The sequence below is a fragment of the Elaeis guineensis genome, chromosome 3 (genome assembly GCF_000442705.2).
Source record: "Elaeis guineensis isolate ETL-2024a chromosome 3, EG11, whole genome shotgun sequence".
Lineage (NCBI taxonomy): Eukaryota > Viridiplantae > Streptophyta > Magnoliopsida > Arecales > Arecaceae > Elaeis > Elaeis guineensis.
Window position 1 is genome coordinate 6,657,565 of NC_025995.2, and position 72,089 is coordinate 6,729,653.

The 72,089-nt window shown below is 38.6% G+C and overlaps 2 protein-coding genes across 3 annotated transcripts; both read left to right on the plus strand.

Annotated features, from left to right (window-relative positions):
* The first annotated feature begins 25,306 nt into the window (after window positions 1-25,306).
* On the plus strand, window positions 25,307-46,498 carry LOC105042309 (uncharacterized). Of its 2 annotated transcripts, XM_010919460.3 has the most exons (11): window positions 25,307-25,445; window positions 25,558-25,707; window positions 25,924-26,088; window positions 27,790-27,970; window positions 30,675-30,731; window positions 30,840-30,910; window positions 39,932-40,010; window positions 40,100-40,159; window positions 45,180-45,283; window positions 45,380-45,440; window positions 45,803-46,498. In XM_010919460.3, exons 2-11 carry the CDS (start codon window positions 25,574-25,576, stop codon window positions 46,196-46,198), a joined length of 1,308 nt encoding a protein of 435 aa, XP_010917762.1. In that variant the 5' UTR covers window positions 25,307-25,445; window positions 25,558-25,573; the 3' UTR covers window positions 46,199-46,498. The 2 variants fall into 2 exon arrangements, with proteins under 2 accessions (XP_010917762.1, XP_019705205.1); XM_019849646.2 differs by lacking the exon at window positions 45,380-45,440 and having other exon boundaries at window positions 45,803-45,991.
* A 20,940-nt stretch (window positions 46,499-67,438) lies between these two features.
* Window positions 67,439-70,985, plus strand: LOC105042310 (FCS-Like Zinc finger 8). The gene is made up of 3 exons (XM_010919462.4): window positions 67,439-68,565; window positions 68,759-69,673; window positions 70,592-70,985. Exons 2-3 carry the CDS (start codon window positions 68,769-68,771, stop codon window positions 70,689-70,691), a joined length of 1,005 nt encoding a protein of 334 aa, XP_010917764.1. The 5' UTR covers window positions 67,439-68,565; window positions 68,759-68,768; the 3' UTR covers window positions 70,692-70,985.
* The last annotated feature ends 1,104 nt before the right edge of the window (window positions 70,986-72,089 follow it).

Below are 72,089 nucleotides of genomic sequence, written 5' to 3' on the forward strand. Positions count from 1 at the left end.
TTACTACAATATGGTAGTCAAACGATAATAAATGGTCTGTTCCCGAAGATTAAATCATCATCATCATTAGAATCAAGATTTTCTTTTTATTTGATAATTCCAAGTCTTCTGACATTCGTCAAATGGGTAAACAAAATGTTGGTTGGTAACACCTAGGATGACCGGATTTTTATGACTAATGATGGCAGATGTTTAATATTCTCAGAACAGAAGATATGATGACCTTAAATACTTCAGTGACATCAAACTCTACCAGATCGTTCCTCAGGATTCTTCTATCATAATTCCAGATAAATGAATTATATCAAATACAACAAAGTTAAACTGAAACCAAGTTACTGAAAAAGATAATTAATTCACAGAAGATATTCAACCTTAATCATCAAGACAAACATCTGTCTGAGCTTTTCTAAGTGAAATGAACAGATAAATATTAGAAACTACGTGAGAAAAATAAAACCAAAATCCAGTGTTAATTTAATCAACCTAAAACAACAGTTGTGTGATGAGATTTGTCAAGGGCGTTATTGACATACACTTTCCGATCGATCCTGTTGATAGTGCTCCATGGCCGAGTAAAAATTCAGACAAAACCATCATTTCAAGCATACTCCATCATAGCAGCTGTATGCTCTGTACTACCTCATGGCATCTACCTGTCTTTTTGCTGCTAGAACTTCAATAATGTGATCCATAAAACAATTATCAGTACACTTGAAAAGCAGATAAAGCCAAGGTCACCATAACACTGGAGGCTGCAGCAGCTGAATGACAGATCTGTCCTACTGTGGTGACCCCATCAATTCTCTTGCATAGAATTTTTCATCCTTGAATGTTGCTTGGTCATCTATTTTCATTAATTATTAATCATGATCAAGCAATTAAACATCATTCATGCAATATGGAAGCCTTCAGAATGTAAAATAACTCGATATGCGTTTAGCATGTGGTTGAAGTAGGAAGAATTTGGGGATCATCGGAAGCGATAAATAACATATCAGTAGCATTTTCAAGATTTTAGTCAAGCAGCCCATGAAGTAGAAGAAAAATCTCTGATGCAGAAGAGAATCAGATTTCTGATAGTAGATGGTTCTATTGGAGCACAATTTATGAATAGGTCGGATGTAGTGTGGGAACGCTAACAAAATTATTTTCTTGTTTATAAAAAATTAAAAATATTAATGACTTATAGAAGGTAGCGAACCAAAATTGAAAAGAATTGGAAGCATGTGCAGCACTATCCTAAGACATATTTTCATCTCTTGTGCAGGAAATATCCAGAAATACCACCCCAAAATACAACCAGTATCCTCTGCATGCGAGCACGATGATGGAGGAGATTGATGAAGATTCTTTCAACATTCAGAAAGATGAAAAAAAAATTACAGTTAGAAAAGAGAACTATTGGAGAATAGAGAAGAAGATTAGAAGGTTCTTGGACAGCTTGTAAGAAGAGCCCAAGAGCCCAACATTCTGAAATTAAAGAGCCAATATTCAAAAAATCAAAAGCCTAATGTTCAAAAAATTAAAACAATAATCAAAAGTTTAAATCATCAGATACAAGATTAAAAAATAAAGATTTTGGGTTGGTAGGGTGATAAGTTTGCACCTACAATGGTGCCCATGCCTGGCCAATACATGTGCGTGCGTATTAAAGATTTTTCTTTAAACCTCCTCAAACACCCCTAAGGGCTTAGTCAAATATCCTTTTTTATATAAAAGGCTCAAACACTATTTCCATTCCGAATGTGGGACTACGTGATATCAATCAAGGTGGTCAAAAGAAAAAGCACATTTGGAGGAAAACTTATTTAGAAAATTTTGGGTTTCCAAATTTAAATTTCTCTCCAACAATCCGTCACAAAACTAAAAATTTTTCAAATAATAGTAAAATATAATATAATATAATATAAATATCTAGATACTTATACTATGCAATGAGTAAGGTATCCTTATAAGACTTAATCTTACTTAGTATGAATAGTTTTCATCTGAAGGTATTGGAATGAAACAGATCTTGAACTATATTTTTTTGACCCTAACTTCTACTATCACATACATAGTATAGAGTTCTTTATCATGAGTCTGAGGATTAGTGACCTTGCATATATATCTTAATTTTTCATGAGAGTTACTATAGATAGCCCAGATCTCATATCCGTGGCCATATACGGATACTCTCATATAAATGAGCTCTTTCAAGAATATGTATAGAGTGACATCTCGTATAAAATATCATCTCAGATCTCATTCAAAGTTGTAGCTCTTTCTTAACTACTACTTAAGAGCACTAAACACTATCTAGATAGAACATATATTAGTTTAGAATGTGTTCTTTGACCAATCAATTAGCTTATTATTACTATTGAATCTCCTTAAAGGGATCTTCTATCACAGAGATTGGGTTCCTACTATTGAAAAGTCCATTATGGGTAAAGTCCATCCCCTTCGATGTCTCAAGAACCTTAGTCATGTTCAAGCCTTTAGAAAAGCATATTTTTATCAAATCTTATAAAATTTAATACTATTATATCATGCTTTTGTTGCCATATAGTAGACCTTTATCTCAACTTTATATATCTACTAGCTTATAACCCTCATGCGATGCATGGAATATAATTTTTTTAAAATAATATTTTTTTTTATTTATTTATTTTGTTATATCTATTTTACATATATTTTAAAAATAATAAAAATAATTTAAAAGTTATATTTTATATATTGTTTTATCTTTAACTATTGTTAAATCCTTCCATCTCTTCTTCTCCTCCTCTTTCGATCCTCTCCTCCCACACTTTCAACTCTTCCAATGGCAGTGCTGACAATATGTTCATAATCCTCTTAAAAATACAACAAGAAGTTAATAAATCTAAGAACTTAGCATTGCAAAATTTAAAATGATTTAAAAACTTATTTAATATTCAAGCAAGTGCCAAAAGCAAAATAATTTTAAAATATGCACATGATCACTTCCTCCCAACCACTGACCAATAGCCACTTCGCCATTTTATCATTGAATTAAATATCTTTGATGAGATGTTAAATAATAAATAGCGAAATAATATACAAATATATGGTGTCCATGAACAAAAATAAAATCTTATGAATGCTACAATGACAAACCTTCTATTTGTTTCTACACTATTGAAATATCCTCCATTTGATCATTGAATTAAATACCATTGATGATGTATTAAATAATATGTATAATATTATATAGATGACAGAATAACACACACACACACATATATATGTAACTTTGATACATGCACCCTTCTAGTACTATGTAAGTGAGCGCACTAAAATCCAATCTCAACCAACATCCCAAATTTTCATGCAAAATGGACAGCAATTTCAAACAAGGGCCATGTTGAGTTATCAGATACCTCTAACATAACAAGCCATTAGTCACCTTGGCGACTAAAAGACTTTTCCCAGACTCCATCCTCAGTTCTCCGGCCTTCATTCATCCTTGAGAGCACCCCTCGACCCCTCTCCACATCCTCCTCTCATATGATCTACAGCGACCGCTTCATCTCCAGCTACATCGGATCCAACTTCGCCCTCTTTGACCTCTCCTCCTTGCTACCACCCCAACCTAGCCCCCTTCTCCTCTGACGGCAGCCGCAAGGATCGATTCGATGATTTGATATTGTCTATTAGTTTTAGAATTTATGAGTTTCTTTTTACATTAGTCAATATTGCAGCTCTAAAATCATAATGAATAGATATAAGAGGAATAGGAGTTTGCACCAAAGAAATAGATGACCATAAATTTTTTAGACACTCAATTTTGAAAGATGTAATATCAAAGGCTATTAACTCTGCCTGCATGATGCTTCTAGCATTACAGTTTACTTTATAGATTGTTAAGGACAGCATTACTGTAAAGACATATTTAGAAGTAGACTAAAGATCTAAAGAATCAAATATCTAGTTGGTATCACTATATCCCTCAAGCACAATTGGATAGCCAACATATCTAAGCTCATGAGATAAGATACCTTTAAGATAGCAAAATACTCTTTCTAAAGTAATTCAGTGAGACATGCTAGGGATACCAGTATATCTACTCAATCTAAAAATAGCATAGCAATTTTAGATCTAGTTCTATTGGCCAGAAACAAAAGTGATCTACTAATTTGAGCATATCTTTCTTGATTGACAGAGTTATCAATATTCTTTATTAATTGAACATCATGATCATATGGTGTAGACATAGGAGAATAATATGAATATCCAAATTTATCTAAAATCATCTAAGTGTAGTGTCATTGAGTTAGATAATAGAAATTAAATGATGTATTAATCTTCATACCCAAGATTATATTAGGTTGACCAAGATCTTTCATGTCAAAGTAATTTGATGATAAATTTTTTATATTATTAATTAGATCAATACTTGGTGCTACTATGAGTACATTGTCTACATATAGACAAAGAAGAATACATCGATTATCAAGTCTTTTATAATATAGATAATTATTAAAGTCATTAATTTAAAAATCATTAGAAAGAATAACACTATCAAATTTCTTATGCAATTGTTTAGGTGCTTATTTTAGCCCATATAAGGACTTAACTAGCTTACACACTTTATTTTTTTGTCGAGGCATAGAAAAATCTTTAGGTTGCTTATATAGATCTCTTCTTTTAAATCACTATAAAAAAAAGTAGTTTTGATATCCATTTGATAAACAATAAGTTTATGAATAGAAGCTAAAGCAAGAAAAACTTGGATAATGGATATACGAGCAATAGATGAATATGTGTCAAAGAAATCAAAGTCAGCTTTTTATCCGAAATCTTGAGCTACAAGCTATGCCTGATACCTTTCCACAGATCCATCCATCCTTTTCTTAAAGATCCACTTGCATTTAAGAGGTTTGCTTCTAGAAGGTAAATCAGTAAAAATCTAAGTATTATTTTTAATGATTGATTCTATCTCATTGTTTATAGCCTCCTTCCAGAAGAGAGTTTCAGGAGAGCTCATAGCATCTTGATAAGTTATCGGTATTTCTTCAATCATGAAGGTGATGAATTTTTTATCGAAGCTCTTTGCAGTTCTAGCTCCCTTGGTCCTCCTAAGTTCAAGTTGAAAATTAGGTTCTATAAGATTATGATTAAGCTGAGAAGTAAAAGGATAAATGAAGAGATAGAAGAGAATGATGAATAGTCCGATGTTTGACTAGAAATTCGAATTTGGAAAGATATTTTCAAAGAAAGTTGCATGTCTAGATTCAATAATAGTATCATTAACGATTCCAATGATTTCAAATCGACTACTAGAAATCTATAAGTGTTGCTATTAAGAAAATATTATACAAAGACAATATCTATAGCTTTAGGTCTAATCTTTTCTTTTTTGGGTTCAAGGATTTCAATCTTTGCTAGAGACCCCCACACTCGGAAGTAACTTAATCTAGGTTTGTGCCCCTTCCAAAGTTCATAAAAAGTTTTCTTATTATCCTCTGGTGGAATTCTATTTAAGATCTGAGGTATAGTAGAATTTATAATCATGACATTGAGCATATCCAGTAGGATTTGATTTTTTCATTTAGCCACACCATTAGATTGAGGTGAGTATGAGACTGTGACTTCATGAATTATTAAATACTCTTCACATAATAAAATAAATTCATTTGAAGTATACTCACCTCCTTTATCAAATCTTATTATCTTAATCTTTTCTCTCATTGGTTTTTAGACTCAGTTTTATAAATCTTGAATTTATTAAGAACTTCATCATTGATTTTTAAAAGATAAGTGTAATAGTATTTAGAAAAGTAATCTATGAAGGTCACAAAATATTGACTTCCTTCTCTTGAGTCCTAATGGAACAAAATCACGTCCTATCAATATAGACATGAACATTGGTATCATAATCTAACCACCAATCTAAATTTGAGAAGGTAAAACTAATAGTAGATACAAAGGCTACTAACTTAAAGATGATGTTTGAAGGTCTAACCTCTATCATGTTGATTTAAGACTCATGCTGGTTCAGATGATCATTCTTGAAAGTGATGATCTTTTCTTTCTTCCGATAATAACAATCAGTAAAAAGATGGTTGTCCTGATCATAGACATAGCAGAACCTTCCATCATTATTCTTCTTATTCTTTTTTAACTGATTGAGTTTAGATTTGCCTTTAGGACCTTTATCTTGGGGCTTAAAGTCCTTTTGCTTAGGTTTATAGTTTCGATTTTGAAATTGTCTAGGTTGATAGCTCTTAAAATTATGATTCTTATCTTGAGAATCAACCTCAGTTAAAGTTATCTTGGTTTGCATCCGTCTCTCTTTAGCCTCTTTAAGTCGGTATTGATCTTCTATTCTGATGGATTAGATGACTGATTTAAGACTAAGTGTTCCTTAGATTTTTCTAAATTCTTGAGCAAACTTAGACTAGAAAGGTGGTAACTTATCAATTAGGCAAGATATTTAATAATTTTCATCGAACACAAAACCACCCCTATGGATCTTTTGGATTTAGTTTTGAAATTGGCGGATTTGGTCATTGATAGGGATATTGTCTATCATCTTGTAATTATTAAAATCTGTAACAGTAAACCTTTGAGCACCTTCATTATCTCTAATATAGACATCTTCTAAGGTACACTAAAGATTTTTAGTATTTTTATATTTTCTGTAGGTTTTATAAAATTCATCTGAAAGATAATTAAGAATCCTAAAGCTATAATGGAACTGAATTTCCTCTAAAGATTTGTCTACTATAGATTTAGCCCTTGAGGATTCAAAAGACGATCATTTTGAAGGATAAGAAAGATTTTTCTCTATAGAAGATTTAAGGCCCAAAGTTACGAGCCAAGCTTGTAAATGTCCTTGCCATCTAGCAAATTTCGAGCCATAAAAATTTTTAAGTTTGGGACCAGAGGCATCATCACTATCTATTTTAAGAGATTTAGAAAAGAAAATTAAAGAAGAAAAAAATGAAATAAATAAGCTACAAAAGAAATCTAAAAATTCTACTCAGTATCTCCATGATTTTTTAGAATTGTTTTAGCCTTTAAAATTTTTGGATTAAATCCAACAAAATGAACTAGAAATGATAGCTATTATATTTAAAAAAAATGTAGTAAATAAATTTTCAAGAATAGAACAAGGTTATTATAACTAAAAAGTGCTAACCCAGTTTTAATTTCAATAGACAAACAAAATATCCTATTGTATTAGCACTCTGTTAGCTTCTTAAACATGATCTAGAGAAATACACTTTATATTGTTGAAGTACAGTTTATGAATAGATTGGATGTAGTCTAAGAAGGCTAACAAAATTTTTTTTTTATTTATAAAAAATTAAAAAAATTAATAACTTATGAAAGATAGCAAACCAAAATTGAAAAGAACTAGAAGCATGCGCAGCACAATCGTAAGGGTATTTTCATCCCTCATGTAAAAAATATCTAAAAATATCATCTCAAGATACGATCGGTATCCTCTACCTGTGAGTACGACCGTAGAAAAGATTAATGAAGACTCTTTTAGTATCCAAAAAGATAAAGAAAAAAATTGCAATAGAAAAGAAAACTATTGGAGAACAGAGAAGAAGATTAGAAGGCTTTTAGATAGCTGGCTTGTAGGATTAAGTCCCAATGGAGCCCAACATTTTAAAATTAAAGAGCCAAAATTTAGAAAATTAAAATGATAATTAGAAATTTAAATGGTCAAATAAAAGATTAAAAAATAAATATTTTGGGTTGGCAAGATGCTAAGCCCGCATCCATCTGATTCGGTTCAATTCGCACACACACATATTAAAAATTTTCCTTCAAATCCCTTTCCTTAAGAGTTTGGTCAAACTATTTTCTTATATAAAGAGCTCAAACACTCTTTTCATTCCCGATGTAGGACTAAAAGATATCAATCAAGGTGGTCAAAAGAAAAAGCACATTTGGAGAGAAACTTATTTAAAAAATTTTAAATTTTCAAATTTAAATGTCTCTCCAACAGATTCTTGTTCATAGAAAAGACTGATGGAAGTTCGTAGTCGTATACACATGAAAACAAGTTATGTAATATTGTAACATAACTAATTGAAAGTTCAACCAGAATACCATGTAATAATTAAATTAATAAGGACATAATTATATAAAAATTTAAACAAGCCATATAAAATATTAATAGGAATTATTTATTTTTAGGATCTATTTGGATTTTTCTTGGGCTGAAAATACTTTAGAATTTGTGGATCAAGCTAGTACAAGCAAAACCAAATCCTAAGGCAAAAAAAAAAACAAATAAATTTTTTTTTCTCCTAATGGACTTTGGATCGGCCCACTTCATGCAATATGTTATGAATACAGACCTAACCCAATATGTAGCTTATGATCTTGTGGGTTGTATTATCTCAATTTATGAATGCCACAGAATTTATACTCTAATCATATTGGAAAATACAAATAGACCTTTACTTTTATACTGGGCCAGGATGGATCAAATTCGAGTTGGGTTAGAGTCGAGTTTGGGTTAGGTTACCCTACTTTAGGTCAGGTGAGGATGTTCTAGCTCATGCCCAACCTAGGTTTTCAAAGTCCAATTTTGGATTGATGGATGGTGTATAAACTGGGTCAGGTAGCTCCACCGCTCGATTAATCTAATTTCTCTTTCTGCTCATATTTTAATTCAATTAGAGATGTCAAAATGGGTCGGCCCAACCCAGTCCAGTTCGGCCCACAAGGGCCTAAAATTTGAATGGCTGGATCGGACTGGATCCAGCCAAAAATGGGACAGCATATAACTGACCCAGTCCAGCCCTTTAAGGGTCATGAACTGGGTCGGGCCAGCCCACCAAAATCTAAAAAAAATATATAACCTTATGATCAGACTCGGAGGTGGTGACGCCGGCGATGAGGAGGAGGAGGAAGAGGAGGTGAGGTGGAGATCGGGCATGAGAGCACGTCGTCGTGTCAGATTTGAGAGCCCAAAGCTTGGAGGGGGTGTGAGATGAGATTGAGAGCCATAGAGAGAGATCATAAGGGATTAAGGCGAACCGACGATAAGGAGGAGGAGGGGGAGGAGGGGAGGCAAAGATCGGGCATGGGAGAGCATCACCACGTCGAATCTGAGAGCCTAGAGCTTGGGGGGTGTGGATGAGATCAAGAGCTAGAGAGAGTGAGAGAGACCCCAAGGGATTAAGGTGGCACCAGCGACAAGGAGGAGGCAGAGGCAGGAGGGGAGGTGGAGATCAGATGTGGGAGGGCATCCCCATAGATGGATCTGACACTACAAAAAAAATAGACTATTAGCGATGGCTAAATACTATCGTTAATAGTTATTTTGTCGTCGCTAATAATATTAGCGATGATTATTAGCGATGGCACACCGTCGTTAAAAATTTGACGAAAATAATCTCATCGTTAATTATCATTATTAGAGACGGTAAATCTACTATCGTTAATAATGATAATTAGTGACGGTACTAGTGATAAAAAGCCATTACTAATAATTTTATTTTTTTAATTAAAATATTAAAAAACTATTAGTAATGGTCATTGTCGTCGCTACAACCGTCGCTAATAATTTTTAATTTTTTTTAAAAATTTATAATTAAATATTTTAAAATTTATTTTAATAATATTAATAAGTAATAATATTTTTTAAAATATATTATAAATAAAATAATAATTATTTAGTATAATTATAAATATAAAATTAATTATATTATATTAAAAATATAAATTATATAATTTTATAAATTTATACTGCTTTATAAGTATTAAAATTATATACATATTAAAAAAAATCATGTAAGATCCTCCTCATCATTCTCCTCATCCTCCTCCTGCTTCTGTACATTCTCTCTAACAGCTGGTGGATGAGAGCTGGATGTCCCAGTATTCTGTAATAAAAAAAATAAAATATTATTAATAAATTTTGATATAAAAGCGTATATATCGATACAGAGATATTTATTTTGATATACTACTTCAATTTTTAAACATATTATTTATACATATTCTATTTGATGATACGGAGCCATAGACACCTCCAGCCCATCGTTTGGATGGTTAGATTGAATTTTTATCTTCTATATCTTATTTTTGGACTCAAATCTAAATATGTGAAGCTTTTAAATATAAAAATTTAAAATAAATAAAAAAATTATTATTAGACTTACCTATTGTGATGGCTGTGACAACGAGCCCAACTGATCGTGTAGATATGAGTTTCAGAGAATCTCAACAATCATATCGCAGATGATGTCTCGAAAGCTTTGAGGTTGCTGGCTCTAAAGCCTCTGCACATTCTCCTCCACATGTGTGTCAGCCCACGTCTGAGTCATCGAATCCTGAAAGGAGTATCGAGTTGCTAGAGAATCAAAGTTGTGGCCGAATCCTATGACCCTGCTCCTCCTCACCCCTCGGTGGCCTTGAGCCATCCATCGAGGTCAAAGAGGGGCTGAGAGGATGGGTTCTCGCTGTGCCACGATACGAGATACTCCGTATAATCTATCAATACAGTTTATAAATTCATTAGTCTATATATATCAGTATATATAAAAATTTAATAAATAATTTTATAAGTTGTTATCGCGATCTGTCGAAATTCAAGATCTAAGTAATCATCAGTCCTCCTAGATTGGTATGTGGCCTCTCATATCTGAGCTGCCCTGATGCACGATCCAGCTACCGTATTTATAATAAATAAATAATAAAATTAAATTAATTAAAATATACATATGATCAATTCAATATGAAATTAATTTAAGTATAGAATTTTTATCAAACTATCGGCCATAATATGTGTGTTAATGGAGCCACCAGTGTGCTTGATCGGATGCTGTTGGGCAGACCAATTCTATCATACCCTCTACCACCTATTAGAGTACTCTTCAGTATTCTACTGATCGCAGAGGGCCTCCCATATGTCCGCCCGCATCCAGTGATCTATGTAAGACTTCCAATCCGATGGTGACTCAGAACTAGAGTGCTCTATGGCGGACTATCGAAGGCTGTACAGCCCATCTTGGAATCTCTGCATGACCACCTCCTCGAAGGTCTGACAGTCAGCCCCTTATCCTGAGAAGTCTAAAATTGATAGTATCCCTACAAGTAGAAATAATTGTGTATTAATAAATAGAATACAAATCTATCATGAATTTAAAAATTAAATATCTTTGATTTACCAAAAATATCTCCCAGGCTGCATCACGAGCCCCCGATGGCCAACTGGAGAACTCGTTCACCGACCCCTATATTAATCATTGGATGATGCTGATAACTACACGAGGCACCCCAGGCATTATAAATGTGCTGCAAAATTTTTTTTGAATGATAAATGCTAGATTCTAAAATGGGTAAAACTTAAACATATTTAGTGAAGATATATAGTACTTACGTGCGGCTTTGAATGTGGACAAGTTCTCTATCTTTCAGTCAAGTTAGAGGTACCATGAGCCGGATGGGTCTTTTACCATGCCGCTGACTTTGAGAGCCGGACGCTGCTCCATGTGAGTGTGGGGTCACTGGTGATCCCAAATCATCAGAATTTGAGAGTATCAAGACATCATAAAGAATGTTATATTAGATAATAAAAGATAAATAACATAAAAGAGAATATCTAAAGTATCAGAATTTACTGCATGGTATGTGTGCCACAGAACCATGCAAGCTAGCTACATGAGAGCTCTCTCCTCCAAAGCTCTCTCCTCGATTGTGATAGCTCTGGCCTCAAGAAGACATGATCTATAATCTCTAAAAATAAAAATAAATAAATTTATGGATTAATTATACAATTATAGGTGTCAATAATTCAATGATCTGTAACTAAGAAACTGAGAAACTATTGTAATTGATACACCTCGAGCCTAAACCGACACAGAGGGATATATTTTAATATACTGCTTCGATTCTCGAACGGATTGTTCTTACATGTTTCATTCGATGATACAAAGCCATAGATATCTCCGGCTCATCCATCGAATGGTTAAATTAAATTTTGAACCCCTTATACCCATCCCTTCCATCTCAAGTTTAAACCGGCACGGATGTATCTACACCTCCATCCCATCCATCGAATAAGAAAATTGACTTTTGACCCCTAGATCTCCTTTCTCTGACTCAAACCTAACTATGTGAAGCTTTTAAATATAAAAATTTAATACTGAATGAGCGACAATGAGCTTAGCTGCTTGACTTACCTACTGTGATGGCTGTGACAACGAGCCCAGCTAAATGAGTGACAAGTAACTAAAATGTTGATTTTTACATGCGAACGCCCTCAAGATAGAGAGTACAATATTCTAGAGATTTGAATCTTTTTTGTTTCTTGACTTGATTATGCTTTTCAAGTGTGCATCTCGAGTTCAAATATTACAGGTTTTTTTATGATAAGTATACAAAAGAGTTTGGAATCATGGTTAGAAATCAGCTTGCTGCAGTTGATGCCCGAATCTTGCCACCTCCAAAGGTATGTTACACTTGTATTCATCATGTTTACCTTAAAGTAGTTTACCTATAGTAATTTGAAATCACATCTTTCAAATACTTCAGCTAAAATATCGTGACTCTAGGAGGCCTGAGCCTGGCTTGAACCCATTAAAAATTAAAAAAAATAAAATAAAATGATACTTAAATCAGAGACCAACAAAGTAAATAAGAAAAAAAAGAAAGAAAGAAAGCTCAGATCTACAATTGAAAAATAAGGCATTGCGAGTTCCTCTGCACCTTTAACCATAAGATGGCTACAAGCGGTTGTCTGCGATGTAACAGACCATGCAAGCTTGTCATGCAACTACAACAACAAGAACAGAAATGCATCACCTCCATTGATCTCTCTCTAGACTCTTTAGGCGCATCTTGCACAGGCAGTCATCATAGCCTCTCTGAGCCTCTGGCTGCCTCCCCAAGCCCTCCACCCCTATCAAGCCCAGTCTGAAATTTTTTTTCGAGCTTCATGGTGGATTTAGGTTCGATGATTTTAGAAAAAATCAGGCTCGAACCATACTCTGGTCTAGGCTCAAGCTCGGCCCGAATCCATTTGGACAGGCTCAAACCATGAGGTGGCTGCAAAGTAAGAAAGCAACAAACAAGGAGTAAATTTTTTTTTAAAAAATAAAATAAAAACTTAAAAATAATATTTAAATTAGAGACCAACAAAATAAATAAGGGAAAGAGAAAAAGAAGAAGGCTCAAATCTGCCATTAGAAAATGTTGGTGCAAAAATCTGCCTGCGCCAGAGAAGCTGGAGTCGGGGAAGCCGCGGTCGCCGCCGGGACCTGCAAGGGAAGTCTAAACCGGAGGTGGAGTTGCTCTGGCAAGACCCTCCGACGCTCAAGTCAGTTCTCTGCCTCAACAAGAATGGAGTGCTCGAACGGAGAATTTAGCAGAGTTTTAAGATAAGAGAATGAGCTTAAAGAATAACGTATCTGAGTCCCCCTTTTATAGGCGGAGGGGGCAACGGATTGATGGCGACACCTGTAACCGTCTGGTAGTGGGCCGCCCGTGGTCAGGGGAATTTATTGTGAGAGGTAGTGGAGCGGAATCGTGGCCATCACCGCAGCTCGCCACGTGGAATCAGTTGCAGGGAGTGGAGCAGCGCCCGTTGTCGTGACTTGCCAGCGGATGGGAGAATCGCCCGGTATCCGTCGCAGGAGGTGGAGCAGGTTCGTGGCCGTTATCGTGGCCTGCCAGGGGGTAGTGGAGCTGTGCGGAATCCGCCACAGGAAGTGGGGGCAGGGCGGCGACGGTTACTGCAGCTTGTCAGGGAATGATGGAGCTGCACGGAATCCGTCACAGGAAGTGGAGCAGGGTCGTGGCCGTTTTGGTGGCCTGCCAGGGGGCGCGGATCTGTTGATTGAGGCTCGGCGACGGTCGGAGCCTGGCCTCTATAGAGGTCCGGGAGAGGTCCTCCTGGCGGCCGGGGTCGTGGGCGGAGTCTGACCTCCGTGGGAGCCCGGGCAGAGCTGCGCTGCAGGGGATGTCGGAGGCGGAGCCCGGCTCCCATAGGAGTCCAGGCGGAGCTGTGCTGCAGCTGATGTCGGAAGCGGAGCCCGGCTCCCGTAGGAGCCCGGGCGGAGCTGCTCTGTAGCTGATGTCGGAGGCGGAGCCCGGCTCCCGTAGGAGTCCGGGCGGAGCCCTCTCGGAGCTAAAGTTGCGGGCGGAACCCGGCTCCCGTAGGAGTCCGGGTGGAGTCCTCTGCAATCAAAGTTAGAGGTGAAGTCCGGTTTCTGTAGGAGTCCGGACGGAGCTTATCAGCAGTCAAAGTTAGAGGTGAAGTCCGGTTCCCGTAGGAGTTCGGACGGAGCTTACCAGCAGTTGATACTGAGAGCGGAGCCTGGCTCCCGTAGGAGTCCGGGCGGAGCTGTGCTGTAGTCGATGTCGGAGGCGGAGCCCGGCTCCCGTAGGAGTCCGAGCGGAGCTGCTCTGTAGCCGATGTCGGAGGCGGAGCCCGGCTCTCGTAGGAGTCCGGGCGGAGCTGTTCTGTAGTCGCGGCGGAGTCCGGCTCCCGTAGGAGTCCGGGCGGAGCTGTTCTGTAGTCGCGGCGGAGCCTGGCTCCCGTAGGAGTCCGGGCGGAGCTGTCCTGATGTTGCGGTGGAGTCCGGCTCCCGTAGGAGTCCGGGCGGAGCTGTTCTGTAGTCGCGGCGGAGCCCGGCTCCCGTAGGAGTCCGGGCGGAGCTGTCCTGATGTCGCGGCGGAGCCCGGCTCCCGTAGGAGTCCGGGCGGAGCAGTTCTGTAGTCGCGACGGAGCCCGGCTCCCGTAGGAGTCCGGGCGGAGCTGTTCTGTAGTCGCGGTGGAGCCCGGCTCCCGTAGGAGTCCGGGCGAAGCTGTCCTGTAGTCGCGACGGAGCCCGGCTCCCGTAGGAGTCCGGGCGGAGCTTTTCTGTAGTCGCGGTGGAGCCCGGCTCCTACGGGAGCCGGGCGGAGCTTTTCTGTAGTCGCGGCGGAGCCCGGCTCCCGTAGGAGTCCGGGTGGAGCTGTCCTGTAGTCGCGACGGAGCCTGGCTCCCGTAGGAGTCCGAGCGGAGCTGTCCTGTAGTCGCGGCGGAGCCCGGCTCCCGTAGGAGTCCGAGCGGAGCTGTCCCGATTCCGTCGAGGGTTTCGGCTGTGGGTATTTTATACCCAACACCAGTCCCCCTACTTCCGAGTTTGAATTTCAAGCGAAGGAAGTACACAGAGAGAGAGATGGGCACAGCCGGAATCGTCCCTTCAAATCCTGCGCACTGTCGCCTCCAGATATTTTGGTATTAAATGAGCGCGTGCCGGAGTCTTTTCGAATTGGAGCGGTACGAGGGGACGCTTCAAAAATCTTGCAGGTACACTGGCCTAGGTACGGCGCAATTATGACCCTGCCAACCGTCAGCCGCTTTTAGCCGTCTGCCAGAGGGAGTGGGACACGTGCCGGATGTGGACTGGCCAGGGGGATTCGCGATCATTATGGCGCCAGATCTCATGGTCTATTTAAACCCGTCCTTCCCCCCTTCAGGCATCCTACTCCATTCCTGAGTTTTCGCTGGTGTCTGTCTTCTCTTCGAGAGCCTGCTCTAGTGAACGTCTTCTCGAGCCGTAGGCGCCTCCCGTTTCTCGTCCCCCAGGTCCCTCAAAGCAATATAGGTTAGTGCCAACCTTCTTCTCACCGCCTAGGGGCTTCTCCTCTCTTTATTACTTTTGTGTCTCCCTCCGAGTTAGCCTTCGGCGTCTCGTTCCCCTTTCGGTCTGTCTTTTTAGGGTTCTTTAGATCCTCCCTTCGAAACTACCCAGAATGTCTTCCGACTCTTCTGCTCCCGTCAGTTCTGAGAGTTCTTCTGCTTCGAACCCCCAGGTCGCTGCCTCTGCGGACGAGCCTGCGTCTGGGGCAGGGCCTCGCCCGATTTTTGCACCGGGCGCCATTCCATGTTCGTCGACTCCGGATGAACTCCTTCTGATAAGGGTTCGATATGGGGTTCCTCCGGAGTACGACCTGGAGCTATCTGACCCCTCTAATCGGACTAGCGCTCCTCCTCCTGGTCGCTTCTGTTTGTATCAGGAGGCGTTCCGTGCCGGACTCCGGCTTCCGCTTCCTGTCTTCGTTGCTGCCTTCTTCCGCTTCTTAGACATTTCTCTCGCCTCCGTGGCCCCGAATTCCTTTAGATTTTTGATAGGATTTCTCTCTCTCTGCCACATAGCCGAGGTCCAGCCGTCCCTCTCCTTGTTCAGGCATTTTTACACCTTCAAACGTCATCCTTCGGCGAAGGACTGGTGGTACTTCTCCCCCCAGTTTAGTAAGAAGGGGTTGCTGAAGGGCGCCCCTTCTTCGATTCACAATTGGAAGGGAAAATTTCTCTTTATCTACTGTCCGACCCTGAAACTGGGCCTGCCCCCTTGGGGGTCTCTGAGGAATTCCGCCCGCTGGGCTCCCAGCCTGGGAGAGGACGACCTCCAGGCCGCCCAGAAGCTTCTAAGTTATCCCGCTCCTTCCCTTCCTAATCTTCTGAGGGAGCAGCTTCTTTTCAACATCGGCCTGAGCCCTCAGGATCCAACAAGTATTTATCTTTTCTTTTCTTGCCTCCTTCTTCTTCTCTTCACTTTTTCCTTCCCGCTCTTTTCTTTCTCTTTCTCTTTTCTCTCTTTTTTTTTTTTTTTTTTTGACAATGGACGCCGAAGCCATGCGGATGCTCGCCAAGGGCATGAGAGCTCAGAAAAGGAAGGGCGCGACGGCCTCCGGATCGGCGAAGAGGGCCAGGGCGGAGGAGACGAGCTTGGCTGCGCCCGTCCAGGCGGCCCCGGCCATCGACATTCCTTCGGATGCCGAGCCAGTGGCCCCCCGGGCTTTCTCGAGGAGCCCGCCGACTGGGGTCCCCGTTCCGGGGGTTCGCCCCATGGAGGCGCCCGCCGCGGGGAGGAGGAGGAAATCGGTGGCTCGCAGGGCGAGCAGCCACCGAGCCGCTGCAGACGAGTCCGCCTGCTCCGAGGGGGGATCGGAGAACCCATTCAATGACAAGGACCTGATCAGGCAGCTGCTCGATGGCTGCATCCTGTCCGATGTCGTGGAGAGGATCGACCACGCCGATCCTGAGCAGCGGGCTTGGGACTCTTTGGGATCCTTCCTTGAGGTAAGCGGATGTTTATTTGCATGGTCACTCGGCCTTTGTTGTAATTCTCTATCCGTCCTTGCAGATTGGGCACCAGCTCTTCGCCTATGTTGAGGCGACGAGCCGCATGAGAAGGGACCTCCTTCAGGTGGAGGAACGCTGCCAGGCCGAGGTTGCTCGCCTCCAAGTGAAGACGGCCGAAGTAGCCGCCCTCCAGGAGGCCCTGGAGAGGGAGAGGCAAGCCCGGGAAGAGGAGAGACAAGCCCGGGAGGAGGAGAGACAAGCCCGGGAGGAGGAGAGACGAATCTTGAAGGAGTCGGCGAGGAAGGCGGAGGCCGAGGTCGCCCATTTGGCCGAGCAAACTCCGGTCCTGGTCTCGGAGGCCAGGGCCCTTGCGATGGAGGAGTTCAAGGCCTCCGCGGAGATGAGGGAACTGAACGTCCAGTTCGGCCAGGAGGCGTTCACTAAGGGGTTCGAGCTCTGCCAAGAGAAGGTGGCCAGCAGATACCCCGACCTCGATCTCGGCTTCCTTGAGGAGTCTGAAGATGAGGCCGGCCCTTCGTCTGCCGCCACCGCAGTCGCACCCCCCGTGCCGAGTTCTCCACCTCCTGCCCCTGAGGTCTGAGACCTCCGATCTTGTGCCCTTATTTTGTCACCATATTTTCTTTCTGTTTGTCTTCAAAATTATTCAATCAATAAAGTCAAATTTCTTGTTGTGGATGGCCTCTCCTTCCCCCTCCTCCTCCTTTCTTCCTTTCTTCTTGTAATGAGTCGGTCTTTGACGTTTGCACCTTCCGATGGCAGTGCCCTGCTGAAGCACTCCCCTTGCCCCTGGGGGTCCCGCTGAAGTCAACTATCCAACGGCTGAAAAAGGAGGTCCTCCACCTGACGAAGAAGTTGAAGAAGTCGGAGGGCGAGCTCCGCAAGTCGAGAGAATGCCATTCCGAAACCGCCGTTGAGGCCGCCCACTTTAGGAGTCTCCAAGTGAAGGCGATCATGGATTACAGCCGGAGGAAGGCGAACTTCACAAAGGAGCTCGAGGAATGTAAGAAGAGCGCCAGCGACCGAACTTGAGCTCAAGAAGTCAGGATCAGTGCCCTTAAGGTGGAGCTATCAGCTGCGAAGAGGAAGATCGGCCAGCTGGAAGGAAACTCATCCCGGCTCCTGGCACGGGTTGATGATGAACAGAAGTGGTCGCAGAAGGTCTCCGACCTCCAGAAGCAGCTTCAAGACGCTGAGATGAGCCACGACGTGCAGCGGGCCAGCTGGCGCCGGCAAGTGGAAGAGTACAAAGGGAGATTCCGGAAGGCGGCGGACGAGGTCGTTCGTCTCCAGAGGCAGCTGGTTACTAGGGCGCAGCTTACTTCCGCCCAAGATACCGAAGAGCTCCAAGCCCTGAGAGGTACTGTCGAAGGGATTTCTGTCTCCCTTGGGGAGAAGACAGCCGAGCTGCAACAAGTGAAAATCCAACTGGCGCTAGAGCGGAAGGCCGTCGCGGACGCAGAGGCGGAGTCCGAAGTTTTGCGGAAGTGGCATCGAGAAGCGGAGGCTGAGAGTCGGCGACTTCGTCAGGCGCTCCAGGATACGCTGCGGAAGAAGGAAGAACTAGAAGAAGCAATGGAGAACCTGAGGCAGTCCTGGTTGAGGGATGGAGGTGATAACCCTAGGTCGGAGGAAGCAGGGCCTCCTTAGAGCTCTTTTGTCTTTATGTAGTTATTTTCTTTTTGTCGTTTTGTCCTTCTTTCTCTGGCCATCCTGGCCTTGTAGTGCGTATATCAGAAATGAAAAAAAGAGCACTTTGTGTTACCTTGTCCACGTGTAGCACTGATATTGTTGTCTGTTGAACCTTTCTTGTCGTTTGGCTTGTTTGTCGTAGATGTCGCCGTGGGGGGGGGCTCTTTCCTTTCATCCGACCTTGTTACGCGGTCGAGTTTCGCCACCATTGTTGACCCTTGCTGCAGAAGTGGCGGATGGAGCCCGGCTTCCGTAGGAGTCCGGGCAAAGTCTTCCTTGGCGGCGGAACCCGACTCCCGTAGGAGTCCGGGTGAAGTCCGTCTTGGCGGCGGAACCGGCTCCCGTAGGAGTCCGGGTGAGGTCTTCCTTAGCGGCGGAACCCGGCTCCTGTAGGAGTCCGGGGGAGGTCTTCCTTGGCGGCGGAACCCGGCTCCCGTAGGAGTCCGGGCGAAGCTTTCCTTGGCGACGGAACCCGGCTCCTGTAGGAGTCCGGGTGAGGTCTTCCTTGGCGACGGAACCCGGCTCCCGTAGGAGTCCGGGTGAGGTCTTCCTTGACGGTGGAACCCGGCTCCCGTAGGAGTCCGGGCGAAGTCTTCCTTGGCAACGGAATCCGGCTCCCGTAGGAGTCCGGACCTTCCATTTTGCTCGAGCCGGTGCGAGGTTCTCCTCCCCTTACTAGTCTTACTTGTGGGGGTGCGTTAGGGCGCTGTAAGGCCTCTCCCCTCCGGTCTAAAAGAACCGGGCCTTCGACTTTGCTCATGTCAGGACGAGGTTCTCCTCCTGTTCCTGACATGGCTGTGGGGGCACATTAGGGCGTTGCAAGGCCTCTCCCCCCATCCGGTCTAAAAGAACCGGGCCTTCGACTTTGCTCATGTCAGGACGAGGTTCTCCTCCTGTTCCTGACATGGCTGTGGGGGCACATTAGGGCGTTGCAAAGCCTCTCCCCCCATCCGGTCTAAAAGAACCGGGCCTTTGACTTTGCTCAAGTTAGGGCGAGGTTTTCCTCCTGTCCCTAACAGGGCTGTGGGGGCACATTAGGACGTTGTAAGGCCTCTCCCCCCATCCGGTCTAAAAGAACCGGGCCTTTGACTTTGCTCAAGTTAGGGCGAGGTTTTCCTCCTGTCCCTAACAGGGCTGTGGGGGCACATTAGGGCGTTGTAAGGCCTCTCCCCCCATCCGATCTAAAAGAACCGGGCTTTTGACTTTGCTCATGCCAGGACGAGGTTCTCCTCCTGTTCCTGGCAGGGCTGCATTTTTGGAGGGATCAGATCCAGTCATAATACATCCACGCTAGGTGGGAGGGGCACGTTAGGCAGAAAGAAAAGTAGATTCAAGGCGAAATAGTAAGTGATACATTTACAGTTTTTTCGTTCCTCCTTGAGGCCCTCCGGTGATGGAGTCGATGGTCCCGATGGGAGGTCGGTCCCCGGGTTGCTCCTCCCTTTTCTGCGGTTCAGGCGGTGGGAGGGCTCTTGGCCGGTCTCCCCTACCCTCAGGCCTGCGGCGGATGAATCTGTCGAGTCGACCTCGCCGAATGAGCTCCTCGATCTCGTCCTGGAGCTGGATGCATTCCTCCGTGTCGTGGCCGTGGTCGCGGTGGTAGAGGCAGAACTTGTTGGGGTTGCGCTTCCCGGGGTGTGTGCGCATCCTCTCCGGCCTAGGGAGCTGCTCCCTGACCTCCATCAGTACCTGGGCCTTCGAGGCGTTGAGGGGGGCGTAGTTGCGAAATTTCTCTGGTGGGGAACCCCACCGAAACCTGCTGTCCGGGCTTCTCTGCCTGCGTGCCCGGGGCGGAGTATGGGCGCGCTTATGTCCAGGAGAGGATCGGGAGCGAGGTCGGGTTTCCTTTGGCCTCTTCTCAACTGCGGGCTTACTCGAATCTCCCGTCTGACGCTCCCTTGCTGTCTCTTCGTCCTTCATTTTGAAGGCCTCTTCCGCTCGGACGTATCCTTCAGCCCGAGCCAGTAAATCGGCAAAATCCCTGGGGTACTTCTTTTCCAGGGAGTACAAAAGATCATTCTTCTGAAGGCCACCTTTCAGGGCGGCCATGGCAACCGACTGGTCCAAGTTTCGGACCTCCAACGCCGCGATGTTGAAGCGGTTGACGTAGGCCCGTATGGACTCCCCTTCCCTCTGCTTGATGTTGATGAGAGACTCCGAACCCTTCCGGAGATGCCGGCTGCTGACAAAATGGGCCACAAATTGGTGGCTCATTTGATCGAAGAAAAAAATGGTACCCGGCTTCAGAGCCGAGTACCAGTTCCTCGCTGCTCCCTTCAAGGTAGACGGGAAAGCCCGGCACAAGATGGCGTCAGGAGCGCCGTGAAGCAGCATCATCGTTCGGAAGGCCTCCAGATGATCAACCGGGTCCGACGTCCCATCGTAGCTTTCGAACTGGGAAAGCTTGAAGTTCGACGGGATCGGTTCCTGCATAATCATTTGGGAGAAGGGAGGGTCAGTGCAAATATCCTCACCATAAGCGGGAGGCACGTGGCGGAGTTCTTCGATCCGCCGATTCTTCTCCTGGAGCCTCCGATCCAGGAAATCCTCTCGACTTCGAGTCTCGAGGGTCCTTTGGCAGAACGGGGGCAGGGATCTTCCAGAAGTGGAGTCGTGATTCGATTGAGGGCTCTCTACCCTCGGATTCGCCTTCCCGGGCAGGACGGGGCGGCTGGCCCAGGTGGCCCGCCCCGCCGTCGGGTTCTGGCATTCCGGAGATGCCCCCTCCGGATGCGCCGACGCCTGTGGTTGCTGCTGCTGCATTGCTTGCACGGCTTCGACGAGGCCTTTGACCTGCTGCGCCAGCAAGTCAAACTGCTCCGCACCGACCGCCGCCGCCGGAGGGGGAGGAGGAGGAGGCTGAGAAACGGGAGGGGAGGCCGGAGCCTGAGATCTGACCGTGGAGGCCGTGGACCGCCGGGTGGACGCCTTGCACGGAGGCATCGAGTGTCGATCTCGTGGGGGAAGATTAGGAGCGGATGACGGAGAAACGGTCGGAGGCAGCTCCATTGAGCACTCCTTTAAGAACAAGGGTGCTGCGAAGACCCGGCCCTTCCTCTAGCGCCAATCCTGTTGGTGCAAAAATCTGCCTGCGCCGGAGAAGCTGGAGTCGGGGAAGCCGCGGTCGCCGTCGGGACCTGCAAGGGAAGTCTAAATCGGAGGTGGGGTTGCTCCGGCAAGACCCTCCGACGCTCAAGTCAATTCTCTGCCTCAACAAGAATGGAGTGCTCGAACGGAGAATTTAGCAGAGTTTTAAGATAAGAGAATGAGCTTAAAGAATAACGTATCTGAGTCCCCCTTTTATAGGCGGAGGGGGCAACGGATTGATGGCGACACCTGTAACCATCTGGTAGTGGGCCGCCCGTGGTCAGGGGAATTTATTGCGAGAGGTAGTGGAGCGGAATCGTGGCCATCACCGCAGCTCGCCACGTGGAATCAGTTGCAGGGAGTGGAGCAGCGCCTGTTGTCGTGACTTGCCAGCGGATGGGAGAATCGTCCGGTATCCGTCGCAGGAGGTGGAGCAGGTTCGTGGCCGTTATCGTGGCCTGCCAGGGGGTAGTGGAGCTGTGCGAAATCCGCCACAGGAAGTGGGGGCAGGGCGGCGACGGTTACTGCAGCTTGTCAGGGAATGATGGAGCTGCGCGGAATCCATCACAGGAAGTGGAGCAGGGTCGTGGCCATTTTGGTGGCCTGCCAGGGGGCGCGGATCTGTTGATTGAGGCTCGACGACGGTCGGAGCCCGGCCTCTGTAGAGGTCCGGGAGAGGTCCTCCTGGCGGTCGGGGTCGTGGGCGGAGTCTGACCTCCGTGGGAGCCCGGGCGGAGCTGCGCTGCAGGGGATGTCGGAGGCGGAGCCCGGCTCCCATAGGAGTCCAGGCGGAGCTGTGCTGCAGCTGATGTCGGAAGCGGAGCCCGGCTCCCGTAGGAGCCCGGGCGGAGCTGCTCTGTAGCTGATATCGGAGGCGGAGCCCGACTCCCGTAGGAGTCCGGGCGGAGCCCTCTCGGAGCTGAAGTTGCGGGCGGAACCCGGCTCCCGTAGGAGTCCGGGTGGAGTCCTCTGCAATCAAAGTTAGAGGTGAAGTCCGGTTCCCGTAGGAGTCCGGACGGAGATTATCAGCAGTCAAAGTTAGAGGTGAAGTCCGGTTCCCGTAGGAGTTCGGACGGAGCTTACCAGCAGTTGATACTGAGAGCGGAGCCTGGCTCCCGTAGGAGTCCGGGCGGAGCTATGCTGTAGTCGATGTCGGAGGCAGAGCCCGGCTCCCGTAGGAGTCCAGGCGGAGCTGTTCTGTAGTCGCGGCGGAGCCCGGCTCCCGTAGGAGTCCGGGCGGAGCTGTTCTGTAGTCGCGGCGGAGCCCGGCTCCCGTAGGAGTCCGGGCGGAGCTGTCCTGATGTCGCGGCGGAGTCCGGCTCCCGTAGGAGTCCGGGCGGAGCTGTTCTGTAGTCGCGGCGGAGCCCGGCTCCCGTAGGAGTCCGGACGGAGCTGTTCTGTAGTCGCGGCGGAGCCCGGCTCCCGTAGGAGTCCGGGCGGAGCTGTCCTGATGTCGCGACGGAGCCCGGCTCCCGTAGGAGTCCGGGCGAAGCTGTTCTGTAATCGCGGCGGAGCCCGGCTCCCGTAGGAGTCCGGGCGGAGCTGTCCTGTAGTCGCGGCGGAGCCCGGCTCCCGTAGGAGTCCGAGCGGAGCTTTTCTGTAGTCGCGACGGAGCCCGGCTCCCGTAGGAGTCCGAGCGGAGCTGTCCTGTAGTCGCGACGGAGCCCGGCTCCCGTAGGAGTCCGGGCGGAGCTGTCCTGTAGTCGTGGCGGAGTCCGGCTCCCGTAGGAGTCCGGGCGGAGCTGTCCCGATTCCGTCGAGGGTTTCGGCTGTGGGTATTTTATACCCAACAGAAAATAAGACATTGCAAGTTCTTCTACACCTTTAACCATGAGATGGCTGCAAGTGGTTGTTTGCGATGTAACAGATCATCCAAGCTTGCTCTGTAACTACAATAACAAAAATAAAAATGCATCACTTCCATCGGTCTCTTTCTAGACTCTTTAGGCACATCTCGCACAGGCAGTCATCATAGCCTCCTCGAGCCCCTCATCCCTACTGAGCCCAATCTAAAATTTTTTTTCGAGCTTCGGGGTAGGCTTCGGCCTAATGATTTTAGGAAAAATCAAGTTCGAACCATGCCTTGACCCAGGCTCGCTGAAGAGATTCTCGAAATGGTCCACTCTTGAAAATAATATTATTAATTTAAATTAATTAAATATTATTAATTTAAAATTAATTTAACTAAATTTAATTAAATATTATTAATTTAATTTAAATATTAAATTTAATTTAACTAAATCTTATAAATATTAATTTAAAAATATTAAAAAAATTAAAACAATGATATTTGACGGTCGCTATGCAGCTGTCGCAGCCGCCGTCGCTAATACTCATCAAACCCACAAAGACGACACTGCGGTAGGAGACAGCACTGCACGACAGGAGATAGCATTGTGCGGCAGGGAAGGGGGGAGGTGGGTCGAGGACTCGGGGAGGCGGCCGGTGGCTCGAAGAAGCCAGATCCGATGGTGGGAGAAAGAGGGGGACTGGAGGCAGCTGGGGGGATGCGGGCCGAGGGCTCGGATAAGCAGTAGGGGGCAGGCGAGCCAGGGGCTCAGGGCTTGGGGAGGCGATCGATGGCTCAAGGAAATCGGATCCGACGGCTGGGGAAAGAGAGGGACCGGGGGCAGTCAGGGGGAGGCGGGTCGGGGGCTCGAAGAGGCAGGAGAAGGTCGAGGGCTCGGGGAGGCGGGATCCGGCAGTTGGGGGTTCGGGGAGGCAGGATCCGGCGGTGGGGGAAAGAGGGGGACCGAAGGTGGGGTAAAGAGAGGGGCGGCAGGGGGATCGAAGGTAGGAGAAAGAGGGGGGAAAGAGGGAACGTAAAAAGTCGGAAACTTGGTGGGGGGTAAAATAGGGATAGTATTAGTGATGGTAAAATTACCGTCGCTATAGTCGTTGTTAATAAAATTTTTCATCGCTACTAAGATTACGATCAAATTAAAAAAAAAAAAAACTAGTTATTAGCGAGGGCATACACTCTGTCGCTAATAACTTATCAGCGACGGCTTTTTCATTGCTAATAATTAATTAAGTCATTGTCAATAGTTTGTCAATTTTTAGCGATGGAAAGATTTTTGATCGTAATATTTAATCAGTGAAGAGCACAAAAAGCCATCGCTAATACATGAATTTCTTGTAGTATGAGAGCTTGGAGTTTGAAGGGGGGGTGAGACGAGATCGAGAGCGAAAGAGATCTTAAGGGATTAAGGGATCGTAGATTCGTGCTGGATTTGATGATTTTATTTTCATTGGCCCAATCGAGCTAGTCCAGTCTAACTCATCTCAGCCCTGCCTTTGGACTGAGATGAAACGGACTAAAAGATCTGATTGTTATTTGGGCTTATAATATAGCAGCCCAGCCCACTTTATTTTCAGGGTTGTCCCGGTAGCCCTGTGTGCCAAGCCCATTTTGACACCTCTAACTCTAAACCCTAACCGGCAAAACCCTGGGTCCCTTCGATCATCTTGCCCGTAACCAATAATTTTCCTTTCGTTTCGAGTGTCCGAGGCTTCCAATAGTCCGCAACCGGAGTAGGATAAGAAGGAATACGAAATTTCGCTCCATTATTTATTTCTATTTGTTTCGGATTCTGTGAGCTTTGTTCCTTCCTTGTTTTTCTGATTCTTTTCTTGATAAAATTTGAGAGTTTCTTCAATATCCATATCAAAGATTTAAAATTGAACGTGAAAACATGGATTTCTAGGGTTTGGAAGGAGGACATGGAGGAGAATTTGATCGAAGAAGGAGAAAGCAGCAGGGAAGGAGAGGTCGCCCCAGCCCTCATTGTGATCCATCCTCGCGATAAATCTGCTGCTGTTGCAGTTGGACCTGAACTTCGTGTGTATGATATAGCGTAAGTTTTCCATATCTCATGATTTCTATATGAAAGAAAAATTACGTTGAGCTGTAGCATGAGTTTTTTTTTTCTTTTTTTGAAAAAGAGTCAATTCTAGACGTATTAACTGCATTTGATTATTATTTGTTTCCATTAATGTAACTTAAAAATTCGAAAGAAATTTTTATGAAATTTCTTATGTGATTTTGGTTGTCTTTATTTATTTGAAAACAGAGGGAATTGCCCAATTTCTTTGTCAGATGATTCTGGTGGGCCTTCTCATTCAGAGTCCATAAGAGCCATCGGCTTTGGTGCAAATGGAAGTGTTTTTGCATCTGCTGGAGATGACAAGCTTGTCAAGATATGGATGACTGATTCCTGGCATTGCACTAAGACTGTGTGAGTCTTGTGATTTTGTTATCGCTATTTTTTTGTTAGATAGGAGCATTTTGATCAATCTTTCCCCTATTTCTTTCTCAGAATGGATAGCCATAACAAAAAAAATCTGATTAGATGCATGTGATGAGATCCTGTGAATTACCATGCAGTGATTTAAGCTTCATTTATTGATTCAGGGAGTTTTGTTTTATCATGCAATGTAAATTTATCACCCTTTTCCCCTCCAAACGTTGGATTGGAGTCATTGGACATTTATATCGGACACATCATGTTGACTTGCTAGAGTGAAAATCCTTATGGTTAATTAATGCATTTTATTTGATAGACTTTTGATGCATACAGGTTGTTCTATAGACTATTGATGGGTATAGTTTTCGATTTAACACAGAGGTTGTCAGATTTAAGCTAAAATATGATGCATTTAGGCTTATCTAAAGTGTGAATTCACGCAATAGATAATGTTGTATGACATCAAAAATGTCTAAAATAAGAAAATGAAAATTGTATTGAGGTTCTTACGTGAGCTCCATATGTTTACCGAATGGAACACATACAAATTTCGATGGGAACATATATTGATGGACTTAGTTCATTGTTCAACAGCATTTAAACCTGTCAATCTTGTTCCCTTGTGTGTTATAAGATGTTCCGGTCATGATCAGTGGTGTGAAAATTTTGTTCTACAATATGTTTTCTTGTGTTATGCACATGTCTACTATGAAAGGAAGGGGAATAGGGTTTTGGCAGTTGTTTCTCTGAGAAGAAAGAAAAAGGCATGCAGACTAAACTTCTATTGTGTTACTTTGCGTGCTTTAGGTATTTGGTTTTGCATGCCTTGGAGTATTTAGAACAGGAGATCCCATAGGTGGGATATTATTGAGCTTTCTTCACACTTTCCACTGAATTAATCATCTCAGGAAAGGAAAAGAACTATAGAGGCATCGCATCTGGAGTCTGGCTTTGCATGCCCAACTCGGGGAGTTTTCTTTTTGTACTATAGCAGATATAGTAGTTAATAGATATTGCCCAACCATGCAATTTGGTTGCCTAGCTCTGTTGGTATTCTCCATCATGTCCTCTCGGATAAATAGTTATAAAATCTAAACTTTTGATTTTGCTGATTTTTAGACAATTAATGTTGTTTGCAATCATGGAGATCGGTGTAAATTCCTAAACTAATATGTTATGCTGTATATGTTTTGTAGAATTTCTGCTTAGATTTTACTTATATGATTGTAGTTAAACATATTTTGTAAACATTAGAGTTGATATCCTCTCCAATTTGAATGTGAATTCGAGAGGTTCTGGTCTTCTAACTACAGCCATCAGCCATTCATGTATTGTGCAATGGCCTTGGTTCAATCATGGATGCTTATGTATTATCAACAACTATGATTCTAATCACACAGTTTGTATATTTGCACAATGGCTGTGATTGGATGGGTCCCATCCCATGTGGTATGTAGTGTGAATTGGAGAGGATCCAAATCATAAACATGTATAAGTAATACTTTTCTTGTATTCTAGAATGCTACGCATTAAATACGTAATATATATATATATATATATATATATAAGGGGATCTTACTGTTAGGTGAAATCTTCTTATTACATGGATGTTTTTTTCTTTTTCCATATATTTTCAGTGTATTGAAATATCATATTTTTGTTACTCTTAATTCTGCAAGGACACCTTTCCAGGTATGCAGAGAAACGAGTGAGCGCAGTTGCAGTAAGCCACAATGGCCAACATGTTGTATTTGCTGATAAATTTGGACTTGTTTGGGCAATTGCTTTGGGTGAAGGTGATGAGGGGCAAGCTCCAATTGATAATAAAGCTGTGCCGATTCTAGGTCATTATTGTAGCATTATTACTAGCCTGGTATGTTTTAAAACCATAACATCTTTTTCTATTCTTTTTTCTATAACTTTTTTAAGTTGACCTTTCCTTATTTCAAAAAAAATTTTTAAAATGCATTTCTGTTTTAATCGCACCTAGAATTTTGGATTTGTCCATATGCTAAACAATCTATTTGTAGATGTTGGTACAGCAACTGTAATGGTTTATCTTCTATGGACATGAATATAAGAACTATTATATTCTGTGCTCCACACGAGCAGGTAGGCTTATTTTCTGCTCCATATTTATACATTGAGTATGTCTCAATGTGTTAAGAACAACTAATAAATTGACTTCAGCATTATCTAGATGCAAGAGTAACCTCAAATTGGAGCTTATATGGATATGAGATATTTTGGCTTATTTAGGACTTTCTGACTCTCTCTCTCTCTCTAGTGTCAATCTGAAAATTTTTAAAGGGTACTGGAAAATTTACTATGGGAATCAAGGTCTTGTTTCAGATTTTATTTCAGTTATATTGGTAAAGTTATGTTATATATTCTTAAATTGCTTAATGGGGGGAGTAATACACCAACACAATGATAGGTTTATCAAAATTTGATTTATATGGATTTGAACCTGTTGTTGAATTTGTTTCAAAAGTTAAGATCTATTTTATTTGAATTATTATGGCTTATATTGTTTAAGTCATCTGAAAATATGTAAAAATAAAGTTTGTGCCTTGAATAATTGATTCTGGCTAAGTGATATCTAGTTCTCAAGAATTTGTTAGGCCAAATGAAATCTAATGATCCTTGTGAAAGTTTTATTCTTTTTATGTGGGGTTCTATCAATGTTATTGGTGTGACACTAGTTTTTTCCTCCCTATAGATTGGTTGTTCAACTTTATGAGGTGATATTCATTAAACATCAACATGTTTCATCGATGAAGCAAGTGGCAAAAGCATATTATAACTGATTTAGCTGGAGTTTGGATGAACATTTGATCAAGCATTTGCTAATAAACTCAGTAAGGATATGTGCCCTCTCTGCACTGGCCAGAGGTTGGCATAATGAATAGACAACTATACAAAAATCTGGTAAAAGAAACATGGGTAATAAGCTTCAATATGCTGCTTTAGTCAATTTTTTAGCTTAAACTAATTTTAACATATTTAGAAATGTACGAAAAGATAAATTCTAAATTATCTAATGCAACTTATACATTTATGTTCATGTATATATGTATATGTGTATGTGTAATGGTAAAGCCTAAGGCTGGCTTCACACCTCCATCTTTAGAGCCAAGGCCACGCACCTCTCAACTCCATGGGTCCTTAGGACTCCAATCCCCCCATAAAATATCGCGGCCATCCAGGTGCAACAGACATACACATGCTGGACTTTGGTATGTATACAGATGTAGACTAGTAGCTGGTCGACTAGATTTGAAGTCTGATCTGGTTAGGTGAAATTGGGAGAGGGATTCAAAATCAATGATCCAAGCTTCTTTGGTGAATATGGTCTATTACCAAGTTTTATCAGGTTTTTACCAAATATATTTTGGTACTTGAGAAGAGTTTTGGTTGAAGTGTAAGTGTCATCCCAATAAGAATAATTCTTGGTCATGAATTAACCAAGAATTTGTAGCTTATTCAATTTCTTTATTCCAGTTCAAATTAATAAAACACGATTTCAATTGATTCTCCTATGAAAACAAAAAAATGGGGACGTCGAATTTAATTCTTTATCTGATCAGGAACAGTAATGCAGATTATTAAATTCTCAGAAAGTGCAAAATTACCTTAAGGTAAAATGTTTTAACTTAAAAAGCGGCCAAATGGAATTCTTATGGTACAGATAGTATAAAAGGTTTAGTTTCTAAGATATAAACTTTGGCAATAACATGAATGGTAAACCAGTATAAACTGATATGCATGGTGTGATTGTTCATGCAATTGTACTTTACTCATATCTGTTTTTAGTAATGCTATCACATCATCAAGACCACTACATAATGGAATGGAATACGTTGCACTTCACCTACATATAATTGTAATACCCTTTTTCTTTTGTCATGCTGTGGTCTTTCCTTTTGGATTATCATCTTGTTTAGGTGTTTAACAGATACTCCATATTTTTGGCTTCTTTCATTTAATCAATCTACTTTGTTGATGATTTACTTTTTCCTTGGAATATTACGAGTGTTGTTTTTGGTACCACTGTGGAAGCTTACATTGAAGGCAAGCTCATGTAGTACCATTGGAAAGTTCATTTTCTAAATGAGAATTCATAATTTTGTATCATTTTGGTCAAAACCATTTAGGACATGCATAACTCTTTATAGAAAGTTAACCTTTGCAAAGTGGGAATCAGAGAATATAAAGTTATCTTGAGGATCACATTGCTTATAGAGCAAAAGTAGCTAAAAGGTGGCTTCAATTACACTTGTTTCCAAATAATTTGTTAATACTAAAATATCAGAAGATTTAAGGAGTGCTCGAATCTTGTACACGCTCTGCACCTGAGGGAGAAAGCTGTGCACTGTGCATTTTTTTTCTTTATTTCCTTCTTTGAGAATTTTAAGTACTTTATGATGAAAATTTCAGACTTTGCTAATCCTTGGAATTTCCATCTTATAGCTTCATGGTATGTTGTTCAGTAATGGTTCTATCAAATTGATTCTTTGGATTTATATTTGTTTACTTCTACCATATAGTTCTAACTTATACCATTCAACGCACAGAAATTTTCTCCGGATGGATGGTTCATTGCTAGTGCTGATCGAGACTTCAAAATTCGGGTATGTTAGCTTCCTTTACAATATAGACAAAGTAAAAAAAAATTGCTTGCTGTTTTCAAATTATATGTCTGCTGATGACTTGGCATTTCACTATTCTCTAACATGTAGATTACTGTCTTTCCAAAAAGACCCCGAAAGGGAGCACATGAAATACAAAGTTTCTGCCTTGGTCATACAGAGTAAGTTGTAACATGCATACTTATATTTTTATTTTTTATTCTACTTATGCTCTGAAAATTGCTACCAACAAATTTACTTAAATATTTTTATAAAGGTTTGAATCATGTGGAATTCAAGATCACTATTGACAAACTAATGCAAATCTTACAATATATTATTTTCTCACTGGAGTGCTCCATGTTATTTTTTAGGAACCATACTCTTCCCTGATTTAAGAAGAAAAAGAATACTTAAGATTTCATTTTTGTGGAATTTTTAATAGAATGATGGTGTAGGCCACTCAACAAACAATATTTACAGATAGCATTTTACAGCAGGAAGTTGAAATGGCATCGCACTAGTTTGATATAATATATGATATATAAATTTTCACAAATAGTATTACTTCTTTTTTCTGGTAAACAAGGGGGCTGGCCCTCTGGTTCTGCTACAGAAACCTAAAGCATGCATGCAGGCAACTTGGGCAACATGCGTTAGATGATCTCAGCCTAGGTAGTTAAACTGAGTGAATGAAATATCCAGCCAGCCATCTGGTTGCCACCAATCCATTTGCAAGTTAGCATCTGGTGGTTATATCTAGCAGAGGGTAATAGGCATTCCATTCTGCAAATCTCTAAAATTTCAAGAGACTGTCATCTGGGGGTCTCCTTTGATTCAAAGAGCTAAGTATGATGATGTTAAAGAGCAAAAGAATGCTCTCTCATGCTGAAGCTAGCTTTGCTAGGGGAATTGATGTGGTATACAGGTCCCTAACCTGCTAGCAACGATTGCTCCTTTTTCGATGATGAAACTAGCTCCAATAGCATTGGATCTGCTTGAACTGCCCTTTGGAATTTTTCACCTTGAACATGTCATGAGTTGGGAGCACCTGATGGAAGAGAGGGCCAGGAGGAGGGAGTGGGAGGTAAATAAAGTATTGCAAGAGTGCTTAAGTGGGGCAATCGAGCATGCTGATTTAATCATATTCAATAGCTGGTGAGATAGGTTGTTTAGTGATCATAGTTGTCTAGTTCCTTTTCTACTTGAGGAGGCACATTTTTGGAGCCATTTATATCTTGAAACCAAAGTGATAAATGACTAACTTTATCATTACATATGTTTGATGATCTGTATGAGCTGTAATGACCCACTAGAGTCCTAAGTAGGATTCAATTTTCCACTACTAACCTGATCACTCTTGCTAGGGCAAGAGAAAAGCATGTTGGCACATGATACAATACCCCTTTAAGGATATTGGTATTGTTAGAGCCTAATGCATCACTGCTTGCTAATAACCTGATGAGATTCTCAATCTCTAGCAAGGGCGATATTTGCCATTAGATTGATTTCTTAGCTTTTGTCAATCGGCATGACACAAATTGTAGGGAAATTCTAACTAAATTCAAGATTGGCAGCCACCTTTAGGTTAAGATAAATAGGAAGGTTTCCCTTATAATATTGTGCCTTAATGAGTTTATCCTCTTGGTTATTTGAGCTTTTGATGTGATTTCTTTGTTAGTGTATCAAGATGCTTCTACAGAAGAACCTTGTAATTTTGTCCCCCAATTTTAGCCAGGTGGATTGAGACTTTTGTCTTTGGATCAGCTCATGTTATCGAGTCATTGATGCTAAGTGGGAGGCTTCTTAAGGTGGCCATCTACTCCAATGATAATGCCTCCTCAGTCATTTCCCTAACCTTATAAATCTAGGATCATCTTTTAATCTCTAGTGTCCATTTGAATATGTTACTAGTGACATACAAATTCAACTCCATAAGGGCAATTCTTGTTGATCTAAGTAGTTATAAACCTTGACAATAAGTGATATGGCATGGAGTTGTTCATGCTTGGCTAACCATGTCGTAGGACTTTGGGTACTCCAATAAAAAGATTCTTAAAGAAAATAGGTTAATTGGAGAGAAAGGCAAGTAAAATAGGATGATGATTACAAGTAGTCCCTGGTAAAAGCTTGGCTTGGTTGTTGGTGAATTTCTCCACCTAACCTTTGATTGCAAACACCTTGTCAATTCTCTTCCACACTATGGCCTCTCCATCTAGGTTATTATGCTAGGCTAGTTGAAAGCTAGAATACCCGAGGTTGATGAGGCCATTATTATCTAGGAACAAGGCTTTAGGGACATCTCTATGTGCATGTTTGGGATGTGTTTGTAATCATCAAAAATGATTTTAGATCAAAAAGCAGAAGTTTGAGTGTGTAGCTACAACCCAAAAGTAATTCCGGATCGTATTTAAGATCTCTCAAAATGTGGTTTATCTAAAGTTGACTTCCTCTCGCTTTTCGTGGACACAGCACCGCATGCTAAATATTGCATTTACGGAAAGTTAGTTTTTTTAAGAGAAAAGACATATTGTCCTCTCAATACCCCTCGTGGTCCCTTTTTTTTGACTTTTCTAACAGATTTTTTTCTTTCTTTGGATTAATCTCATCCCTATCCACATTCTTGATTAATTTACTCTCATCTTTATCTACATCATCTATTTTTTAATTTCTAAGATTATTAATCTCCTCTTATCTCCATCTACGTCTCTTTCAGGATTATTAATCTCCTCTTCTCTCCATCTATCTCTCTTTTTCTTCGACTTTTTTGTCTATCAGGACTCTTTCTTTTTTTAGATTAATCTCATCTCATATCTATCTACATCCCCAATTAATCTCCTCTCATCTCTATTTATGTCTCTTTTTTTCCGACTTTCAGGATTATTAATCTTCTTTTATCTTAGGACTTTTCTATCTTCACATTAATCTCCTCTCATCTCCATCCACGTCACATCCATTTTTGCTGACTTTCTTGTGTATTGGGATTCTTTCTTTGATCAATCTCCTCCCATCTCTACCCATCTAATGACACTAAGGCAATTTCGAATGAAATAAAAAAAGTTAATGGATAACTTTAAAAAAATATACAAAAAGAAAGATGAGAAAAAATAAAATAGCAAATTTTATATCCAAATAATTTTAGGATCATTTTAGATATTTGTTCTTTTTGATCATTTTGTCATTCAAAAGCAACTTTTGGGTCTGTTAACCAAATATACAGTAAATTATTTTTATATCTTCAGAATAGTTTTAAGATATTGACAACCAAATAAAAAACTGCTTTGTCTCAAAGTAACTTTTGACATCAAAATGCAGCTTTTATCAAAAATTACTTTTTGGCTAAAAACTACAGTATCCCCAAACAGACCCTATATTGATTGTGCTTAATTAGCTAACACTTGAAACATCCTTTTTATTCATACAAAGAAATGATGCTAGTTGTTGTGATGCACCAACAACCATGTTATATATTGATACAATAAGATAGGTATGTTGTTGTATTGGATCAACAACCTTATCGTGTATTGATACAATAATTTATGAACATCGCTGTATGGGACCCACCCAATAGTAGCCTCTCTAGTTATTTGACTAGAGTTTTGCTAAGGTGCCTAACCCCCATTTTGACACTCGAGGGTGCTAAACTTGTTTGATTTGGTCTCCTTTGTTGGGATTATCATCATTTCCAGATTATGTTATTTTTTCAGGGGAAAGGGTGATCTAATGTGGTTCCTATTATGTTTGGTGAAGTGTTGGCATTTGACATTTCCCAAAACTATAGTTACAAGGGGCACCACTAATGGACAAGCCTGCCTTGCTTGAACTATTATCTTTACCATTGCAAGGAGATTTCTCGAGCTCCTGAAGTAGGGAAAGAGAACATGATTCCATGGGCGATTAAGATTTGTCCATCTTTTGAAAAGCGACAGCAATGCAATTGTTGCATCCATTTTCCTGTTGGCTTTAGCTCCACCTTTATAATACCCCTTTTTGTCCTTGCCATTTGAATTTGACGGGCCTTGACCTGAGCTATTGACCTCGATATTCTTGGTCCTAGTATCTTTTTGTCCATTTTTGAGGGGAGAGAAGTTTGTTGTTTACTCATTTTGACCTTTCTAGAAATATGGCCAGAGTCTACTTGTCCTTAGAGAGATGACATAGGTGCCCTGACTACCTTCAGTCATGATTACAATCATTTGCTAAAGTGTTGTACAAGCGATCTTATCTCACCAAGTTGTCTAGCTAGATTTGTACACTCTTGCTTATGGCTGTTCTTCTTTGCCCTTGTTGACTATCAGTATGGAGCCAACTACTCGCCCTTGTTGACTCTCCCTTTTTTTGTGCCTTTCGGTAATGGTTGGCTTGGACCACTTGTCATGACCAAGGTTACATTTGGCTAATTCAACAGCCCTAGGATTCATTCCCTAGAAGGCCTGTTGAGTTGACTCCCTAGAAGACCTATTGAGTTGACTAGGAAGACTTCTCTCTTTTCCGTATTTTTGCACTCAGATTTTAGGGTTGTTTGGAGCCTTGTAGATGAAGTTGCAATGCAAATTAAGTTGCATTGTAACTAAGGTTGTAGGAGTTGATTTACATGGAAGCTTGCTTCTTGTGTTTGAAGGAGAGTTTGGAGAAAAGAGGGATAGACACTCATGAGAAGGGGCCGGGTGACAGTGCAGCTTCGAGGAGGGTGGAGGGGGTGAAGGAGAGAGACAAGGCAGGGGGGCTAGAGGTGGCACATGGCAGTGTAGATGTGGAGTGGGGGTGTGGTGACAAAGGAGGAGAAGGCAGAGTGAAGAGGGAAAGGAAAGAGAGAAAATCCTCTTTTTTGTTTTCACATGCTTAGGCAGCTGCAACTCGTCCCATGGCCATTTTGACTGTGCCAACTAACCACAAGATGGTCTTGAGTTGTAGGCTAACAAGCAATACAATTTACTGTCCAATTTGAGTTGTAGGCATCCAAACAAGCAAGCTGGCTTGTATCTGTAATTTGAACTGCATGTAGAGCAGCAAATGGGTTGTGTCGGTCTGGGGCTGCTTGGCCCTAAGCTGCCTCAATTTCATATGCAAGTCTTGATACTGAACCTGAGCTCAATCCAGTAGATGACTGAATCAGTCACGTATGACCAAGAGTCACCAGCGACACTCACCAATTGGTCTCATCTCATCCAAGTAAACCATAAATTATAAGAATGACAATGCAAATCTTGCAAAAAATTCTTCATGAGTTAAAGGATGACAAATGCTTTTCCTCATTTTTACAAACTTCAGAATATCTAGAAGACACACGTTTTGTCATGTTTGAGCTGAGTCTTCATATTATTGAAGTAGTCTCAACTATGAGTCATGTTTGAGCTGTCTTCATATTATTGAAGTAGTCTCAACTATGATAGTTGGAAGAACCATGCAAAGTTTGGTACAAAGTGTCATACACATGATCATCATGAAGCCTGTATGCATATCACAGAATGTTGGAGGGAAAGCAGGAATCTCCTAGAATATTATTATTCTACATTGTATGAAGGAGTGTGATCAAGTAATTTTTGCAAACTAATTGCTGATCCTTAATTGATCTTCAGTTTATGCCATGGTGTAATTGTTCTCCCAAGGACAGTACATTTCACCTAGAATTGTGGAAAGCTAGCATTTGTCTCCATGCAAAATATATTTACTTATATGATCAGGAGGATCTTCAGACTCAATGTGGGCCACTTTGGCTACTACGAGTAAGAGTTGGATATGATCTAGGAGCAAGATCCACCATATCAGGAAGCTGAATTACATACCAAACTTTAGAACGCCACAACTTGGTTATACAATGTTTGATTGAGATGATCTTTATTTGAAATTGGGTATCTTTTTGAGACCTACTACTTTGGACTAGCCCATGATGAAGGCTAAATTGTGCCAAAATTCCATTACTTCGGCCTCAAAATAGGCTGGTCAAACTAAAACTTTCCTTTTCGGAAAAGATTGATTGGAGGTTATCTTCCAATTCATAAAGAATTTGGTGAATCGATAGAAGACGAGGTTGATGTAGAAGTTAAGATATATCTCCTATAAAATTTTAATATTTTTCGTGATTTTTTTTATATTAATCATTTTTTAAGAGAGTCATATTTTAACTAAGAAGAGGAGTTTAACCTAAATTGTTCAATCGTAGACATCCTTGTAGAAGAGAAAAAGAGGAATCTGATCCAACTTTTGTATGAGCAAATCTCAGTATTATAAATAAGAATTATGTACTTTAATTTTTGTAGTGGAGAATTAATCAATAAAAAAGGGGACTTGAGCCCTATTTTCGCAATTTATCTTCTAATGTTCTTTTGAGAGATTCAAGTTGAGTGAATTGAAGGATTTATTTCTTTTTTTCGATCAGATCAAGTTGGTATCAGATTATCAGTCCTCTACCTATATAGGGGCTTTGGTGTATGCTCTAGATGTGCGAGCAATGCAAGCAATTAGGAGAAGGGCTATCTGTGCTTCAAATACATCGAAGAACAAAGATGATTATGACTGTTAGTTCTTCCTCGATGGATGATGAGATGAGGGATGTCTCACACAACTCATGGAGAAGATTGCGCAACTCATCGAGATCGTCTTTAAATTGGTGATATCTTCAACATAAGCACAAGCACTATTGACTCCTGTTGTGAAGTTGTCTCTTATATTTGAAGATAAAAATTATATATTTAGTGAGGAGAATAAGTAACCTAGAGTATGAAAAATCTCTCTTCAATCATTTAAAATTAAAAGTCGAATCGAGATCCCTGTATACGACAAGACTATTCATGCAAAAAGACTAAATAACTAGTTAGATCAGACAGAGACATACTTTACTATCTATAGATACTCTAATGTCCATAAGATAGCTTTTGCTTATCTCAAGCTTCTAATTATGCTCTCATGTGGTAGAATTCGTACATGAGAAACAACGATATTTCTAATCTAAGATGGAGCAAATTCAAGGGTCTAATGAAGAAGCAGTTTTACCCAATTGGCCATGAGGAGGATTGATGGATCAAGTGGCGGTACTTACAGCAGAAGTATGATCAATTCATCTGGGAGTATACTAAGTTCTATAGGCAAGCAATCTCCCTTATAGTCTCCATCAATAATCATGTAATTTTCATGAAGTACGTTGGAGGTCTCTATGAGAGCATTTGAATAGAGCTGAAGCTCTTCAAAGTTAAAGACATTAGTGAAGTCAACATAAAGACCATGGGGATTGAGGAGAAGAATCGATCTAGAGAAAAAAAAGAAGAGCAAAAAGTACATCAATATGACTTGAAAAAATTATTCTGATCACTGTAACTTTTGAGGATGCATTCAGGGGAAGTGTTGAAACTTGAAAGCTTCACCCTGAATTTTAAGCCACAATGGAAGAAACCAAAGGATGACAATTCTAAGAAGAAAAAGAAGGCGATCCTCAATATATTTGAGGTTAAAGAGCTGTCTGAACTTGCAAGTAGACTTTAAATTAAGCTTGATGGTGAGAAAATCTATGACAAAAACTAAGGTAGATTTAGAGTCACGAGAACAACTCTTCTGCTTGAAGATCCAGATAAAGCAGAGCATCATCGAGATTATTTTAGATCCTATAAATCAAGAGACTTTATCTCTGAGAATTTGGTTCAGAAGTTGGGGTTGCAGACCAAGTCTCATCCATATGCTTACCTTTTTAGTTGGATTCAAAAAGATATCGAGTTGAAGATCATCAAGCTGTGTATCTTCAAGTTTGCCATCACTGAAAGATATATTGATGAGGTAACTGGTGAAGTAGTTTCTTTGGATGTTTTTCAAGTTATCCTTGAGAGCTCATATCTTGAGGATCGAGATATAGTCTTCTACAAGCGACAGAGGTAGTATCGTCTTATAAAAGATGGAAAGCAGTTTATGATCAATGCCTCCAAAATACAAAAAAACATGGAGGTTGTGACTATTGCTCAGGTGAAGAGACTTGTTATGACTGCAACAAGTTTGCAATGATGGTATGAGAAGTCGATACTGCTCATGAGAGGTCAAGTTTTTGTCTCTTAGTTTCATTGATCGATCAATCGAGATCAAGGAGCTGCTGTAGGTGTCATCGATAATGAGGAAGGCAAGAAGTGTCCCTACCACAAAGTCAAGATGCTGGAGCAAACTAAGTGATTCGGTGAGACCACCTAGCAAGAAGAGGAAGGCCAAAGACCATCTTTGAGCAAAGCAAGGTCATTCAACCACGAGATGGGGAAGCAAGCATTTTTCCACCTTTAGTTCTGATTTAGTGGAAGCTAAATCCCCTAAAAAAGGAAAATCCTGATTCAGGAGGATTCTCGGATTCAATGTGGACTACTTTGGCCACTGTGAATAAGCACTGGATGGGGTCCAAAAGTAAGATCCACTATATCAGGAAGCTAAATCACATACCAAATTTTAAAAGGCCATAACTTGGTCATATGATATCCAATTGAGGTGATCTTTTATTTTTTTTAAATTAGATATCTTTTGGAGATCGACAACTTTGGGCCAAAATTTTATTGTTTGGGTCTTGAAATAGACCCATCAAATCGAAACTTCATTTCTCGGAAAGACCTTGATCGGAGATTTTCTTCCAATCTGTGAAGAATTTAGCAGAGCAATAGAAAGCAAAGTTGATGTAAAAGTCGAATTGTATCTCTTATAAAATTTTAGTACTTTTTCATGATTGTTTTATATTTATTATTTTTTTTATAGAGATATAGTCCTATTTTTAACGAGGAAGATGAGTCTAACCCAAATTATTCAAAAATGGATGGTCTTCTAGAAGATAAGAAGAGGAATCTAACCCAACCTATGTAAGGATGGACCTCATTATTATAAATAGAGGCTATATACCTCAATTTTTGTAGTGAAAAATTAATCAATGAAAGAAAAAGAGGGGACTTAAGTCCTACTTTTGCAATTCTTTCACTTTCTTCTAATCTTCTTTTGAGAGATTCGAATTGAGTGAGTTGAACGAATTCTTCCTTCTTCCCAATCGGATCAATATAAGAACTCAAATGCAATTGATTTGGAGTCTATAGATTTACAAAGGTAGCAATCTTTATAGCACACAACTATTTGATTGTTTATGCCAACAACTATTGGCAACACATATAGAATGAATAATCCGAATCAGGGTAAGGAAGCCATTTTAGAACTTGGTATGTACTGACTAATGGTTGTTTTTATTCTATTGACAGCTTTGTCTCATGTCTGGCCTTTGCACGCCCTATAGATTATCCTCAAGGATTCCTTTTATCTGGAGGTGGTGATTCAACTGTACGTACATCCAGTGGTACAGGAATATAAAGGTCTTATTTGTGACAATTGAGATGCAAAACTGACACCATTTCATTTTGCTTTTGTAGGTTCGTTTGTGGGATTTTATTTCTGGGCGCCTTCTTCATACTTGTGATTTTGGAGCACAGGTAATACCCCATGAACCCTTTGTTTTGAAGTAGAGAGTATATTTTTGTTGCATGTCTAGCTTGTGGAATGACCTTCTCTACCTCAGCGAAGGGCTCTCATCATTTTGAGGTCTGTACAATGTCATTGTACACTAGCATACATGTTTGTCCTTCATCTCTCTTAAATGTCTGGTTCTTCTCGCATATGGATGTTCGGGAGCAATTCACTACTTGCGTGCTGAAAGGGTGCTATTATTAGATATAAGTATAACTAAAACATAAATTTATGATACATGGGGTGAAGAATCATGCTTCTTTTCTAATTTAGTTTATTTCTTTTCTCACTTCGGACATCGGGAAGCTACACTCTTAGGGGCGGTTTGGATGCTCTGATTAGTTATCTATTGGATAACTTCCCATGTAATATGGAGTTGAGAAAAAGTTGGGCTAATAGAAAATTCAGGGATTATCAGAGCCCAAAGAATCAGCAAAAACAGAGAAACTTTGGATAAATAATTTGGTTGAAAAGTTGATCTATTGCTAATTTCATATGGACATTTTTCTATCCCTGTTTTTTTGACATATAAGATGAGAAAACCTCCTTGATGAGGGGTACAAGATCTTTCCAATCAGTTGAATAGGTACATTGGAGGAAAAAGGAAAGAAAGAAAATACCTTAGTTAAAAGAAAAGAAGAAAACCCCATAAATAGAAGTTCATAAATTCTCAAAAGTATTCCTTAGGGTTCCCATACACATACATAAAAGGAGTTAACTATTTCCTAAGCAAATTCAAACTAAGATCATTCATCCCAGGCCTTTAGGAAGACATAGAATCCAATACAACATGCAGTTGAACTTGTGACATCCTTTGGAACCAACTTTGACCACAAAAATATGAAGGGAACTCTGAAGGAGTGGCTTTGCACTAATATCTTAATGGAATGGTAGTTTTCTAATAGTTTTAATGCTTGGAGGAAAGGTCATCAGCCCTTTCATCTGATATCTGATTTGAGTGATTCAAAATGTATCTTGGAAAGATCATTAGAATGCCATCTAGTATCCCTAATTCAGAGAGTCAAAGTTGAAGGTGAACCAACACGATAGCTTTTGTTACTACTTATATTGCTCTAATTTCTCTTGATGACCTTTATCTGTGATTTCTTGCTCTTGGCCTGTCAATTATACCCCATTAGTTTTCTCTTGGACACAAGGTATCGAATGCTTGAACATACTTCAATGGACTGTTTAGTGTCATTTCATTTCCTTAGCATCTGTTTGACGCATTAAAGGCTAGTCAAAAGCCGTACCTGTACCCGATGGTGTGACTTTAGTGAATATGACTTAGGGTTTGGCTTGGGCTGGCCTAAGGTCATGATAGGCACCTAAGTTGCTAGACATGGCCTAAGATCTACTTAGCATGTATTTAACCACCAATATGTCGCCCAGACGGACCAATGAGCAATATGTGTGCTTAGGGGTCTTATAGGCTAAAATTGGCTTGGCCCAAGTTAGCTTTGAAACTTTGTTTTAGTGATAATATATCTAAGATGTATAAGGATCTCTTTTACCTCTTATATCATGTTTATATGATACCAATATCACCTCAATGATTTATATGTATTTTGTGATTAGAGGAAAGATTCATAAAATGACCATCAATGTTGCTTATATTATATATGCAAGATGCAATATTGTATTTATACTATATATGCGATATATTGGCTGATATTTATATATATGCATGCTATATAAATGGACTGGCTTGGGCTGGTCCATCGGGCTGAAAAAACATTATCAAACATCTTAAAACATGACAGTTTTAATTCACTGGGTTTTGTTGATTATATCATAGTAAAATATAGTATCTTGTTGTTAAAATTATTTGTTTGACACCTACTGATGGTTAGACTAGAGACCACCAAAATACATGAATTTTTATACTGTAGATTGTGTTCGACATCTTAAATTGAGTTTGGACAGTCTATATTTGTTTTTGAATTGTTAATTCTGTTTTCAAGGAGTTGACACAAAGTGTGTGGTACAACTCATCTATTTGTATTTACATATATAGACATGGACTTTGCTCCTCTTGAGAGGAGAGTTTATCTAATCCCCTGGACTCCAAATAAAAAATGGGACATCCAAATTGAAGATCCACACTATTGTTCATGATCTATGCAACTAAAGTTGCTAGAAACCAAAAATCAGGATGTGGTATCTCACCTATGCATTAATGGATGAAATGATTGAGACCATGATTTGCTATGATCTAACTATTAAAATTTATTTGTTTTATATCTATCGACCTATCTATCTATCTATATAACATGTAGTTCATGACTAATAAGGTGGATTCTAATTTAAATGGTTTTGTATTTTAGAATACTAGTACAATGCAAGACCATCAAAATATGTGAATTTTTTTTTTATAAATATTTTTAATGGTGTAAATCATGATTAATGGTGTGGATCTTCGATTTGGATGTTCCATTATTGACTTTAGACTCAAGAGCAGGAGATACGCTCTTCTCTTGAGACGAGCATAGTTCTTATATGCATATATGTATGTATTACCTATATACATACACATATGTAAATACTACATGTATAGCCCCCACCATGATAGGTTAAGGGTCTTGACCCAGACGTGACCTGACCTATTGGCAGATCAAGTTGGGGAAATGGGCTTAGGTCAACATTGCCACACCTAATTATAAATGTTGTGGCCAAAACCTTTTCTTGCTTAAACTAAACCTTCAACGAACACCGAGAATTATGCACTTTACCATCTATGTGTTCATGATATTGGGATAGTGGATTATTATGTTGTAGACATTCATGTACCATGATCCTTCCTAGAATACTCTTTTTTTTTTTTTTTGCTGTCTTATCCATCCTAACTGCTAGTTGTGGTAACATCACCCCTCCTTTTATTTATTATTCTACCTTCAGTGAAGGGTTCCTAGGCTTCATTTTTTGCAAGTTGGTCTGGGGTGGTTTAGTTGGCAACACGATCATGTACCAAATAAAAGTATTCCAAAACTGACTCTATTAGTATATATTTCTTGCCATATTGCCTGTGTGGTTGCAACTTAATTCCGATGTCAGCATGCTCCCTGTATCTTCCATCATACTATAATTTTATTGTCATATGGTTCATTTTAATTTTGCTTTATTGAATCAATAATCTTTCATACCACCAAGCAGCAGAATTATGTAGGCTTGTTTCTGCTGATATAGATCTGTCAGGAGTCATCTATTCATGTCCAATTGCTTGTGCATTCCTCTGATCTTTGTGTTTCTTGAATGATTTGCATCCAGATTATCTCTTTTATCATTTCTCCATCAATTTGGCTATTGTGTTTTCCCTTTGGCTATCTTCTTCCATCTAGCATGATAATCTAAAGCTCTATAAATTTGTCTTCAGCTGCCATTCTCTAGAAGAAAGCTAATCCTTATCTCACTAATCATATCAATGTGTCTCCCTAATCTCTGAGTTTCTTGCATCTGCTTCTGATTGAGCTTTCCTGATTAGGATGGTAGCTGGTCTCGTGGGTGTAGGTGTATCCGATTTTTCTTTCTTCTCAGTATCTTCCCACATTTTTCCTCCTCTGCATATGGTTGCCAATGTAGATCTATAATTGTTTTTAATTCTCTTGCCTCCTTTTTCATTTAATGAGCATGGTCTTTTAGTTGCCACGAGGGGAAAATGATGTGTGAGCAATATGAATGCAGGAAGTGGAAATGGTGCCCAAGCAAAGTTCCATTGCAATAAACAGGAAATTAGTAACATAGTATATGCAGAGAATTTTAAACTGATAGATCACAAAATAACAAGAAATCAAGGGAAAATGTTGGACAAACTAGTCATTAAGCAATCATTCTTTTATTAATTATTGTCCTTGTCTCTTTCATAAAACACAAATTTAAATATGCCATGGGAGAGAAGGGGTGTCATTATCCAGCCTTTCATAAGATCCAAGTACTAGCATGCACAGAAATCATAAGAGAAAATTTGCAGAGCTAATTACAGTCTCTATGGCCTGCCTGTTCCGTGCCACTGAACAGGCTGCCATACCCAGGAAAACTAGAGTTGTATCAGCTGGGTGCAATTTCCTTTAACAAAGCTTTCCCCTTTCTTTTCATTTCACTTATTTATGGAAACCCTTTATTGGCATATACCCTCATCCCCATTCTACAGGTTTGTGTTTTTGGAAGTTGGAAAAAAAAAGATGCAGGTGATGGTGGTACTAAACGATGCTAGAGATTGCAATACTCTCTCTCTCTCTCTCTCTCTCTCTCTCTCTCTAGGTTGCAATGCAGCGCAAAATTTTGGGCTGACCAGTATAGGTCGAGTATGTTTCCCAATGAGTTTCCATGCGAAGCTGCCCAGTGTGAAACCCTATGTTGACCTAGAAATGTGTTTCTTGATATCTATGATTAGAATCCCTTGTGCCAGAGCTTTTGTCTTTTGGTTTTGCACCGAATGTTTTGACCATTTTTGACACTTAAGTGCTAACCACCCTTCTGACAGACATTAAAGGAACACTTTATTGGGATTTTCCCAAAAAACCAATTTTTTATTGCTTGGCTGAACATATAACTTTGTGGAAAGTAGAAGAAATCTACTTCTTGGCTTTTAAGAGAGAGATGAGGACATGAAACAGAATAAAGGAAAATTCACTGGAAGAACAAAAAATTAAGATTTAAGAAATTTCTAGGACCCCTCCCCTCGTAAAAAGGAAAAATGGAAAAAGAAACATAGGAGTATTCTCAGCAAAAATTATTAGTAAAGAAAAATGATATCTAGCAGTTAATGACAAGGCTTAATGACAATGGTTATGGATGCCATATTCTGTATATGACCTTTGATTTATTGGAATATGCATCTGCATGCTTGCCATTGCATTTGTGTTCATCAGGCTTGTTGCATTTTGTGACATAAGGTGTCCATCAGTTGCATGTAACTATTGATGCCTTTTTGTTTTTACAATCCTTGGTATCTTCTTTTTCCTGAATTGTTTGTTTTGCCATTTGAAGGCAGGATTAGTCAAGTCTAATGGCACAGAAATGGAGGGGGGTTCAGCAGTCATTGATGTATGTGCCTCTTGTGATGGTTCGTTAATTGCCGTAGCCATTCAAAGGCAAGTTTACCATATATTCTTTTTGAATGTTGCTTAAATTTCAACGCTAGTATGCTTAATATTTACCAGAGTGGATGCATATTTGACAATATGCAGCTTGCATGGGATAATCCTTCTGAATTGTGATTTTTCAGCCAGAACTCTTTCCATTGCCAAGGTAAGAACTAAAAATGAAAAAAGAACTAATAGAACTGTTTTTGAATCAATAAAAAAAATTGGACTCGATGTAGTTATTTAAATTTATTTTCTAGTAAGGCCCATCACATTTCACGACACTGTTATTTGCTCCTTTGTATCAAATTACACCATGGTTAGTCAATTTTTCTTTGTGACTGGAAAGGGTTATTCATTTCCTGAATAATATGTTTTGGGTCATGATAGTTAACTGTCTGGCTGTTGCCAAGCAACTAACCATTACTGTGGCTTTTGAAGATTGACAACATAGATTCCATTTTGTTCTTCTAACTCCAAGCACTGATGCCTTCAATCTCATAATTATGGTTCTTTTATTTCTTTCAGGTTGTTACCATGGAAGAAAGTTACGTTCCCACAAGCTTAGGATTGAGTGATTTACCAAAACACTTGTGGATGGTAATGGGTGTATCAAATATACCCACTTTGGGTACTACCAAGTTGTTGTCCCGTGTCAGGGTCGTGTCTGGTTTCCTGAAAGACCCTTCAGATTCCTCTGTTCGCAATGCAATCATTATGGGAGACAGTGAAGTACCAGGCAGTGAGAAACTTCTTGAAAAGTTGCAGGGAAGTTTAGATGTTGCAGAGGAAGAGGTAACATTAGCAGCAACTGCAGCAGCAGTGAAAACTTCAGTGCATAATTTGTTGATAAAAAAGCAGTATTCTCTCGAGAAAAGAGAATTGCAGAAAAGGAGTAGGAATGATAAGAAGCTCAAACAGTAAGTTCTTTGAGAGAAAGGGAAGGTGCCACAACCCCGAACCCCCATGGTCCAAATACGTGGGGGCCAAGGTTGGAACCCAGGACCTCCACTTTTTGCATGAAGGGGTATGAGAAGCTCTGGTAACACCTAATTCACCAAATAGTATCTCTAATGCATGAACATCTTTCCCAGATGTATCTTATTTTAAAATTTGAACGTGTAATCATTTACGTTAGTTTTAACAAAATATCTTGTTGGACTGAAATTATTATCTGGCTTTTGGCCATGGCATATTTCATTATGTTCTTGAGGTGTTTTCATATGTGGATTGCCGGATTTCATTTGGACTTGCCATGAGTTCAATAAATTGATAGCTGCCCATCGATTGGTCTTGGCCTCAGCTGTGGGTCTTCAACGGACAAAAAGTTCGCTTTCAGAGCTACTTTTCTGTTTGGCATGTCATCCATCTCTGAGTCTCAGGACTCGTGATTTTTGATAAGCAAAGTATCATCAAAACAATTGACTTTCTGATTTGACAACAAAATCTATACATTGCATGTGGCTTGAAATATTTCTCACGTGTTTGTGAGTGATCACATTTTGCCTCAGGCAGTTGTGTATATTTAACTTTTTCGCAGCATCCTTATCCATTTACTGAGGATGCTAAAGCTCTTCTGTTCAGCTTAGATCTGTAGTGCCTTGTCAACTCTGTCAAAAGTTGATTATTGCCAAGATAACCAAGGACTGGGATTCATTCTAACTGTTCAAATGACTTTTTTCATGGTTGGACCACCTGATGGTGAGATCCCTGCAAATTTTGGAAATGCACTCCTGTTTTAATGATCTCATCTATGAATGTTTTGATATTTGAATGGCTAGTTAGTCCATGGGATAAAGTTGTACAATAGATTGAATGAACTAGCCAGAAGCTAATATTTGATAGTCCTCAAGCGCATCTGTTACAGTCTGGAATTTTTTCTATTGAGGTTGCACTCACATTGAAATCTACGAACTCCTGAAATTTGAAACTCAAAGCAAGGAAGTATAAAGGAATCAGGTGATATTAGTTTTATCATTTAGAAATGAAGCTTCTGTTTTGGTGATTCATGTCTGTGGATTGCCGATTGGAACCAGAGAATTTGATGTTTAAGTATAGATAAAATTAGTCACAAAAACACCACTCAAGATTTCCTTGATCAAGCCCAAATTTTCATACAAAAATTTCTGGAAGATGTCTCCAAGCTTAATGGTTAACCTTGTTTCATATATCTTAGATTAGCTTTGGTACTTGGCGGTATGTTTGCATTTAGAATCGGGCTTAATGCTTGAGATGATGTGTCCTTGGCATGAAAATTACAAATGGCATGTGCACAACATGATGATATAGAGAAGTTATCTCGCAAGGAATCACCAGTTTTGGATTTTCTCAAACAAAAATAATGGTTGAAAAGAATCATCAGTCTGGAGGTGGGGAAATTTAAGTTATTACCTTTCCAGAAGATTAGGTTATGCATCCAGACATCTTCCCATCAAGATAGTGTCAACTAGAAGCAGATTTTCATGTCTAGCTGTGTTGGAGTCTGTCAGAGCTCCAAGAACTGGTACAAATGCCTGAAATTGCTTGTGCAACTTTTAGATTTTATCAGAATATTTTGGTTGGAAGGAAACAAGAGAAGGCAAATGCCATTAATCTTGCTGTAGATGGTGCCTTGAATTGAGTATTTTCTTAAATAGATTATAATATAAAAATGGCAGCTCAGTGCATGAGACTCATCATTACGAGGTTAAGTCTACGTAATGAGGAGAGGCTACTTTTGTATTTCGAATCCATGACCTTCGTGGAGCAATCTTATCATAATGCCCAAAACTCACCCTCTAAATAGATTATAGAACATAAAATTTCTTATTCACTTTCCAAATAATTAATTAAAAAACAAAGGACTCTTAAATTCACCATTAACATTCAATTTATCGAAATCCGATCATAAAAAATAAAAAAAAAAGATTCCAGCAAAAGAGTCCCAATTGTGAAACATGTTTTTGGTTTAAGTCCATAAAAACCGACAAACTCTTAAAGGGCTGAAATTAACGTATACTTGCTTTGCCCACCTTTAGAGTCCTTGCATAAAAACATGGCTACATTTCTCCCACATGGATTAATGGAAAGGCATGGGTACAAGCATAAAAAGAGGTTGGGGGTACTGCCCTTCCAGATTTGTTCCGAACTTGAAAGCAAATGCCTTGGTTGCTGAGCACACTGGACAATGACAAGTCTGCTGGCCTCTTGCTCACCTAAAGATGCCAGTCCCCTCATGCATGGTTGCAATCATCACAACCTCTCTCTTGTCCCCTTGATGAGAGGGCCAAAAGAAGCCATGACATGCCCAAAGCTTTTACAATGTATGGCAAATGAGAAAAAAAGGGCTGGAAGCTAGTGCTCAACCCCCTATACTGTGAACTTAAAATCTAATGAGTGTCTTTACTACATGAAGTGGCACTCTCTTGTTGTTTTTCCTAATCATGGGGCTATTTTAATGAGTTCAATACGCCATCTTTTTCCACATATCATCGAGTCTGTGCGTTAACTTGATCATTGTGGGACCTCTCATCAAGTAAATCATTGCAACTTTATTAAGGTGTAATTAGTCTAACAATCGATCATGATCATCATTGAAGTATTCATTAGTTATGCTAATAATCGTCACAATTTGAAACCCTCTGTCGTTAATGTTGACATTGGATATATTTTTAAATCTTAAAGTGGAAACTTTTGTTCTGCATCATGGCTTGAGGGTGGTCACAGGGATGTTACTGTCAACACTCCGCACAAGCTGAAAACCACTGTCATCTATCCAATTGGCGCTGTTGACAATGAGCTAATAAAAAGATTAATTTTATTTTACAGGTATTGGTCATCGCCCAGATGTTGAAAAATTAGACCTAGGATACCATGAATGTGAGCAAGTTGAACATGGTAGAGATACCTAATCAATTCAAACAAATGGATTTGCGACCATCCGCTTGGACAAGGATCAGTTTGGTCAGTGATAAAACCCTAGACGTTCATGTCGTCCACGTCAAGAATGCACCTCCTAAAAGTAGAATTGCAGTATGGTTGAAGAATTCGCAGGAAGATTTTGAGAAAAGGCGAAGTTGTATGATAATTGATATCTATTATAGAACTTAGGATTCTGTCTTGCAGTCAAACAAGTGAACAACCGTATCTACCGACGTTTAATTAATGTAGGTTTAGTTCTTAGCATTACAAATCCAAATTTATCTCTATATATGACTTCCAACCATTCTTGTTCAACATATGACACTCAAAAGTCACTGAAATTACTTTCAGGTCTCTCATCTCCTTCAGTAGACAAAACCACCAGTGGACTTCCTGCAAATCAATGGAATCTCTCAATGTAGCTCAATCCGGATTACTAATCCTCCCCCACATCTGCATGCCTTCTTTTGGTGGATACTAATGGCTACATCTGTCAAAAAATTATGTAATTTCTCTATGGCCTACTAGAGAGAAAAGGAAAAAGAAATGCTCCTAAAATGCATTAGTCCTCGCGGATCAGGTTGGCTTGGGTCTTCTGAATTGTAACATTCTCATAGACTGACTTGCATACAATATGCTAGATATGGTCAACCCTTGATTAGGGGTGAGCATGATCCGATTTGGACCGGTTTCATGCTCAAACCGAGGCCGAATCAGTCCTAAACGGTTTGGTATTTCTAAAAACCAAACCAAACCAATAGAAGATTGAAACCAAACCAAACTAACATGATTTAAACAGTCTGATTTGGTTTGGTTCATTGATTTATATTATTATTATTTTTTTTTATAATTTATAAAAATTTGTTTTCTTTTCACATAAGAATAGCATCAAGAGAATTTATCAAGTAAAATGATTTAAATTGACATAAAATATTGTCACTCAACAAAATGAAATTCTTAAATAAACACCATCATTAAGGATTAAGATAAAGACCTCAACACATTACAAAAAAAATAAACAATCCAATAAGTCACTTAGAGTTTAAGGCTAATCAACACAAAACCAAATTGATAAACAACAAAATAAATCCAGAATTATTTTCTAATATATTAGTATTTCAACATAAATAACACCCTAATCAAAATAACGTCGTTTTATTAAAGCCAGTCTGATTCGGTTTGAGAACGGTTTTATTTACTGACAAACCTGAACCGACTGAAACCTGTTTTTTATATGTCAAAAATCAATCAAACCAAATCGAATAAAATTTCAGATCAAACCAAACCTGCAGTTCGGTTCGATTTCACCAGTTTGATTGGTTCAGATTCAGTTTTTGCTCACCCCTACCCTTGATAGATTAGTGATTAGATAATCTAGTCCCCCAATGTTAGTAGATTAGGTTGTTACCATTTGTTTTCTTTGACTATAAGGTTCCTATCCATTTAGATGCAAGAAGCTATCAAAATTAGGTAGTACGTTAGCTTTGACAAGAAAAGCAACACATAACCTGGGTTTAATTGATTCCTGCTGCCCCTATAGCGGCTAGTTCCATCAACCAACTAACTATAATGTCTTCATCTTGAAATAAAATGGGCATATCTCAATCATGGGTCATAGTTTCCACATGCATAGATGTTGCTATCTCAATTTTCCACAACACTACAAATCGATGCTTCCTTCTCCACTGGATGCTGGTTTCTATGAAGGGGCGTAATCGAAAGCTATTTAGATTCAAAGCTCATTCAGCAGCAGCGAAGAAAACTATTTTATTGTTCAGAAACTGGATCTCCAACACTGAGAACAGCAAGTCATTAACTTCAAGATAGCATGCAAAAGAAACTATCTAGATGACTGATATATGCTTATTCTATCCTCTTGCTGAAGAGGGTGGCATAACATAGGCTGTGAAGTGATGGGCTCAAGAGCAGCCTTCCATACATGGTATTGCAGCTTCCCTTGTATAAGAAAATTGGTATTTTATCTCAACTTCATATTTTATTGAAACTTGGGACAGCCAATATTGTTTGGCACAGTCTACCATCTTACCACTGTATGCACTTATATATATTTATAAATAATATGAGGGAGGTAACTTTCCTCCTCCATACAGCTTCAAAACAAAAAAATTGCCAAGCAGCAATCATCAAATGGGCTGTATCTTAGTCATTCCAAAGATGACAAGTTAAAGCTTTCCTTCCTTCCATACCATTCTAAAATCAAAGCTTTGAAAGCCTACCAGAGTTCCTGAACTCTCATAAGAAAGGGGCCAGCAACAAGGCAACCTTCCATACCTACCAATTTGGTGCTAATTTTATAGGAGTCCAAGCATTGTGCTTGCGCTCAAACCAACAGTAACAATGTTACCACCAAGTGTGACAACTTAAAATCCAAATTGGTTGAGTTGTTTCAATCTATCTAAATATATGAGTACCAGCAAGGACTTTGCCTAATTAAGTTAGGATTGCTTAAAACTTGATTATAAATACATTACATTTATAAATACATTACGTTTGGATTTGGTACTCAAATATGTTGAACCACTCTAACATCGATAAACCCTTAAAACTAGCCCTTAATCACTACGATGATGATAGTAGTATGAGGCCTATGAGCTAGTTAAGACCTCATTCAAGTAGCTCCAAAAGTTGTGTAGTTTGTAGTTTGTATTAAAAAAAAAAAAGATTAAAAAATTGTGGAGAATGAAACAGAGTGAACTATGTTTTGGAATTTGTTTTGCATTTTTTTCCCTTCATTTTATTTCGTTCCATCTCTTGTCTTAGAATGTCTAATCCTAGATCTCATCCTCTTGACTTATTTTATTTTTATATCTTAAAATGTATTGCTGACAAGTGAAACCCTAACCAAATTTTCAAGTTGGATATGGATCCATGTGAAATAAATGGATTGGACATGAATGGATTTCTTTCGATTCATGTTATAAATGTATCTTATATAATTAAGGGTTAATTTGGTAAACGATCAAAGTCGGAATTGAAATTGGATTGGATTGAAATGAAAACTGAAACAACCATATTCTTTAATATGTTTAGTTATTTGAATGAAATCAGAATTAAAGTGGGATTTGAATATTAGAAGAGGGTCGAGATTGAGTTTTGGGGGATTGAGGCATATTTCCATTTTCCTAAGAATCGAAATCTAAATTAGATTTTTTCCAACCAAACAACCAGTAACCGATTTCTATTCCTATTCCAAAGCTCAATTTTTCCTAACCAAACATATCCTAAAGATTTTTAACATAACTCGGATTTGATTTAGCTCAAAGCCTAAACAATTTGGTTTGGCAACGTGACTCTATGCCATGCTAATTACGCCACAGAAGCCCTGGCATTCGCTTCTTGCTGAAGCATTGGCCTAGTTACAAAGTCTAGATCATTGTTTTTTGGAACCCAGCATCCAGCTCAATCAAATTAAGATGGGTGAAGGTGAGAGATGATGCCCAGCATCATGTCGCTGCCAACACTTGTCATTTGAAAGAGACATCCATTTGGGCAGTTGAAGTAGGTCCCATGAACAACCCTTTAGGTCATGTAATGGAGTGGAATGCGGCACTTGAAGGCTAGTGCCAATAAGTTCTTGACACGTGTTGCAATCAAAGGGGAGAGGGGAATTGTGCTGCAAATTTGCTCCCTAATGACATATATTCCATTAATAAGTTGAAAGGTATGCGTCCAAGCATTAAAAGGTGCTTTGAATAGGATAAAGTTAAAAGGATGATGGAGGAAATTATTGACTCAGATGAAAGGCTTTTAAGGAGCTCTTGTGAAGTCGACAGGGCAGCCAGTAGTAGTTTCTAATTGACAAGGGCACCAAACCATGGGTGGTAGCTTTCCCCAAGGAACTTGATGTGATTAGAAAAGACAAGGAAGCCTGGTGGCAACCCCATAGTAGATGAACATAGAACCAATAGGGGTGAGCACCACAGAAATATTATGTGCAATAAAGGAATTGGAAGGGAATCATGCAAGTTAGGTGACCAAACTCTGGAACTTTTATTGGAGGAAATGGACATTTTGCTTTAATAAATTGTCTAGGAATCAATATTCATGAAATGGCAAGAGAGTGTAGCATCTCTGTACTGACTATTAAACCATGTTGTTATTGCACCAAGTAAAGGAGGGAGCCTAGCTATCCTTTTAAAAAAAGGATAGCCCTGTAGGGCCAATTAGGACTGCAACAACCGAAATCTTGCATAAAAATTGGGCAAAGCCACTTTATGAATGAAAATAATGCAATTATGCTCTTCATACATGAGTTTACGCTAGAGCCATAGTATCTCTCTATATTTGTGTCAAATAGTGTAAGTTTTACCTTCATTCAGTGTGTACCAATTCCTCTTAGATGCATAAAATTCTTTTGTTAATGTTCAAATAGATGTATCGATTATAACAATTAGCAGAGAAACATATTTATGACAAGAAAAGTTGGTACTGAAGGTACTGCTTTTAATTTCTTATCTATTGTTATTTTCGTGTATGTATTAAATAGAGTAGTTGGATGAAAATAAATTGGTTAGCCCCAAATTATTTCCTGCACTATTACGAAAAAGCATAGTAAAAATATTTAGTAACCCATTAGTAAAACTATAAGCCATACCATAAGGCAGACCTGGTCCAAAAAAGAATCATCTCTAGTGACTTGTGCAAATAGTTTTGCTTTATTGACACAAATAGGATTATGCAATTGAAAACTTGTCTCTCAAGGAGATTTTCCACTTTACGGGCTGAGAGCCAAATTCTCTCTAAGCATAAAGAGACGTATAAGTTTGCTATATGCTTTATATGTTACTTTACCTAATCTTGTATTATTGTTACCAAATTAAGGACATATCCACCATCCATCATTATTTGAGATGACGTAGCGGCATCAATGATCACACTGAAGTGGGCCATGATGAGGCTAACTTTTGGATGATTGGCAAACCCATCAATCTGTTCTTTTGGAAATTAAGCCTAAGAATTGTGAACCATGGAGAATGGAGAAAGGACACCAAATTGGAGGGGCCTCTATTAAGATGCGGCCCTCCTGCCATCCCATCCACCAAAGTGTACGAGGCTTATATAATATTTTGATTATGAGAAATTTTTTGTGCACCGCATACGGTGATTGACTTATGTGTAGAATCGGACAGTGATGCGAAATTTTTTTTTTTATCCGACCCCATACGTAAGCCAATCACCGTGTACAGTGTATAAAAAATTTCTCTTTGATTACTTCCATATTCCAAATAAATTCCCTCGAGCAAGCATGATATCATGAAATGCAAGTGCTAAGCCCATTTACTCCATCTAATCTAGCAACCATGATGATGACCAGAGTTGCCGGTTAGACTGTCAAGTCGGCATTTGATTGGGACCAAAACCTGATTGAGATTCCGTAAAGACTTGAAATTGGACTTGTAAGAACCAAAGGAATACACACACGAACACATAGAGAGAGAGAGAGAGAGGGAGAGTGGGTTATATTTGAATGTATCTTTATTTGGATTCTATCAAGTCTAGATCAGGAGTTGGGGTCCCATTTCAATGATCCAAATTATTTGATATGATCTACCATCTCTACATTACTTATATATCAAAAATTATGTAATTTAAAGAAATCTAGTCTATATATCAAGAGATTTAAAAATGAATTATTTAAATAATACTAAATTATATATATTTTTTGATTATTTGATGTATAGCTTGGAGCCTTTAATCACATAATTTTTTATATATAGGTAGTTTGAAAGTAGTAGATCATATTTAACATCTTGAAATATCGACATGGGCCTCTATTATTCATTAGATATTTTCAAAATAATATAAGTTTTAATATTTTGTTTTATATCTCAACCAGTCATATGTTGTGGTTGATTTCTCTTGAAATAAATAGAAATAAGTTTTGGATGGATTCTAAATTTTTAAAAAATTCAAATAAAATGATTTATACTTTGAAAATCAAAGTTTCTTATTATTTCTATCATTTTTTTTTGTGAAAAGAAGTATCCAACTGCTGTATATGAGAAGGGATGTATCCGTTGGGATCTTTCTATTGGAAAGACGTGCACTTCTGAAAAAAATATGTATTTTGCATCTCTTCATAAAAAGAAGTGACTATCCTAATGGATGAAGACTTCTCTATAAATAGCCAATTGATTTCTTAATATAACAATAATCCCAACTCTAATTCAATCAAATCAATGTGATTCTATAGACTGGTGAAGGCTCATTGGTTTGATCCATTAGTGCAAAACATGATCAAATATTAGGCTTCATTGTATTGCGAATTTCTTTTGCATACCTAATTGGTGGGGCGAATAAAGCCTTAAGAAAAGTAGCAATACTGCAGCCTCGAAGCCATTTTTATTTTCAAACTTTTTATATTTTTCTGCATTGGTTCTAACGATCTTAATTTCCTAAGGATTTATTACATTCTACAACAAATGGCGTTTGCAACAATTTGAGAGATGGCTACAAATTATCAAATTAGAGTGTTTTGAAGTAGAAAATTTTTTGAGATAGTAAAAGAAGATGCACTTCCTTCTTATAACTCTTAAAATTATCTATGTCCTCAACACACCAAATCCAAAAAAGAATGATGACAATATTATGAGAGAAACCTATACCCAACAAAAATGGGATAATGATAACTACATCTGTAGATGTCATATTCTGAATGGAATATCAGATGTGCTCTTCAATACCTCTAAGAACGTGGCTATTGCAAAAGAATTATAGAAGAAACTTGAAGGAAGATACATGTGAGAGGATGTAACCAATAAGAAGTTTCTTGTTAGCATATTTAATAATTATAAGATGGTTGATGATAGATCTGTTATGAAATAATTATATGAGATAGAATATATTCTTAATAATTATAAATTGCATAACATGCACATGAATGAAACCATAACTATGCCCTTTATTATTGATAGACTTTCTCCATCATAGAAAGACTTTAAAAGAAGTCTAAAGTATAAGAAAAAGGATATCTCTTAGGCGGACTTGGGTAACCATCTTCGTATTAAGGAGAAATACCATAAGCAAGATGAAAATAAGGAGTAAAATGCTCATGTTACCAAAGTCTATGTAGTGGAGAAAAATCATATTAGCAAACTCACAAAGAAGAGAGCCTATCAATCTACCATTACTCATAAAAACAAAATGAAGAAAGATGCATGCTTTTATTATGAAAAATCTGGACACCACATGGCAAAATGCCACCTTCTCAAAAGGAAGAATGCACCAACAATAAAAAAACTTTGCTGCAATGATATCAAAAATTAATATTAAAGCCTTATATCCGGTAGTCTCCTCAACAAGTTTGGATTCAAATTAGTATTTGAGACAAATAAATTTATTTTATCTAAGGGTGGAATCTTTGTGGCAAAAGACTATATGTATGAGGGCATGTTTAAGCTTAATATTAATAAGAATAAAATTTCTTATGCTTATATTGTTAATTTTTTTATTTATGGCATAATCATTTAGGTCATGAAAATTATAGAAGAATGAATGATATGGTTAAACTTGACTTAATTCCATACTTTGATGAAACAATTGATAAATGTAAACTATCCATGCTTACTAAGATTACTAGAAATATTTTTCCTAAATTAGAAAGATGTATAAAATTGCTTGAATTAGTATATAGTAATGTATGTGATTTGCATAATACACCAACCATAGGAGAAAAAAATACTATGTAACTTTTATAGATGATTATTCTAGATATTATTATATTTACTTATAGCAATTCTAAAAATCAAGTATTAGAAAGTTTAAAATTTATAAGTCTAAAGTAGAATTGTATAGTAAAACTTTCATTAAAAATTTTAGAATTAATAGAGGAGGTGAATACAATGATTCTTGTTATTTTGAATCTATTGAAATTGTTCATGAAACTTCTGCTCCTTATACACCATAATAAAATGGTAAGGTAGAATGAAAAAATAAGGTGCTTGCAAAAATGGTTAATACAATGCTATCTAATTCTGATTTAAATGCTTTAATTGCAGCATTTCATATATTAAATAAAGTGCTTAATAAAAAAAGTAATACGACCCCATATGGACTCTAAAGAAAACAAAGCCTAACCCAAACTATTTAAGAGTGTGAGGATATAGGGCTATTATAAGAGTTCCTGAATCCAAAAAAAGAAACTTAGATGAAAGAGAAATTGAATGCATATTTCTAGAATATGCACAAAATAGTAAGATATATAGGTTCATGGTCATAAAATCTAATGACTCATTGGCAGTCAATACTATGATTGAGTTCAGATATGCTATATTTGATGAAATAGATTTAATTCAATTCATAGATTTAAAGAACATGTTCATCTTCTAGAAGAAAATAAATTTTGAATCTAGAAGAAGTAAACGAGTTAGAAAAGCAAAAATCTTTGGATCAGATTTCTTTACATTCCTGATGGAAGAGACTAGAAAATTCTTTGGTAAGCATATACCATATTGTTTAATACAGAAGTAGACCCAATAACTTATGAAGAGATAATGAAATCTCAAGATGCTGCTTTTTGGAAAGAAGGTATTAATGAAGAAATGGATTCATTATGGATAATAATACATAAAAATTAGTTGACATTTCACTAGGTTTTAAGCCAATTGGTTGTAAATGAATTTTTAAGAAGAAAATGAAAGTACATGGAACTATTGCTAACTTCAAAGCTAGATTAGTAGCTAAAGACTATGCAAAAATAAAGAATTAATTATTTTGATACATATGCACTAGTAGTAAGGGTTGCAATTATTAGATTACTAATTTTTCTTGCATCTATTTATAAGTTAGTTATTCATCAAATAGATGTAAAAATTATATTTTTAAATGATAAATTAGATGAAGAAGTATATATGAAACAACCTGAGGGTTTTGTAGTTCCTAGACAAGAATATAAAGTATACAAATTTATTAAGTCTTTATATGGATTAAAACAAGCTCCTAAGAAATGACATCAAAAATTTGATCAAATTATGCTTGCTAATGATTACAAAATAAATTAATCTGATAAATATGTATATAGTAAATTCAGTAATGAAAAATTATTTGTTTATATGTAGATGATATGTTAACTTTTGGTACTAATCTAAAATAAGTTGTGATTACTAAAAGATTTTTATTTTGTAGTTTTGCTATGAAAGATATGAGTGTAGCTGATGTTATATTAGGAATAAGAATTTTTAAAGATAATGATTGTTTAATTTTATCTCAATCTCATTACATAGATAAAGTACTAAAGAAATTTAACTATTTAGATTGTATTCCTGCATCAACATCTTTTGATCCTATTCTTAAATTAGTTTCAAATACTGATAAATTTATTATGCAATTAGAATATATAAAAGTTATTAGATGCTTAATGTATGCTGTAACTTGTACTAGACTTGACATTGCTTTTGTTGTTGGAAAGTTAAGTAGATATACAAGTAATCCAAGTAATTTACATTGATATATTATACATAGAGTTCTAAAGTATGTAAAGAAAACTATGAATTATGGCATTTGTTGTAGCAGATATTCTTCTATTTTAGAATGATATACGGATGCCTATTGGATTACAAATAAAAAAAATTATATTTCAACAAATGGATGGATCTTCATGCTTAGTGGGGATGCAATTTCTTGGAGATCTAAGAAGCAATCTTTTATAGCAGGCACCACCATGGCATTAGAATTTATTGCTCTAGCTTCAGTAAGTAAAGAAGTTGAATAGTTAAGAAATCTCTTATACGAGATTTTTTTATGGTCTAAATCATTGCCACTTATATCTATATATTATGATAGTGAGACTATACTATCAAGAGTATATAGTGAAGTATATAATGAAAGGTCTAGATATGTTGAACTAAGGAATAGTTATGTAAGACAATTAATTACAAATGGAGTGATCACTATTGATTTTGTAAGATTAATTCAAAATTTGATAGATTCATTAACAAAGGGACTTGCTAGAGATTTGATGTTTAAAATATCAAAAACGATGGGACTCATGCTCATATTTTAAAATCACCAATGATGGAACCCCAACTCAATGCTTAATATAACATCAAGTCTTGATTTCTAAAAGATAAAATACATAAGAGTGATTGCAAGCACTATAATTTAATATTATCCCAAGATGAAAGTGTTTGGTACCCACTATGTATAAATAGAAGGATAAACTAAATACTCTTAATAAACTTATAACAGAATTTTGTTAAAGTGCTTTGGTTACGGAGGCTCTTTTGGTAAAGTCTACTTATGTGAGTGTGAAGTGAGGCCACTTCTTGGATCTAAGAGTTTGGCTCTTAAAGTACTCATGAAAATGATATAGATACACAACCATAAAAGTATTAGCTTATATTGAGCATTTACTGATGCAAACATTTTATAGGTGAAGATATGTTCAACTAGTTAAAATAGAATCATTGGTTCAAAGACTAGTTTACCATACCATTCTGATTAGTTTTAACTTATCCTCACTAATCGAAGATTCAAATTGCAAGACATCTTCATTTATGCATAAGATACCAGAATTATTGTTGATTTGATAAAATTAACTTATTCTGAAAATTATGGGAGATTGTTAGATATTTTTAAAATAATAAAAACTTTAATGTTTTGTTTTGTATCCTAACTAATCAATTATTTTGGTAGCCAGTTAGTTGGCATCTTTTTCAAAATATCGTGAGTTCAAAAGAAACAGCCATCTTAGTAGGCATGGATTTCTCTATAAATAGTCTATTGGTTTTCCAACACAACAACAATCCCGACTCCAACTTTCTCAAATCAACATGCTTCTGTAGACACTGGTGAAAGGCTCGTCGTTTGACCTATTAGTGCAAAACATAATCAAATATTGTATTTCATTTTATCCTAAAAGCTTATCGCATATTTCTGTTGCATACTTGATCGGTGGAGACGAATAAAATCTTAAGAAAAATGGCAGTACTACACATCTTGAAGCCATCTTTATTTTCAAACTTTCTATCTTTCTCTTCCTTGGTTCTAATATTATTTAATATAGATCTGATAGGATCTGAGTAGGTATTTATTCAAGTATAGCAAAATCCAGTTCTCTCTCTCTCTCTCTCTCTCTCTCTCTTTATGCATATATATATATGTGCATGTGTGTGAATATAGGTTCAATATTGTAGCTAAGGGTAGCAATCAAATCGGGTGGAGTTAGATATAGATCAGATCAAATGCGGATCAGATCAAAAATTTGTCAATCCAAATCTAATCTATTCATTAAATAGATCAAAAATTCAAATCTAAATCTGACCTATTTATTAAATAGATAATTTGACTCGACTCTAAATAAGTTAAGTCAGATTAAATGGGTTAAATAGATTAAGTGGATCAAGTTAAACCGATTAGAAATAGGTTAAGTAGATTTTAAACAAGTTAAATGAATCAGGTTATAATTCGATCTAATTATTAGATAGATCAAAGTAAATTAAATAGTTCAAAAGTCAAAACTTGAATCCAACCCATTTAATAAACAAATCTAGAAGTGTTGACCCATTTATGATTTAAACTCATTTATATCAAATCCAAACCTGCTCAAAGTGGATTATTTGTGAGTTAGATTGATAGATCAGATTATAAATTGCCATTCTTTATAGTAGCATATAAATTTTATAAAATGAAATCCCTTGGGGTAGATCTGATCCAACTTAACTCTGCCTAATTAACCAAACCAAATTATTAATAAATGGGGTCAGTATTTGGTTTAAGACCCAACTAACATAAGTTGCGGCCAAAGACAAGTGGGACCTATCCATCTGCTCTTCCTATGGTGATATTTTTTCAATCTTGTGACCCTTAGCAAAGACTACCTTTGCTTTCTCTTTCTAACGAGGATGTTGTCATGCTTAGTTTATTGCTCTAATATTTTAATTTGTATGTTGTAATGGTCATGTTGAGCCTCCTAAACCAACCAAAGTTCACAACCCCTTCCACTTTTTAAGATGTAGGCCTACACTTTAGAAATGACAAAAAAAAAAAAAAAATACTCCAAGTGATGATGGGTGATAAGTTTAGCTCTCTATCTTGCATTCACTTATCTGAATACTGTCTCATAGCCACAACCCCTTCCACCAAATCTCCTCCTCAGAATAAGACCAGCATCATTTATATTATTTATATTTATTCTTTTTTTCTTGTAAATAATCCTATGTCTAATTATTTTAATTTTTTTCCTTAGGACGAATTTAGTGGTGATTTTCTACAGTTTAGCATTGGATGATTGAGGAGCAACCTTATTATTAGCCCAATCTATAATCAAAGAACAAAATACTATGCCATTCAGACCATATTTATAGCACTCTATGTGTGTGTGTGTGATAAATTAAGAGGGAGACCCACCCTCGGTGTAATTGCTCAGGCCATGAGTTGCTTACGGCCTTTAAAATAGCATTAATTCTGGCTTTTCTCTTGGATGAAATAGTATTTTGGCTTTGAGTTAATATGAAGAACTTTCATTCGTTGGCCCTGGAGGAGTAGAAAGATAGTAGATTTATATGACCTGTTAAAATTGCCATAACCAAATTACAACTACAAGCAGCATCATAATGTAACTCATGTTAGCTTGGGTTCTTGGGCTTGAATGGTTATGTACATCTTAACCCATAATGGTAGCCTAAAGAAAGTTGGATGATGGCCATATCGAGATTTTAGAAATCGGATAATAATGAGAGACTCTTGCTTGATAATGAAAAGCAAGCTAAAGGATTAGGGCTGATTTAACAAAATGAGTACAGAAACCACTAACTAGAGTTAAGTGTTCGATTAGGGCTGATTTAACAAAATGAGTACAGAAACCACTAACTAGAGTTAAGTGTTCGATGAGATCATGTACATAATGAAGATCGGCTAGAATGATAGCACAAGGCCAAATTTAGGAATCAAATGCTACTAGGTTGAATGGACTAGCTACCATGAGATGCCATATAAGATAGGCTAAGCTACGTCTAAAGAGAGTTAGTTGAACCAAGCTAAGTGGTCACTTAAGATATAGGCTGATCTCTAGAAAGGTTATCAGTACAAGACAATTATGAAGACAACCTATATGAGAGAATATATTGATTTAAAAAGCTGATCATGCCTTATGCTAAAATATCAGCCTAATAATGGATGAGGTCTCGAAAGCAGGATATAAGAGGCGGAAATAATTAACAAAAGATTGATATGTGGAAAGTGGAGATATGGTTGGAACCAACTACAGTAACTAGCAGAAGAAAGTGGATCAAGTGACAGCCACCGAACCAAACAAATATCAACATTGAGAATGGACAAGCTGCCTGACAGTCAATGAAGAATTATATAAATATTAAATTGAAACTCTAAAAATGATCCCCACTGTATCATTTATCTTGTAGTTATTTTTTATCCTTTAGTTCATATTTCCTAGTTCATAAATTGTAGCTCCTAGCTACTGCTCCTATCCCCAAAAGATGGTACCCAGTAGCAAAAGCCTTTAAAGGTCAAGAAAGTAAGGGCTCACTATCATTTACTCCTTTCTAGTTGGAAACTGAATAGTATGCTGGCATACTTATCCAAGCTTAGCCATCAACCTCTTTCGTACCATCTCAATCTGAGAAGAGGAGCCAACAATATGTCAAAAGGAGTCAAGTTAGCTAACCTTTTTTATTGAAAAAGATAAAATTAATTTAGATTAATTGGTGATGAGTTATGGCATTTGAAACATGGGTAGACGAAAAGTAGGACAAGCTCTTAAACTTTATATTATAATGTTGAAAGACAATTAAGATAATTTTCAGTGATTCAAGTAGGTTTGCATATCAAACTAAAGTCCCCTCCCTCCCACAATTTCTTGTACAACAATTCCCTGACAAGTCAATGATTGAAAAGTTATGCTATAAAAGGATGATCATATACTAGATGTAAATATTACCATAACTCATTTTTAATCATTAGTAATGACCTATATGATACAAACTCTTATAGCTTATTGTATTATGGTGTCTCTTATATTTTGAGGATAGACTGTGAAAAGGGTCTCTTCCCTTGCGTTGTTAACCGTTGGGGACTTTGGCCGATTGCAGAGGTTGCCAATCCGAATTTAAGGTATATATCCATACATGGATAGGTTTCTCCTATCCTGGAGGTTTCAAGATACACCCTTGTATTTTGGGTTTCGAATGCTTATGTAGTATACATCTAATCAAAGGACTAGTAACATACTGAAACTCTAAATTTGGAATAAATTCATCATGGAATTTACAATTGAAATTTTTAGTCGCTTTTGATCCAGAATATATAAGAATTTGACCAAGTGTCATGAAATATCAATGGTAGATCTAGAAGAGACTTTTCTACGGAGTCCAAGTATTTGTGCAAAAAGTAATGAATTCAAAAAGATTTTGTTAGTTCCATGTAGACTTGACAAGCTTCGATCATTGGATCTGGTGGATTCCTGGATCCATGCTACATCACTATATGAGCTTGTACTACAGATGAAGATGATCTTCTATAATTCCTAAAGTTAATTTACTCACTACTTCTACCGATTTTTGCAGCATTCTTATAATGATCCTTTAAATGGAAAATATACTTTTGTGAGAGGGTTTTGCCAAAATCATGTCTTATAAAGCATATTATATTTTTATAGAATAAAGTTATAGTGGTTATTTTTGCTATCAATTAGTTTCAAGAATATGTTTAAACATTTATTTATTGTTACATCATGAAATTAATGCAAAGTTTTATTTTTATTGAAAAAAATTATAATAATGAAAACTTAATTAACAATTCGAGTACTAGTATTAGTTAGTCTCGAAATATATCTACAAAGAAACACAAGATAATGATCCAATTTAAATAGCATGGGACATTATTTTCTACCCCGCTAAGAAGAAGGACAATAACACTGCTCAAAGACTAACTGCTCAATAAGAAGGGTACTTTTGTTGACCTAAAGTAAAACATGGCCCAATGCCAAAGTGTGCATTGTACGATAGTTAGCAGCTTAACTCATCAAGGCCAAGCTTTCCTAAACCACCTCTTGCTGAAGTGCAACCACATTTAACTTGGGTAACCTTTTGCACCACCAATACACCACAAGCCAAGTTAAAAATCCCACTCCCTTTTTCTTCAGCTCCATTATTAAGTATCATTACATCTGCAAAAATATCCACCATGCCACCACCATCAGAGGCATGGCCATGGATGGCCCTCACCAATGCAGTAATGCCTATGAGCTAGACTTCTCTAGGCAAGCAATAATTGCATCAGAGCGGGCATTCAATCGTTCTCCAAATCTACCTCGTAACTACCCGCAAAACCGACCATTTTTTTAAACAAAGTTTTAACTTGAAACGCTGACAGTAGTTATCCTATTTCTCTTAAAATAATAATATACATAACCAACGCCACTTTTAATGCCCTGTCTCACGGATGGGTAACAGTCCCCTACTTTTGAATGCATGTCTTAGAATATCATTATCCTCACGCTGCTCTCCGGTCTGACTGAACCGGGTCCGTGCCATGGGACCCTCTTGGACCGGACCTGGGTCTAAACGCATGGCCCCGTATGTCCAACGATTTGAATTAGGAGTGAGAGATATAAATATTATATATTTAAATTTATTTTTATATCTGAATCAATTTAGATATAAATAAAAATTTTAGAATTCGATTAATATATATATCTAAATTTATATTTATAAAAAATAAATAAATAAAATATAAATAAATAATTTTTCGATCCATATCTAAATATTCGAATCTATATACAATCTTATATAAATTTATATAATATTTATTAATTTATAAAAAAATATAATTATACAAATATATTATTAATTTAATTTATTATCTATTTAATAATATTTTTAATTTTATAATTATAAAATTTAATTATTTAAATTATATTTGTAATTATATTTATATTTTTTATATCTAAATTATATTTATATTTATTTAAAATAAATATAAATATAAATATATTGATATTTGATCCGTATCCGATAAAATTTCAACCGAAATTTAGATTGCCCATCTCCGAAATTTGGATTGCATCTCTCGTGGTCTCCGCGGTTAGGTCGCATTTTACCCCGTTTAGAAAGCGCGGATTGAAGGAAGTGATCTATCATACGTTGCAAATTGTGGAAAATAGGATACAACCCTAAACCCATGTCGCGTTCGAGGCCGTCGTTTACTGGACACGCGGCAATCCTGTTCTCCGGCACGCGTGTGGGGACGTTGAGAAAGGAGGGACAGAACTGTAAATTGGAGCTAAACGACAAAAACTGCCCTCGAGAGGATAAGGGATGGGAGGATAAGCTGGGACCCAATGGAAGAGTATGTCACTGGCAGACAAGTGATTTACGTATGGACCACCGTCTAAACTTTTGTAATTGCGGTAAATTTTAAGGGTAGTTATGGAAAAGAGGTAAAACTGGGAGTTGAGTGGGACCCGGCTAGGAGTAAGGAGGAACAATGTGACCGTGCGAATCTGCAGGAAAGTCCGTGAACTTACAGGGTCCGGCTCCGTATATTCAAGCCGAGCCATCGACTTTGGGTTTAGTGGGCTAAGTGTTGTTTTCATTAGCGTAATGAAAAAAAGAGTTTCATGTTATTTTTTTTATTTTTTTTTTTGGATAGAAAGCTCCATGTTATTTGAGTTGATCCTCTTACATTTAGAACTGGAGAGATAAGTTGGTCAATCACTGCAATCCATATTTTACATAACAGACATGATGCAACAAGGCTCATATATTGCATGCTCCATTATCTTATATACAGCAAACCTTACTGCATCAAGACCGTCACACAAAATTAAATTTACTTAATTTGAACTATTATTATTATTATTTATTACTATTATTTTTGATAATAAGAAAGAAAAGATTAAGACCTTGATATTATAAATTCTCTAGTTTTCTAGAATTATTATAGCTTTTATGCAGTTCATTGGATTTTTTTTATTATGATCTTTCGATGCATAACAATGTAGGTCATATGGGTGGAACGAAGGACTCCATATTATTTATCTTGCATCAAATTTGCATCATTATATTTACAAATAGATTAATCATTTAAGGATTGTCTAGACTATATTCAATATTAAAAGTTGATGTAGGCATCTCGATGGATCGATCCATCAATCTAATTTCATATATCTCATTGGGTAGAACTTGTTCAATAATTTTTATATCTTTGATTTGGATTTATTTCATTGACATCTTTCGATTAATATATTGATGCTCTGCCATCAATTACTTCGTCAAGAATTATTATTTATATTAAATTACTATATGTGGGTCATATTAAGGTAAGAGTTTAAAGAAAAAATAAATTATAATATCAATCTATCATTTCATAGTAGTGAATGTTAAAGAAAATCATGTTAATTTATAATATATCAAGAATGCATAATAAAATAATTCATAGTCTCTTTATTCTACAAAGGTGATCACCCATTTTTTTGACCTTTTGGCAAGAGCTTGTGAAGATTGTTTTTCTCCAAATAATCAATGGATAGTATTTAATAGATTTTCAAGGATTATGCAAGTTGATGGTGAGTGGTGACAATAAATTCAGTTAGTGAAATCACTAGAGATTAAATATGAGTAAACTGAGTTTTGAGTCCTGCCATTGCAATAATTTTGGATCTTAAAGGATTTATCTTTTACAAGAATAGAAAAACTCAATGGTTCCAAACTCTTGCTTCACCAAAAAAAAAAAAAAAAACTCTACACCTTTAGCCAATGAATGACTGAGCCGAGCCGTTCTCTACTTTTGTTTGTTTATGACTGCTTTTCCTAAAAAAAAAAAAAAAAAGAAACGCATGCAGAGCCCGTACTGCGCGGGATATAAATCTTAACGTGTCGTCACCTCGCCTTCACTCCTCTGCCGAAACGATTTATCCCCACCTCCCACTAACTACACCACCTGCCACCCGAGTCCCCGACGCAATCAGCGGCTCGTCATATATGAAGGTAATCACACCGCGAGTGATCGGATCTCCTCCCAAGGAAAGCAGAAAAAGGCCTACGGAGAACAAGATAAAGAGCCAAGAGGGAAGAACATCAGAGAAAAATATGCATACAATAATGACAACCCTTGCAACAAATAATCTACGAAACAATTGTTTGAAGGGGTGAAAGAAACATTACGCGGTGGTGGTCCCCCACCTAACATGGTGAACGTTTGCTCGCCAATGGAGGAAGATGTGAGATTATTTTCTGAAAGGGTGGTTACTATAACCAGAAGGGCCCAGAGGAAAGCAGGGGAGAGGTCTTTTCTGTGGGAAAAAAAACTGCTGCTCGTATCGAAGAGGTAGCGGTTTTGAAGAAACGACCAAACGAAACCACCTCTCCCTCCCCCCCACCCCCCGAACACCGGTTTCGTCTTTAAATTGGCTCTGGTTCGAGGACGGATGAACTCCTCAGGCCCTGGGCTTCCCGTAATAGACTTGGCAGGGCTGGCCGTATACTATACCGCTTATGGAGTTAGAAATAAACTATGAGAAGAGGAAGGAACGGAACTTGATGAGTTTTTAGTAGTCGAGTGGGGTGAGGAGGTGGAAAGGTGCGATTTTTATGGTTTTTTGGTCCGTTAATTATGTACGAAGAGGTGGAAGGAAGTGGAAAGGTGAGATTTTTATAGGTCTTTCGAAGTAAAGTTTGGATTTTCGGGATTTAGGTGCTGATGTTTTGGGTTTTGTTGTGTTTCTTTTAGATTTTAGTGTCCAACTTAGTTTAGTCGGATTGTTGGTTTTGTTGGGTCGGTGTTGATCGTAGAGAGTGAGAGGGTTACCGCAGAGCGAAACAAAGGAGAAGTGCAAAGGATTTTATTTGCTCTTAAATTTTGTTTTCATGGGTTGTTGTGAAAGATGATCGTTTATATTGGTGTTAACAAACTGTTTCCAAAGAATCTGTCTTGTTTGGTGATCTTTATTGTTTTCTGGAAAGGGTTGGTTTTGGTTTAGTTTTGTTTTTGGGTGCGGTAGATAGAAATAGTCAAGTTCCTTGGTGATTTTATATTTGATTTCTGGCTTTGTTTAAGAGTTTGTAGCAGTTGGATATTCTTTTGATTTGAAGTTTAGAAACTTCTTGCTGGACTGGAATAGCAGGTGGATTGGTGTAGATTTTTTTGTTTTTCTTTTTCCAGTTACCGTTTTGCTTCTGTTCTTCTGGTATAAGAGCTTAAAGATCCAATTTTCTCTGTTCTAAAGCTCGGTAGCATATGGTCTGAGGAGTTTTTATAAAAGAAACCCATAGAGGGGGAAACAGAAAAAGGAATAAAAAGGAGACCTTTGGGTCTTTTCTGCTATCCTGGATATTGGTTACCATTTTTTTGGTTGCAGAGCGATATGGTTGCTTACCTTTGATGAATCACTGAGGAGGATTCCCCAACCAGCCTAGGTGGGCTCATGGTTTTTATAGTGCTGGACAATATCATTAGCTCTTATTGTTTTAATGCCAATTGAGTTGCTATTATTTGTTTTTTCATTAACCTTTTGGAGTTGGAAAAAGTTATAGAAAGAAATAAAAAGGAGAATCTTGTTCCAATTATTCTTTATATGAAGTATTAAATCTTTCTGTCTTTCCATTGCAGTTCTCTGTCTATGTTTCTGAGATTAAAGCTGCAAGACATTACCCTGAGGAGGAGGTCTAGAGCATTTAGCAACAACCAAGGCCTCATGTCGGATGACACTTGCTTGCCATCTCCCACTGCCAACAATAGAAGGCCCACATTTTCCTCTCTCTTCGCCTCTCCAAGGCTCTTTTCAGGCTTTTCTCCAAAGGGTGCCTCAGACGGTGAGGCTGTCATGAGCCCAACCTCCATTCTAGAAACCAAACCGTCCTCTACCATTGGGAACCCCTTCTTCACTGACAGGAACCAAAGAAGGCCTATCAAAAATGCCATTGCTACGACTACTGCGGACGAGGACAGACATCACCCTTGGGACAGTGGAGACTCAAAAGCCATTGGACTTGGCCTTGTTGATGCTCTCAACAATGAGAAAGTTGATACTCAGACCTCCAAGCCAGAGAGTAGGATGGTGATGTTTGGCTCGCAGCTTAAAATTCAGATTCCCCTTGTTCGATCCAGCTCCATATCTCCATCTGGTTCCATTGAGTCTCCTCACTCACCAATAGAATTTGGTGTCAAGACTAAGAATTCTCAGTTGGCTTTATACTCTCCTGCCCGAAGATCTCCGATGGGCTCGGCCAACATGGAAGCTGATGTGCTAACTTCTTCTCCTCGCCTTGTTACCGTGCGCCTCTCCCCGAGTGAGATGGAGCTCTCAGAGGACTATACTTGTGTGATTTCTCGTGGTCCAAACCCAAGGACCACTCACATCTTTGACAATTGCATAGTGGAGAGCTGTGGTGATGGATTCGTTGCTTTGAGGAAGGAGGGCAGTTCCTTGGCTGACCATTCGGGCTATACTTCAGATGATTTCTTGAGCTACTGCTATGCTTGCAGGAAGAATCTGGGGCAGGGGAAAGACATTTTCATGTATAGGTTAGTTTGCTACTTTTAACATACTCTGGTCTATGAAAACTAGTTATGGTGCTTGCAACTTGGTACCTTGTACAGGAATTTCAAGTGTAGGTTAGTTTGCTAATTTTAACATAATCTGCTCTATGAAAACTAGTTATGGTGCTTGCAACTTGGTACCTTCCAAGGAATATAAGGTAGCCTTCTATGTGGTTATAAGATCATCATAACCTGGATTTAACTTTCACTTATAATGAAAAAATTGCTCTTGCTCCAGTATAATTCTGAATCTATAGCTTATTTTCGATCGGCCATATGTGCTGTTAGTAGGTATATCCATATCAATTATTGGTTAATGCAGGATTTTAGTCTTTCTTGCTTTTGGTATCCAAGAACAAAGTTTATTTATTTATTGGCTATGTGGAAATTGTGTTTTGAGTTCCCACTTCCAAACCTGTCATTGCTCTTGACGTTCCCATGCCATTTAATCATTATTGGGTCTGAAATTTTTGGGAAGGCATTGCTGATAACCCTTAATCAGAGCTTTTTCTTTCTCTTCTTGTGCCTCAAGATGGTTTGTTTTGAAAGTGATCTGCTCTTTATTCTGTAGTTCTTCTGTCTGATCTTTAAATCCATGGATGTTGCAATTGCATGGCTAACTTGTTATGTTCACCATGTCATATTCCTTCTTTGTTGTGTTCTCAACATAATTTCTTATCTGAATTAAATATTTCCCTTAGGTTCCATGTTAACATATATCTTAATTCTACCGCTCTAGTAAAGGTTAGGATACCACCTTGGAAGCAGACGCTTGATAATCCTCTGCTTCTTTAGTCGGTTCCTCTCTTTGTTTACTAGGATTTCCTTCTCCTAATCTAAGTAAGAAGAGATCGTGGCACATGGCACGAGAACTCAGGTGTGCTCTTGTTTTTTTTTTTTCAGAGGTGAAAAAGCATTCTGCAGCCGTGAGTGCCGTTACCAGGAGATGCTGTTTGATGAAGAGATGGAGAAGTGCTCGTCGGACCTCTCAGATTCTCTCTAGAAGGTAACTTTTTCCAGCACGCTGTCTTCTGTTTAATGGCTGAAAGAGATCCTTAAGCAGCCGCAATGAGTGTTCTTGTTTCTTATTGTAAATTTGTTTGGGTCATGGGGTTTAAAGACTATGAAAAATTACCTTGTTATATATTTTTTTTGTGGGTGTTTTTTCCTCTCTTTAGTAGCTTCTTTTCTTTTTGAGGCTGGTGCTGAGTTATTATAGAGATGTTCCACTGGTTGCTGCTGGGTTTCCCACAGTTTTTGGCTAAGTAATGTATGACTTCCAGCTTTATATTTTTAATTATGGATTCTATATGTTACAATGGGCAAGGTCATGTGATCCCTGACCTTGACCATGCAATAGTGTTAGCACCCACCACCATCACCTTTTCTTATCATCTGCCTCCGTTGGCCATGTGTTGGTAGTAGAATGAGTTTAGCAGTATCCATGGAGTAGGATGGGAATCATGCACTACTACACCATAATCATCTTAAGTATGTCCAATTATATATGTGAAATACCACGCATTATTGCATACAGTATTAAATAATCCATTATGTCATCATCAGTGGCTTGGTCCCATTGGATTGTCTTATTACAACAAGCAAATTAAGGGAACATCTTTCTATACATCTCCTTATAGTATGGAGTGTAGTTTTCATTTAATTAAACAACTAATCTGATAGTTTATTGAGGCATTAGATTAAGCATCTTTTGTATGATACAGACCAAGTACAATTTATGCATGCGGTATATGTTTAGCTACAGAATAGATGACATAACATGCTGATGTTTAAATCTGTAAGAGACATCTTTATCTAGGCACTCATTATAAAGCTAATGTATGCAAGTGTCTCATAACCAAGATAATGGGCAATTTTCTCCTTTTTTTTTTTTTTGAGTTTAAAATGGAATTATTGATAGACTTGTAATAGAGAAGAAGGCATGTTTTATCCCTTCTTTTAGATGAATGGCTCTGAGTTTGAGTAATGTGGTGCAGAAAACTTGATAAATTTGATACTAAATAGGTTTAGGAGATTTTGCACTATACATAAAATAAATTTGATGCTAAAGATGCTCTCTGCTTGATATCAAGTGGTTTGTTCAGGCAATATGATGACCATGTATGTTATAAACTAATCTAATAGATTATGTGCCGTTTAATATCTGTCTGCATCATAGAATCAATGAGGTAATCATCCAATATGTTAAGTACATGAGGCATCTTATCTATGCTGAGCATGAATTTAATCAGCTTAGGCATCTTATGACCCCTAGTTGATTGCTTTTTAAAATGGCTGTATACCAATATCATGGTATACTCCGGTTCATCCAACTACATGAGATGCCAGTTTTTTGTTCCTCCTCTCTTCCCTCCCAGAAAGGGGCCGGATCCCAACATCA

Bases quoted from the DNA above. Each gene is read 5' to 3' on its own strand.
- LOC105042309 (XM_010919460.3), top strand. From the start codon at position 25,574: ATGGAGGAGAATTTGATCGAAGAAGGAGAAAGCAGCAGGGAAGGAGAG. The intron at 25,708-25,923 runs GTAAGTTTTCCA...ATTTGAAAACAG, and splicing joins CTTCGTGTGTATGATATAGC to AGGGAATTGCCCAATTTCTT. The intron at 45,441-45,802 runs GTAAGAACTAAA...TATTTCTTTCAG, and splicing joins GAACTCTTTCCATTGCCAAG to GTTGTTACCATGGAAGAAAG.
- LOC105042310 (XM_010919462.4), top strand. From the start codon at position 68,769: ATGTTTCTGAGATTAAAGCTGCAAGACATTACCCTGAGGAGGAGGTCT. The intron at 69,674-70,591 runs GTTAGTTTGCTA...TTTTTTTTTCAG, and splicing joins AAAGACATTTTCATGTATAG to AGGTGAAAAAGCATTCTGCA.